General features: G+C 28.6%; 3 protein-coding genes and 2 pseudogenes across 3 annotated transcripts; 2 read left to right on the top strand and 3 right to left on the bottom strand.

The window, feature by feature from the left end:
* The first annotated feature begins 17,243 nt into the window (after positions 1–17,243).
* LOC126555219 (uncharacterized) lies at positions 17,244–22,275 on the top strand (annotated as a pseudogene).
* A 3,741-nt stretch (positions 22,276–26,016) lies between these two features.
* Positions 26,017–27,767, bottom strand: LOC126555218 (piggyBac transposable element-derived protein 3-like). The gene is made up of 3 exons (XM_050210176.1): positions 27,659–27,767; positions 27,354–27,545; positions 26,017–27,083 (listed from the first exon to the last, which is right to left on the bottom strand). Exons 1-3 carry the CDS (start codon positions 27,765–27,767, stop codon positions 26,017–26,019), a joined length of 1,368 nt encoding a protein of 455 aa, XP_050066133.1.
* Positions 27,768–29,216: 1,449 nt separating this feature from the next.
* Positions 29,217–31,739, top strand: LOC126555217 (uncharacterized). Its single transcript, XM_050210175.1, has 4 exons — positions 29,217–30,053; positions 30,185–30,323; positions 30,463–30,687; positions 30,769–31,739. Exons 1-4 carry the CDS (start codon positions 29,574–29,576, stop codon positions 31,737–31,739), a joined length of 1,815 nt encoding a protein of 604 aa, XP_050066132.1. The 5' UTR covers positions 29,217–29,573.
* Positions 31,740–37,888: 6,149 nt separating this feature from the next.
* Positions 37,889–38,506, bottom strand: LOC126555216 (baculoviral IAP repeat-containing protein 3-like). The gene is made up of 3 exons (XM_050210174.1): positions 38,440–38,506; positions 38,299–38,352; positions 37,889–38,184 (listed from the first exon to the last, which is right to left on the bottom strand). The coding sequence occupies exons 1-3, from the start codon at positions 38,504–38,506 to the stop codon at positions 37,889–37,891; spliced, it is 417 nt and encodes a 138-aa protein (XP_050066131.1).
* LOC126555220 (uncharacterized) lies at positions 38,447–44,016 on the bottom strand (annotated as a pseudogene).
* Between the last annotated feature and the right edge of the window lie 6,627 nt (positions 44,017–50,643).

Here is a 50,643-nt window from a genome sequence, read left to right as displayed (position 1 = left end):
CATAGAATTACTCAGTAATTGAGATGCCAATTTTACTCGCATTTTTTGAAAAGAAGACGGGTGGATGTGCGCATCTGTGATTTTAAAAAGAGCTTTACTTTTTTTATTTAATTTGTCCAACTGATATGTATCTTTTATATCTTTAAATGAAAAAATTTTATCATTTTTTTGAAAACAAGCCTCAATAAAATTGTTACGTACGCTTTTAAGTAAGTGAGGAACGTCAAATATAGAAAATATTTTATGACCATTAACAAAAAAAAACGGATTATCTTCGGAAATATTTAATAATTTCAAAGCGCTTTGGTTGGTTGTGCCTTGGTCGCATACTATAAGTTTTGGGCACAAACCAACATCAATTAAATTATTTAAAACATCGATTATTAAATTTTTTAGAATTGTTTTATTAATGGTCGAGTGTGTAAGGAAATACGCAATAGGAAACTTCCACTTGGAGTAAATACCACGAGCCATAAACACTAAAACGCAATTAGCACTTTTATTCGACCTACCATAAGAACCTAAGTCTTGAAATCCCTCTATAAAATCATAGTCTTTGGAATATTCTAGAAACTCTTTAATATACATTTCGTCGAAACTAACAGTACACGCTTTTTCCTTATAACATTTTTGGTCAAATTTTTTTTTAATATGACTTAAAAATAAATCATCAAAACCCGGTAAGTATTTAAACTGCCCAATCCATCGTCGAATTGTCGAAGGCGCTGGTAAATTAATTTTTTGTAATCTTAAAAATTTATAAGCAGTCGGCGATTTATAAAAAAGATTTAAAGATAGATTTTTTTCTTCTTTCGTCCATGGTTGACGTTTATTTTTAAACTGCATAGTGACCAAAGCCCTAGAATTGCAAGAAGGGAATCTGTGTGTATGAATTACATTTTTTATATTATTATGGATCTTAATTTTAGAATCTGACATTTTTAATTTAGAAATATGACTGTTTTTATTACGAATAATTTTTGACTTTTGTTTTATTGATTGTTTTAGTTTAATTTTTCTAGGTGAATCATTATCGATTTCATAATTTATTTTTCTTTTTAAACTCGGACTTGGCATATCAATTAATCTGGATATTTTATTTTTTTGTGGAGTGGATGTTATTGAAGAAGGACTAGGGAATACTAATTCTACTGCATCACTTCTAGATTTTACATAAGTTTTAGTGGGAGTCAATAATGTTAATTTATCTGGTTCTGCAATTTCAGCTGAAGACAAGTTACCTTTTTTAAAAATATAAAAATAAATTATTTAAATATAAAATTAATTTTAGTTATCTTAACATTTTCAGCTTTTTTCGTGAATAAATGATGTGAAAAATCATGAATAGGTATATGAAAATTATTTTGTAGTTAAAAATTCATAAAATATTTAAATTAAATAGTTAATGTGTTAAAATACTTCAAATATAATATAAGGCCCTACACTGTATTATTAACTTAATAATTCTAATACGTACCTATTTGAATAATTATCTACATTAGAATTTGCTTTAATATAATACTAAATATACTAAGTACACAGTGCCACAACTACACTAATTTGGGCTAGTGTACAAATAAAATAATTGATTCATGAAAAATTAACTAATTGTAAAATTAATTTTTCCAAATTTTTAAACATAATATGAATTTGAGTTTTTACTCATACAAAATAAGGTTAACATAATTAAAACACATAATATAGCCATATAGGTATTTAAAAATAAATAAATGTAATAATATGTAGCCTTTTAAATTCATTTTAAATTTAAATAAAAAAATAAATAATAAAAATTTTAAATTCATAAATTTTTTTCCTATAATGACGTTTCGATTTTTTTATTTAAAGGAAAACTTATGCAAAACATAGTGTTGAATTTTTTAACTTTAGATAGATATGAATACACAAAATGTTATGAATATTTAATTACAAAATTACATGTAAATTTTACGACTTTGACATATTTCGTAGAAATTTGAACTTTAAAATTTATAAAAACAAATAATTGTGACTAACGATTTTTTATTTTTTTATTTTATCTACAATAAGAACTACTTATAAGAAATCTTTTATTACATTTTCAAGTTTTTTTGGGCATCTAAAATTGTTTTATAGACGTTTCAAAAAAAAAAAATTCCTTGAAAAATCGAAAGTTCCAGTTGCCTATAAATAGCTAAAAAAAAGCCATAATATTTTGAAAATTTATAAAATATAGAATATAGATAACGCTAATATAAAAATTTAGTGAAAATTTCAAGTGTCTACAATGATTCGTTTTTGAGTTACTACAATATAAAAAAATCGATTTTTATCATTGGACATTGGGCCCCCCTAACTAACACTAACCCCCCGGGGCTCTGGGCTCTGAGTATTTAACACACGCAACACACCCGGTTATTGCGGCACTGATAATTAAATAAAGTAATCATCATTATTTCTTACCTGCTGATGTAGACGGTTGTTTTCCGAATGATATTCGTAAGGAACAGTTGTTGGCTTTAACTTTTTTTTATTTTGATACCTAAAATCATCGGGACTAAAATGTTCCTGGCAAAGATATTTATTATGCAATTTTTCTTTCGAAAGCGACAGTAGATTAATATTTCCTATAGTAAGAACATAATTTTTAATATAAATTAAAAAAAATTGAATGAAAAATAATTTTAATAATTAAATAATACATACCACAGTTCAGTACCCATACTTCACTTCTGACTTCATCTTTGGGAAATCGAAACATACTTAGGTTGGGAAACTGTATTGTTGTTTTGAGGCAATTAAAATATTGACACTTATTTCCAGGCATAATCAATATTGATTATTGTTATTTGTAACACGAAAACGTTTAAAATAAAAAATATAACATTAAGAACAATAATAACATAAGTGTTGCCGTTTCGAATGACAATCGATAAGTGTAGTCGGTTATCAAAGTTAAAATTAATAATAATAAAAAAAGACGAATCTAATTTGAAATTAAAATGATTATTATAGAAAAATATCTATTTTGGTTCATTTATGTATTGTTCTTTTATACAATATAGTCAATATATCAGTTGCGATTTGTACTTTGTAACTCCAAAACCCCTCTCTTTTATGTACCACTTACCTTACACAATAATATTATTTATATCATACTGGTATTAAAATAATAAAATAAATACAAGTATAAGTTCAAAATATTTTAAATTGTGTTTAAGTGACTATAATGAATATATTAATTTGAATCCAAAGATAGGTGTCGTTGTATACGAAAAATGATTCTGAACGGAGATGATTTGTCAGCTTACAATATTATATTTTCCAGTGGATGGTAATAAAGTTAAAATTTTGTATTTTTTTTATAATCTTGTTATGTACATTTTAACTACAAAACAATTTACAATTATTCATGATATTGACAAATTTTTGTCAATATTTGAACTTCAAACGCTAATAAAAAATAATTGTGCCAATGTGTTCTTACAATTTTTTTATCACTATAAGATTAACTCATGATGAACTTTATATTAAATTTTCAAGTATTTTGACTCAGTCAAAAAAGTGTTATCAATATTTATAAAAAAAAAAAACTAAGCAAAAACGAATACTTTAAAATGTTTAAATGCCTATATAGGCATATAGCATTAAAATAAGTGAAATATTTTGAAGATTAAATCATGTAAAGAAAATGCCAATCTAAATAACTGGTGAAATTTTCAAGTACCTATCTACGACTTATAATTTTTAAATAATAACAAATATTGAAGTATATTTAAAATCTTTGAGGATAAATCATTATCGTTATGTAATTTTCCAAAAAATTTAAAATTCAAACGCTCATAACATTTTTCCTATAATGAAGCTTCGAGTTTTCTCTATAGCTATTTGAAGAAAAACTTACGGAAAACTTAGTGTTGAATTTTTTAATCTTAGATTAAAAAAAATATAGGGACAAAAAATACTAGGATTCACCATATATACAATGTATATTATACATATTATACCTAATATACATACACCAAATTATTAAAAGGCCAGTGTCCCTCTACCCCCAGGGATAAGCGTTACTGAACGTGAGGACGCTTGAGAAGATAATTAAAGCATGCCTGTGAAAAAAAATCCTAAAAATGTAAAATAGTGTCATCAGAAACTTGGTACATAGAATTATAGAAAGGTTCTTCTTTTATATAATATATTATATTATATAAGTATACGGATATATATATATTTTTTATTTTTTTTTATTATATTAAATTATGATTACTCGGTGAGCTAATATTATTAAAATTATTTGTTTCCACGCAGCAGTATTTTTTTACAATTCATATTATATCAATAATAATAATAATAATAATAATAATAATACCATTAATATCATTGGTATAATAGATATTATGTAGTATTATATTATAACAATCTATAAAATCAATAATATTATTAAAATTGTTACCTGATAAGTTATTTATAGTCTAGAGACTAGTGGGGTACATGGAAATATAACACCCTGCCATAGTATTGAGAGGTGTACACCGCACCGCTGACAGTCGTCGACTACAGCGCTCTATAACGGCCGACAGTCCGGAATTGGCGACCGGTTTTTTCTACAGCGTTGCTCATCTGTCTATTATAAAATCAATGGTATTACACTTTATTTGAGTTAATTTAAAATAAATAACGTATAAATAACATTTGAGTCAATTTATTAAAAGGTCGTATTTGATTAATATACTAAATGGTATAAAATAAAAATTCACATGGTACTTTTGATGTGGATTTTATAGGAATGGGTTTGGCTATTTTGCCAGCCAAACCCATAATCGAAAGATTTCGATTTTGTCGTTAAATACATATAATATGCTAATTGTTTATTGGTTATAAGTATTACACTTTATTTGAGTTAATTTAAAATAAATAACGTATAAATAACATTTGAGTCAATTTATTAAAAGGTCATATTTGATTAACATACTAAATGGTATAAAATAAAAATTTACATGGTACTTTTTATGTGGATTTTATAGGAATGGGTTTTTTACAATTAATTGTGTGTATATGTAACACTATTAGATTCATTGATGACATATCATGTTTATAGGCTATGAATATTATTATTATTAAAGCACCTCCTTATAGACTTCATTGGTTGTTCTTCCGTTTGTTGCAAGAATGACTAAGCTTGTAAGTTGTAGGTGAACTAACTCTGGGCATGCCACATAAAATTACCATGTATAAAGCAGTCATCGCTCAGGTCAATCCCTGCTATCTTTAACGACTGCCCTTGCGACTTATTTATGGTCATTGCAAAATATACCTTGATAGGAAACTGCAGTCTTTTAAATTCAAATGCATATAGTATGTTAGATATATAATATTGATATATTGGTATTGATTGTCTATACTCAAGATATATTTTATTATTGTACAGGAATATTAGTATATTACTATATAATTAATCTATATTATGGTCAACCGTCCACGGCACAACGAAAAGTGTTTTCACTTTCCATTCACGATACCCGTGGCCTGCGCTTTATAAATCACCACTCGTATGCAGGGTTTTTTTCAAAATAAAATTTTTAAGATTTTATATATCTGTTTTAATTATCATAATTTATAAATGTAGTTTATATCTTTATGCATATCCCAATAGTTTTTAAAGCCCTATTCGTTGTATTGTGTATTCATAACTATAAGAAAAACATAAATATAATTTATTTAATTTGCTTTTTACATGATTAAATTTAAAATGTTCATAATAATATCTCTATGTTGTAAGCGCTTGTAACATATTTTGTATTTGTGTATACTAATAATACGATATTTGATTATGTTGATGGTTGGAACAATATATTATTTCGATTGTGTTCTAAATATAAAACGGTTGTTTTGCTAGTAAAATTATATTTAGATATCCCTTAATATTTTATCATCTATAAAACTTATTTTTAAATGAATGATCATTTGTAATTTGTCGATAAGGCTGAGCACAAGTGATTCTCATATTCTAAAACACTATTTTTTCATCACGGTGATTTAAAATTGTTTTAAATTAAAACGATATCTGGTTTGATAATACTAATTATTCATTCTCAATTTTATTATTAAACTTAAAACTAATAATTATTATCAAGCATGGTTGGACGAAAATGTAGTATTCCGCCTACAATTGTGGTCGACGCTATTATGTCTTTTAAAGATGATATAGTTAGCATAGACGAAAAAGGTGACATGAGTGAGTATGCAAGTTAATAATACATTTTTTTTTTTTAGTGTGAATTATGCCGCTATTATCTATAATTCAATAAAATGATAATTTGTCATTTCATTATGATCATTCAGATTCAATTCATCGATTAGTATTAGGTATATTTGATCATAGTTTGATTTTATATATTTTATAATGTTTTTACAGTAGATATTAGCCAATTAATATATTTAAGAGTCGTATGTTTGAAAATACACATAATTCAGTTACAAATTAAAATATCGTAAAAAACCAACTAGACAACACAGATAATGTTCTAACATTTAAGTTTGATCATAGTAACGGAATCATAATAAATTTTTTTACAAAAATTATTATACCATGCCGAATGGTCTGTACTCTGTACTCTGTAGACATCAGTCGGTTTGACTAATAATGAGTGTGTTAGGTATTAATTTGACGTTTTACAATGTCACTGTATGTTGATTTAAAATACGAAACACAGCAAATCAAATGCACTATCCTGTCAACTAACTTATTGTTGATTATAAATTATTAAAATTTGTTACCTAATTAAAAATCTTACAAATGCATGGTTTTAAGAGTGGACTAAAGGTTGGTAATTTCCTAGAGGTGGCACAATTAAGTGTCGGGAAAAAAATTATCCGAGATAAAATGAAATTGTTTTTCTTTGAAACAAGAACATTAATATGAAAATTATGCTAAACAAGTAACAGTGATATTACTTATATTAATTATATTTTAGTTTAAAATTTTAATATTAATTTATATAATCTTATGTGAGTATAACCAATTAATATTTTACCAAAATCGAAAAATTTGAATTTAATGTAATAGCTGGATATTTTTTCGTTATCATTGTATTATTATGTATGTGTTTGATGTTTGATTGGAAAATCATAATTTTTTATACGGTAAGTTTACTTTATTGATTACCATAATTAATATATAAGGATCAGAAGTTGTGACAAAATTGCAATTTCATATTGTAGGTTCCTAATTACTAAAATATTTTTAATATAATTTTTTTGGATTTAATGCCCTTCCTAAAGTGTCTACAATTGTATCAAAGTTACATTATAAAGATATAAAGTAAGAATTTTCCAACAGTTTTCTAAAAAATCGGGAAAAACAAAAAAAAGTGATGGAAAAACGGGAATTTTTACACAAAACCAGTATTCGTTAAAATTGGGTTTTTTTATACAGTTGTAACTTAAAAACTAATCACTGTTAATACTTGAAATTTTCACCAAATGTTTATATTAACGTTACCTATCTATAAATTTTCAAAATGTTTTGACTTTTTTTAAGCTATTTATAGTGAACTGAAATTTTCGATTATTCTAAGTATTTTTTTTTTTTTTTTGAAGTGTCAATAAAGAAATTTGAGTGTCCAAAAAAACTAGAAAAGTTAATACAAGGTTTCTTTTAAGTTGTTCTTATTGTAGTTAAAAAAAATCAAAAATCATTAGTCACAATTTTTTTTTATAAGCGTTCAAAGTTCAAATGTTTACGTAATATATCAAAATTTTGAAAAATTACAAATAATTTTGTTGTTGAAAATCATAAAATTGTTTGTAATGTAGAGGCTATATGTAAAGAATTGACCAATTCAACATAATATGGCCTCTATAGAAATAATTTAACGCACAAATCAAACCACTGATCGTTTATCATTTACTTATACTTTAAAAAATTAATAAGAACACAAAAGTCACAAAGACGCGAGCGTGTAGGCGCCAGATTAGACGCTCGCCACTAACGCGCTTACACACGACTGACTCGTCGGGGCGCAACCTAGCTAGAGGCGTGCGCCCTATCACACTACAGTATTTATATCTAAGATTAAAAAATGCAATGATAACAGGGGGTGGACACTTTTGGGCGGTGGGCCGATAACAGAGAATCAGTCGGCCATGACACTTGAGGTACACAGTGTGCTCATTACCATGGCATAATAAAGACTTTTTACGTTTGTATAAATATTCACACTGAGTATAGTAATGATAAGTACCACGTTTTTACGTTATCGTGATTACAAGTTTTATGTTTATTGTTTGGTCTGTCCGTGCCCTACTGCCGTTTGTAACGCACCACGTAGACTACCCTCTGTGCAAAAACCAATCACATAGACTTCGCATAGTTATAACCTTGTAACATGAGAAGTTATAAACTAGATCCTCACGCTATCTTAGAGATATCTCTTGGATGCCAAACGCCAGGTTGAGTGATGTTATAAATGGGATGTTAAAATGGGATGTCCATAGGACTTCACAAATATCTTCTTATTCAACTTTTTTTGGATGTATATTTAAATCTTTTAATAATTAATAAACAAAACTTACACTTCTATGTATCATCACAAATATATAATAATTAACTCTCTTATGTGTTTAATTAACCAGCTATATTTACTTCACATAGACTTCTATGAGAACTTTCATTATTAGTATTAAAATATTAACACTGCAACTACTTTTAGTAGTTTGAATTGATGTTGATTAGTAGTTAGCATAAGTGCAACTAGCCACTAGGGGGGGGGGGCTATAGGGCTTAGCCCCCAAACTTACTTCTGGTCTCTCCTAAAAGAATATTTTACCTTCGGTAATTTTATAATTTTATAACTGGTATAATGCTAAGGTGGAGCCATAGACAAGAATAGACTCTTCTAAGATTTAGTGGTAGTGTTGCTATTGGTAATAAGAAAACAGCTTTAAGATCAATATTCTAATTATTCTATTATGGTTTTATATTGAAATTATATTATAGGTACATAAGTTGTATATATTGCTGGTAATAGTATTTATAATAAGGGAAATTATAATTTTTTTTGAGTGTATAGTATACATATTGTGGAAAGGATCCTTTCAAGCCATAGTACAATAAAGTGGTGAATACATGTAAAAAAAATTTAAAATTTTCTTTTTTAGTTGTTGAGTTGTTGAGGAACCACAATGTTTGAACAATAATATCCTTATATTTATCCCTTGTGTTATTTTATCATTATGCAGGAAATAAGAAATTTAATTAAAAATTGCTAAAACAATAAACTTTTATTAAATTTTGTTATAACAAACAAAAATATGTATACTTAATAACATAATATACATACAAATAATTAAAAAAAATTCAATATTAATGACAATGAGGCAACTTCCTTTGCATAAAAAAACAAAAATGTATTTGTGTTCAATTTATAATAAAAATACATATTAATATAATAATACTAATAATAATAAGAATATAATAAGAATTATATAATAATAATGAGGTTATGAGTGTAATACTATTGAGACAACTGCCTTTGTATCAGATACAGGTATAAAAATGCATTTATGTTTTAAGTTTATTAAATTTATAAAAAAGAATTTGATACAGATGTAAGATCAACATAAAATGAACCTACAACACTAGATGAAATTGGTGTCTCAAACATTATTGTTAAATGTTATATTTTATTACTTCTAGAAAAATGGAGCCATCTTGGCGTTTACCAATTTTTTGAATTTGTACAATTTCATTGTTATCTAAAATAAAATATTTATTACGAATATTATTTCTACTGACAACAAATTTATCAAGAATAACTTGCTCATATAAAGTTACTGTAGGATCTCTGTGGTATATTGGGTCATAGTCTATTTCATTATTCAGTATAGGATAATTTGGGGCAGTTTTAATTTGAACGTTTTGAAATTCAACTACTCTATTGTATACATCTTGTAGTGGATATCTGGCATTTTTAACAGTTTTTTTGATTATTTGCAAACAGTTTTCATATTTAAATGCACTAAACTTATCAAGAGGACCATGTTGAAGTGCAAAGTCAGCCAAATGAATTAATCCATGTACATTATATGTAACATATTCATAACCGTATAAGGTAGGATATTGAGAGACAAATGAAATGAGTAAACTTTTGGCTATAGTGTTATGTGTGATATACAAATCATTACTTATTAAAATTTTTATGGCACAATGAAATAACATAAAATGTTGAAAAATTGGTTTTGCTAATCTTCCTTTTAATACAATTAAAGATGTATACAAAAGGAAAGTCCTGAATTCTGTAGCTTTAAAAAATTCTAATTCATCCAAACTTCGCGGTAATCTATTAAACTTTGAAGGAAAGTATGGTTTCATGTCAATCAGTTGTGAAGAAATATCAGACACTATTTCAGCACTTTTAAACCTAATAGGTTTTTTCCTTTTACCAAAAAGTAAGTAAACGTTTCATGACCCCAAGACAGACAGACACAATGCATATAGTCTAGAACAACAGTTGAGACTATATTGATTGAAAAATCTTCTAAAGGGCTAGATCCTTTATGGTAATCCTCATCTTTTTTTAACCTAAATGAATCATCAGTTCTTAAAGGAGAGGATACTCCTAAAAATGACATCCGACCATTAATAAATGTGCCTTCTTCAATACAATAATTACAACTATGATAGGCATTAAAAGATTTAACATTTAACATGAATGCCTTTGCTGGAGCATCACAAATTATTTGGCTTATAACAAAATTATAAATTTTACCATTCAAACACAAGCCATTAGAAATAATACTTTTCATTTCAGTCATAAAAGAGTCTAAATATTCAAAAATTGATTCTGGTTTTTTAAATCTAGCATAATATATTCCAACCGGCATAACATATTTTGACAATATTGGAATATTTACTATTGAAATTAAAATTGGCCATAAATTTGATTTAGAGCTTCTAGAAATTGGCAATCCATCAATATTTATTCCCAAATGTATATCTGTAGTATTTTTAAGTTGTTCGACATGTGCAAGTAAAATAGGTGTAATCATAAACTCTATACCAATATGAATGTATGTACCTGGATGAACATTTATTATTGAATGATTTTTTGGGGTTTGAAATAGAGTTCTTACATCTTTTGGCAAATCAAGTCCTTCAGATCTAAGAATTTCTAAAAGTTTATTTACACAGTTATGTGAAATATGATAGTCACAAATTAATTGCCTCAATTTATCCTTCAGAGTAATCTTTTCAGAACTAATAAGTTCAATTGGAGAATTGGTTAAGCATGCTGTAGTTAGTTCATGGGAATGATTTAAATTGTCTAGTAAACTGCGATATATTGTAGTTTGAGCAGTTAATGGGTTACACACATTTGTAGGATCCTGATCTTGTGACACATCAAAATACTCACAGTTAACAGTTTGGTTCAGAAGATTTGATTTATTATTAAAATTTAAGTTAGCTGTTTTCTTATCAGCTTCAAGACATCGTTTAAAATTTCTTTTTGACATATCATGAAAAGGTTTTCTTTTTTTCAACTATAACAGAAAATTTAATCAATAAATTTAAAATATAAATATAAATTTAAATATTAGTTAGGTACTATCAACTAAAAGATAAATTCTACAATCACTCAAAATAAATTAAAGCAGGTCAATATTATATTATATTTTAAGTAGGTAGGTATCTATACATAATTTACTGAATATTATCTTAAAAATATTTTAGTTGTATAAAAACTATATACATATACTAAATTATACAAGATATTAAATAAATATAAGTTTATACTAAGGTATTTACTTTTAACGATAAGACTTATTGGAAAAATTATAATTTATTTTGATTTTGTTGATCTCTTACAAATCGCTGTGTGCCATGACGAAACCAGTCTTTTACATGCAACTCAAAATCAATATCTGATGAATTAAATTTTTCCCTTGATAAGTCTAGAACATAAATAAACAAACAAAAATAGGAACTTGATAAAAGCTATCAAAAGCAATATTTAGAATATGTACCTTTCATGATACCCATAAACAAAATATTTTCAAGTCTGAAATTATTACGAAATCCTGTCCATGAACATTTAGAAGACAGCTCATTACTAAATATTCTTTGCAACACTCGTTTAATAAAATTTTTGACATCAGTACCTCCTATTCTAGTAATAAAAGTTGTGTGAAAAATTGTAATTTCCATGTTTTTAATAGGACTTTATTTAAAATAATGTATACGTTAGTAAATATAATATAGGCAGTAGGTAACCAAAACAATTTTTTTTTTTAACATATTGACCAACATATTATATGAGATGCAAATTGATAAAACAAAATTAAAAATACTTAATATTCTTACCACATTGAGTTTAAAATCTGGATCATTTGTTATACGAATGTCAAAATCTTTAAGGGAGTCAATGTCTTTTAAAGGGAATATAGATAAAAATGAATTGTCTATAGCATAATTATTATTATTCTGGGTACCAGACATATTTTTTATTGTTTGTTCTAAACGGTCCATTCTTCCATCCAGTCGTTTTAAATATGCATTGGTCTCAATACTTTGTTCGTAAAGAAGTTTTAAAATGTTTGTCTGATCAGTATCTGTAATAAAAATATAATTTATTTTTAAATAGTTATAATACCTACTAAATGTATTGATAAAAGTAAAATAAGTACATATATTTTTTAAATTTAAATATAACAGTTTAAACAGGGCATAAATACAAAAAAAAAAAAAATACTTTAAAATTAAAACATTACCACAACTTACCAATATTAACAGAAAAATTGTTAGCATCATTTTTAAGTATAGCTGAGGCAGATAATATTGGACGAGGTGTTGCAAATTGTGAAATTGGTACTGTGTTTTCAGAATAATTAGGAGATCCAGACTGATAATCATTTATATTTTGTTCATTCATATTTAGTAATGTGTTCATTGCTGCTAAACAACATTTAAAAACAAGTTTATTTGTAGTTGCACAATAGATAAATGTATTTATTTAATTATAGTGATATAAATAACTTTTAAAGATATTACTTACATAACATATAAGCGCTACTGCTAGGCATTTGTTCTGAGGGTGCAGGAGAAATGTTTGAACTCTGATCAATGTCATACAAAATATTTTGATTGATATTTGATGAGGTAGAAGCTAAAGTTTTTGTTTCACATTGTTTTGAACATATATCATTACTTGTGACTAAAATAAAAATTTAACTGATTTAAGTAAAAACAATATTACGCACGACCTTTCTATGTATGATTGTATATTGAATAATTCTCAATATTTCTCTATAAGCTATAATGTCCTGTATTAACACAGAACTATATAATACAATACAGGGATAATTTTAAGTATAAAAATAGAGTTAAAAATTGTTTTGAATTTTGGATATTTAATTTTAAAACAATTTATCATTAATCTCTACTGCAAATGAATAGATAGGTACTTAAAAATAGATAGATATATAATTACTAGCAGAAGACATGGATCCCAATGATATATTTGAATTTGATTCAATGTTGAAATTATAAGACACTTTAATAATAATAACTTTTATTGGTATATCATCGTTACTGCTATCTACAAATATGTTGGTAAATAAATTACAAGAAATATTTTATATCATTGTTCAACTTTTAATTTTCAATATCAAACTAATTGTTGTTGAATTATTATATTTTTTACAATAATCCAACTTAGAATAGTAAATAGTTCTTATATAATTGTAACAAAAATAAGGAGTTACCTATTAATTAATAATTTAAAAACTTGATTTTTATTTATTCTAAGTTGGCTATGAATATATTTATTTTCAAATATACATTTAATATAGCTTTAGTATTTATACTACTAATAAATAAATATACCTAAAATATAGATTAGATACTACACATTTTTATTTATGTGTATATTACGTTTATTAATATTATTGTTATTATTATTTTTTTTTTGCCAACAAAACATAGTTACACATAGGTAATTTTTTTTACATGTGTTTACTTATCTCTATAAGGCAATGCCTTTAGTGTACCTAGGTGATGAGTACTTAAGAAATATTATAGATATACAATTAAAGACTTATGTAAATAATGTATAAATGCATTCATTATATTAAATTGTCAATTAGCTACACCTATTATAAATAACAAAATATAAATTTAATAATATTCATATTTTCTTTTAAGTATAACTTATAACTAATAAATAATATTTTAATTATATACATTAATAATAGTAATTAAATAAGGATTCTTACCACTATCAACAATATTGTCACTATTACTGAAAAGTTGTTTTCTTGATGTAAAGTTAGGTTTGGAACTTTTACAACCACGGTCCGATTCAGAAGCCGACAGGAATATTTCTCTTTCTTTTTTTGCAGCATTATCATAATTATCTATGTAAAATCAAAATGGATTATTGTATTAATTATGTTTGTTCACATATAATATGTTGCAAATAATATATAATAGATATATTTTTTAACAAACACATTTTGTGTTCATGCTAAGATTTTAAAATTAAAAATATTGAATATAATATTAAAATTTATAAATATTATATGCTAAGTATTATAGAAACTAACATCACATACCCACAGAAAAAATATTTTTTAATATATTAAAAAGGAGCATTTCCTTCTCTAAAAATTTTCTATTTTGTTAAAAAAAACTTGTGTTACCTACTTCACAGTATGTACAAAAATAGAAGATTTAATACTTGACAAAAAACAATAATTTGTATATTGAAGTAAACAAATGCATAATTTTTATAATTTTATATCAAGTACATTTCATGAAAAGAATATTTTCACATTTTTACCATGTGGGTGCAACACTTAATGCAACATATTATTATACATATTTATACATTTTAATAGAAACAAAGTAAAATCTTTTAATCCTGATAATTGTACATACCAATTTCTAAATAAATTAAATTATTACCTTAATTTAAAATAAATTAGTTCTCTGGTGCATTTTACAATGGAAGAATATTAACAAATACCAATTACTTTACTATACATAGAAACTAAGAGCTAATTATATTTAAGCTTAATTTTTATACATACCAAAACATAATCCTTCCACTAAATTTACTGGATACAACGACCAGTTACTGGATGGCTCTATAGCGTTAGATAACATAGCAGTTGTGACCTTTTGCTTCCTAGGCCATTTACAGTACACTATATTATTTTCTTGACGACTAATCCAATTATTAGGAATGACTGAATAGGTATTTTCTTCTTCAAAATAACCCACAAACCACTGAAAATAATAATTACGAACGAGACCAAATAATGGTATAGAAATTACAATGAATAAGTACCAACATTATTATAAATAATTCTAATTTATATATATTATAATATATAATTTTAATATAATAAAAGACTAAAAGAGTGGTAAAGTGGTTACCACTCTGCTATACAGTAGGACGTATAGGTGTCAAGTGGACCTCAGGAAAAACTATTATGAACGAAGATGATTTGTTAGACTATAATATATATTTTCCACTGGTTGGTGAAAAAAGTGGTTTATGTAATTATGTTTTAATGGCCTGAATATCTCAAGATTAAATCATGTACAGAAAATGGCAAGTTAAACAACTGGTGTATATTTCAAGTTTCTAAGACTAGGAATTTTTAACTAGATATAACAAATTTTTAAAATTATTTGATTGTAAATAATCAAAACCTATTTTACACGTGTATATTTTTACGTGATTTCGTAAAAATTAAACTTTAGAATTTAGAAAATTTTTTTTTTTAATTATTGTAAGCCAATCTAATCGGAAATATTATATTAAATTTTTAACTCTTAGCTACTTAAATTAAATTTTCCATAGATTTTTAACTACAAAATATGTAAATATTTATGATCTTGACGAATTAACGTCAATATTTGAACTTCGAACGCTTATAAAAAACCTTGTATTAAATTAAGTTTTTTACCCAACATTTTTTTAACGACCTTTCCAAAAAAAAAAAAACACTTAGAAAAATCAAAATTTTCAGTTGCTTATAAAAATAGCTAAAAAAACCAGAATATTCTGAAAATTTAACCGTATAAAAATAACTCTAATATTATAAACATTTGGTAAAAATTTCAAGTAGGTATTTACAATGATTCGTTTTTGAGTTACAATAATATGAAAAAAAATCGAATTTGTCGGAAATCTGGTTTAGCGTGAAAATTCCCGTTTGTCGTCATTTTTTTGAGTGTTTTAATTATTTTTTTTTATAACATAATATACAATACATAACTAGGTATGTTTATTGTTTATTACAGTATTACAAAATATAGGTGTATAAATTCTATGTTGTATTCTATATTTTTTTTTTTGAACATCAAAAATGTGGGTATAAACTTTAAACACATACTTACAAATATACAATTTGAAGTAATAATTGAAATTAAAATAAATTGTAACTATCCATCTTAATAAATATAATATAATATTGACCTTTACTTAAAAATGAGCTAGGCCAATTCTGCAGTAAAATATATTATAATAATATCATTTATGCTTAGTATACTTACTGTTCTTTGTGAAGAGTCCATAGTAATATAGGTAATAACACTATGTACGATGAGCAGGTACGCTCGGACTACTGATATAATGACACCGTCTCAGGATTTCAGGCCTCTGCTATCGAGTTGATTTAAAATTAATTTAAATTTAAAAAGTATGTGCGAATAAATTTTAAATAAAAACGGCAGTATTACGCATGGATTACAGCTTACAATGTAAAAATGTCAAATCACTGCAGATTAAAATAAATCACAACACACAATACGCGGTCGTCGATCACGAATGACAAATCCGAATTTCGAATTTTAATAATCACATAGTCTTCAATAATCAACTATTTTATAAAAATAGCATTAATATAATAAATCAATAAACATCACATAGTAGTCTATTTAATATCGAAATGTGATGTTTAGATTAAATATGTACAACTAATAGACGTGTATGTGATATTAGTCAGCAGATGTTCTATTTATATACGCTACATAATATTTTTTAAGTTATCTATAAATATTAAAATATGTAACAATAAAACTTCTCATTGATGTTACAATTTTATGTTGTTTTTAAGACATTAGTTCGTTGTAACGTCAAGATGATATTGTATTGAATAACTATAGGAAGTAACAAATAAACAACAATTAGATATACATTTTTTGCAGTCACGTGGACGTTTGTAAAAGGAATTTTCATTTCTGCTATGAAACATAGATGTTACATCGAGAAGTTCCTATTTTAGTTGACTTATTACAACGCATGAAAGTTAAAATCTTGGAATTGCACAGAGGGTAGTGACTCACTGACTCCTTTGCACCTTTGCACTTAACGCTGTTTTTGTATTTTAAATTTGTTTGTTTGATCTACATTTTATATTTTTCAATCTAATTGTTTTATTCTGTGCTATCATCATGGTGAATTTATTCATTGTGAAAGAAAGTTGACTATGAAGAAGTGCAAAATGTTTAAGATACCTAAAGATGAATTGCGGTAAGTTTAACCTGGCCTGTCAATAATGTATATACATTTTAATATATTATGTATATGTATCTAATTATAATTTTAAAAATTTAGTCGTAAGAATTGGCTGATAAATTGCAGTCGTCAAGATTTATTAGAAAAATCATCAGAGCACCATGTGGTGTGTTCAGACCATTTTGAGGACAAAATGTACTCAAACCCTAATAAAACAGTTTTATTGCCTAATGCTGTTCCTACTAATTTCTGTAATTATAATTTTACATATTATAACATATTTTATACTTAACTGATTATTATTTATTTTTATAGCAATGATCTTTAAAGAACATGCTTGAAGTACTTCATGTGTCGATACTAGTATATCAGATCCATTATTGTTTAATAATTCAGTTGCCACGAGTACTCCAACAAAACAAAAGGATTCAATTTCTATTTCTTGTAAGTTTTTGTTATCACGTAAATATTATTACTAGAGCAAGGACTTTCATGCATTTGCATGTTTTTTCTGGTTAACTTGTTCGTATGCAGAGTAAGTACATAATACATTTCACAATATTTGTGACCAAAAGCTCGAAGTTTTTAGTGCATATTTTTGCATATTTTGACATTTTTGGGTTTTAAAGACATATTTTTTGATTATAAGAGCATATTTTAAGTTTATAGTGCATATTTTGAAAGTTTTTCGAAAATCATTTACATCGGTGAATATTTTTCATGATCAAGGACACAAATTATTATATTTAACCGTTTCTATATAATTTCCCATAAAGACGATAGAGCCTCATTTTATCTTAATTGCGAATCGGTAGATTAGATGACAATAAAGCGATATCAAACTATTTAGTACGTTTATTTTTGTATTTTTGTACAACAAATTGTACGTAGTAAAATAATTATTTAGTTCTAGAACATTCGCCGTGTGTGTATTACGTTGTATTGTATGTGTTGTGTGTATTACGTTTTATTGCAAGTTTAATTTTTGTATTAACTATACTTATATAAATATGCCAAAAGAAAAATCGTCGAAAGTTTGGCGTTTGCGTAATTTTGTAAAGGAGTTTGGTGAATCTGTATTTTCAACGGATAATATTATTTTATTTTGTAAAATCTGTAACGTAAAAGTTGCAAATGAAAAACGTTTTAGTATCATACAACACCTAAAAACTGACAAACACATTAGAAGTGCAGCACGTTTAGAAAACAAAAAAACAAATAATGTGCAACAATTGGTTACAAATCGTAATTCAAAACTATCGGAATTTAATTCAGATTTATGTAAAACTTTGCTATCTGCAAATATTCCACTTTATAAACTAAAAAACACTCATTTTAAGAGTTTTTTAGAAAAATATATGCAGAGAGATGTGCCTGACGAATCGACACTTCGAAAATATTATGTAATAATTTATTACCTACTAATTAATTCACTACTACTATCATTTAAATCTACAATACTACTATCGTTTTCTATTATACCTATTATCTTATCTAATGTTTCTCGAGCTATTTCTTCAAACTCGTCAATAATTTCGGTGTCCTTTTCTGCAGAACCCGCACTCATTAATTAATATTTCTCTCAATAAATCTCAATTAATTCTCATATATAATCTCAAATAACATTCACAAATAATTTCATAATCTCTCAAATAATTAATTCTCATAAATCTCAATAAAAAATTCTCAAATAATCTCATATAATTAATTCTCATAAATCTCAATAAAAATTCTCAAATAATCTCATATAAATCTCAAAAATAAAAAAATCTCAAATAACCTTACTGTTATATATTCCCAAAATAAAAATAATAAAAATTTTCCCTACTACGATGGACCAATAGACCAAAGGAGACGATTACATATATAAATTATGCTTACAAAACTGCTGTTTCATTCTGCTTGCTTGATCTTCTCGCCGTGCCTGAACTGCAACAATGATTGTAGATCGATTTCCACAGAGTTGTTGGAAAGACGTCTCAATCCAACGGTGATCCACTTGGCGAAATTGCCTCTGGTTGAAGAAGTTGACAGGAAAATATTAGCAATATTTCTGATCTGTCTCGTTCTCGGAAATCAACCCTGTCCACAGCGCCAATTTTTCTGTTGCGTCCCGACTAGGTCGATTCATGCATCAACGTACAAAATGAATACGTCGTGTTGTTCAAGTATAAGTTAATTGTTTATTAAAAATAGTTCTTGCACGAATACAAATATTATAAGCTTAATGTAAAATATATAAAATAAGATGGTGAGTGGTGTTACGACCGGCCTCTGAGTGTCATAGATATCCCTATTCGTTGGTTATACAGTAACCGACTGTCGAGCTCTTTTCTCGATCCCTCTTATATATGATTTCTTACAAGAGTGGGCGGTGACTTCATCATACGAGAGGTCCCTGAACGACTGCTTGTGTATTCTTACCCATGATTCTTATCGAATCGTTAAGACACCGAGTTTAGACTTTTGTAAAGAGACGTGTGATTTTACTTTAATTGCCAAATTATTATATTAATATAATATTCTACTCTCTCGTGTCCTGTACTCGTGTGCCTGTAGTATTAATTTTATAAGTTAGGAAATTTGACATTGTATGATCTTATACATATAAAATAATCGATACGGACAGTATAGGTCCGTAACAATAGTCATTATTCATTAAGGCATTAAAGATAGATGCCTCAAATTAAGTTAAACATAGACTGAAATAGTGAAATATATTACATTAAAAACAAAATAAAATTAACTTAACTTGCTTCTTAAAATGAAAAATTAATTCGTTAATTAAAAAAAAAAATTAGTAAATTTACAGTTTAGGTAATGAAAAGTCTAAAGTAACTAGTTACCTAACTTTAAAAGTTAAAATAAAATTAACTTTAACTTTTTAACTCGTTAATGCTCAGCCTTGATATAAATTGATAATGTTGTTACTGGTGTTCACTTGTATTATAAGATAGATATAATTCTATATTGTTATAGATCAAAATGAAATAGAAATAATTTACTGAATTTAAACTACAAATGGTTTATTTAATTTGCATATTTAGTATTTATATTTTGTTTTTCTTTAGGTTCCCTATCTCCAAGTTCATCATATTCTGCTGATTGTTCGATTTCCTCATCTACTCAAACTACTCAAATTCTCTCATTACATACCCCAAGAAAGAAAAAGTATAAAGCTGAACTTCGAGAAATGAAAAATAAATACAAACAATTAGAACTGAAAATGAATGCGTTAAGTGAAGAAGTAGCTATGAAAAGTCGGGCAAATGCAATAGATGTGTGTAGCGTGTGTACTGTCTTCACTTATGAAATAATAATATGATAATAATAATAATATTGATTATGATAACAGTAGATAATATATAAAATAATATTCGCATTAATAATATGATAACCGGACCGCTGATCGAAATCGTTTTCACGTCGAACGTCTTCTCTGTGGATCTTCGTGAGTAGAGCCGGGGAGGGAAGAGATATTATATTACCGAAAATCTTCGTAACAGCCCGTGCTGGAATACGATAAAATGTTGCTGCACCCGCGTGCAGCAAATGTATAATAATATAATAGTCGACACTCTCGCACTATAAAGAGTCACATGTAGTGCCCGTGCACAATAAGCAACCTAATATATAAAAAGGTATAAAATAAAATATGCCACCGAACGGCGGAAAATGGCGACCCGACGCGACGCGTAAAAACCAAAGAAAATATACGGACCGCGACGGTGGTATCGGCAACGACAACTTGCAGACTGACGATGGTCAACGACCTTGCGACGGTAAAGTCTGGCGGCCGTACAGAAGGGCAGCCTTCTAGGGATACGACGGCGGGGCGTGGGGTTTCTTCGGAATATCCCATTCCTTATCGGCGAAAGATTATAATGTTGGATAAAAAATAATAAAAATAATAATTGGTCGCCGCCAGAGTCGGTACCGAACAATGAGACTTCAGTTGAATTGTTTAACAGAGTAGTTGAAGCACATTTACCTCCTAACCTGTGCATGGTTATAAAACAGTATGTTGAAATGGGTAAGAGAAAACCTCAGGGCTACCGTTATTCAAGTCAAATTAAGCAGTTGGCACTAACTATATATTTTTTTGGTCCGCGTGTGTACACATTTTTAAAATCATTATTACAATTGCCAAGTCCAAGAACATTACGCAGAGTCACAGAGAGGATTAGTATAGTGCCTGGATTAAATGACATCATATTCGAAACTTTGGAATTGAAGATAAGTAATTTAAAAGATGATGCAAAGGATTGTGTTTTATGCATATTTGCCGTAATCACTAGTATTCAAAAGACATCACTTAATATTAGAGTATTAACAATCAAATTTTACTAGTTTTTCCAAAACAATGAATGTGTCATGTGAACGTCCATTCTTTTATGTTAATGGCCACAAAATATTTTATGTATTTGACGTACCACATCTACTAAAGTCAACAAGAAATAATTTTTTCAAGTATAATTTAACTTTTTTAAATGGTACTACAGACAAAAAATATCTCATTGACTTTTATAAATTGGACCAAGGCTTGAATCGGCTTGCACCCAAGTTATCTGAAACTCACATCAATCCGGGACCATTTCAGAAAATGAAGGTGAAATATGCAGTTCAAGTTTTTAGCAACACAGTAGCAGCAGCTATGCAATGTTGTGTTCAAGGTGGTTCATTGCCTTTAACTGCAGAAACTACTATAACATTTATCGAGCATATGGACAAATTGTTTGACTTATTAAATTCAAAAAAAAAAATCCGGTAGTAAAGATTTTAATCAACCATTTAAAAACACGGCTAAACAGAGAGAACATTTTCTCCACATGCTTGAAGTATTCAAAAACATGAGAATTCTGGATACCAAGAAAGTGGATGGAGAAACTGTAATAATTGATGTTACTAAGCGAATGAAATTTTTGAATGGTTGGACGATTACCATTAATTCATTATTAATGCTGTGGGATGACAACCAAAACACCAAATTTTGTGTTATGCACTTATATGCACTTATAGATTTAATCAGGATGTCCTTGAAAATCTGTTTGGAACATTTCGAAATCAAAACGGCAATAATGTTAATCCCACACCAATACAGTTTTTATAGGCTTTTAAAAAAATATTTTTTGTCAATTATTTCAAACACTCCGAAGGATCAAATTGCTTAGAAGACATGAGTGAAATTCTAACAACTATTGGGCAAATTTCACCACCGTTGAGCAATTCATGTGTGCTATTTTCAGAGAAATCTCCATTTAATTTTTGTAATTTAAAAATAGGTACCACAGATTATCGTGAATTAAACTTTCCTGCCCAAAATGTCCTTACTTATGTATGTGGCTACTTAATAAAAAAATGTATTGAAAAACATAGCTGTGATATATGCCTAAATTATGCTAAGCACCAGCAACAATTAGACCAATCATTTTTGTTTACATATTTTAAATCCTACGAAACTGCCAATCATTCTAACTATGGAAATTTAAATGTTCCTCCGGATAATTTTTTTAATTTTATTAATCAATTAGACGAAATTTTTATAGTTAACTTTCCTATCTTTGCAGTAGAAGAAAATGTTGGCAGAAAGCTAAAAAATTTAATTGACAATGTTCCATTTGAACATCCATGCAATAATTTTGACCTAGAATTTCTTAAAAATCTATATATTCGCCTAAGGATATATTATTAAATAAATTAATTAAATAAAGATATGTCATTAACAGGAAGAAAACATAGAAAGTTAGATATTCTTTACCACCTTTAGAATGTTATATGTATTATAATTGTTATTATGTATTATTTTTTACTCTCATGTAATGTACTATTATTGTTTTTTTTATTAATATATTTTGTTTATTGTGAATTATTTGCATATACTTTTTGTTATGTCTGTATGACTTAATATATATTCCTATCACATAATACAACTTACTGTTCCTACTAGTTAGCAATTCTCCAATTATTATATTTAAAAAAAAATGATTGGAAGCATTGTTATATTTTGTGTAAGAAGACTATAATTACAGAAATAGCAAACAGTTGTAGTTAAGTACATCAAAAAGCAAGGCTGGGCAAGTTAATATTTTTTTTTAACTTAGTTAAGTTAAGTTAATATGCACCAATAACAAAAAATTTAAAGTCAATACACACTTTTTGTTAACTTTTTATTAAGTTAAAAAAAAGGTAATTTGTTTATACAACGCTAGCATTGTTCTATTCTGTGATGCTAGTGTACTTAATTTTTTTCAACACAAAATTAAATTATAGACTATAGTGTTTTGTACCAGTATTTCCATATAAGTTAGATTTGAAAGATATCACTGTAAATATTTTTTGAAATGAAAACGAAAGACTGAAATAGTGAAATATGATAAAATTAAAAACAAAATAAATTAGGTTAATTTAACTATCATTAAATTTGAATGTATCAAAATATTCTGCTTTGTAATAAGAATATAGGCGCAAATAGGGGGGGATGGCTTTAGGAGCTAAGCCCCCCAAACATATCCTACATTTTATACACTATTTGCGCCTATGAATAAGAAATTAAAAATGTATGTTCATTAATAATTCGACAACTTAAAAATGAATTAACAATAGAAATACTCAAAATAGTAAATGCATTCATTTCATGGCTCAGAATCTAAAATATCATTTTGGAAATAATGAGATCATCGATAAATGAATACCAAGATTTTTTATTGTAAAAATTGGTTCCACTTTTTTTTCAGTAAAAACTGGTCAAACTGTTGGGTTGAGCTGGCCCTACTGTATACCTTAGGTGTCATGGCCGACTGACTCAAGCCATTGTCCTATGCTGCCTGTATAAAATATTATCAGTGTCCATTCTGATTATTATATTCTGTGATGATAAGTATTCCGTAAGTTTTCCTTGAAATACCCATAGAGAAAACTCGAAGCATCATTATAAAAAAAAATGTTATGAGCGTGTGAATTTTAAATTTATACAAAATCGCTTAATGATAACGATTTATTAATTGATTTGATTGATTAATCTGACTGAACATTAATTTGAGTTGAACAAATAACAATGTTATTGATATTTTAGTTTAAAGTTTAAACAGTGATATACCAACTTGCATTTTCACTTAACTTATTAAATTTGAATTTAATATAATAATAAATAGTTATTTTAATGCCGCTGTACGTGAAATATATCGTTTTACTTCTATTATACCTATTATTATTTAGTATACATGATTTCTTATTGGAAGATTATTTAATACAAGGTAAGTTTAAATAGTTTATTGTAATATGAGAATTGGAATTTGTTACAAATTGCAATTTATAGGTAAACCTACTAAAAAACTTATAAAATTAGTATTCGAAAAAAGGATTTAGTGCTTAGTTTTGTATTTAAATAATAAAGCCCTAGCTCAAGGTACCACAATTTTTACCAAAGGTTTGTGTACAGTTTTATTGGTATCTCCATTCAAAATAATTTTATCCAAAATAAATTATATGTACCTATAATAAACCTACACATTTTGATAAAGTAAATTATTTTATTTCAAAATTTCCGCGGTTCTATAAAATATGAAAATTAAATTTTATATTTTAGTTTCTACCTTAATTATAATACTTTTCCATTTATCTACTATCTAATACATATTTAGGGGGATTGATATGGTATATTGAGCAAATTTAAAATAATAATGGTATAAGTAATATAATTTATAAAAAAAAAGAACGCTTAAAATTGTAACATTTTTGAAGATATAGTATTATGAAGTTTAATTAAAGTGATTAAAATATTGAAAAACAGAGTTGGATATGTGGCCTTGAGACTAAAATGCAATAATTTTTTTTTTTTTGATTTTTTTTTGGTTGTTTTATTACTCCTTATCAAGGGAAAAATACTTAAAAATTTTTTTGGTATTATTCCCTAAAAAACCAATTTTTTAGTTTGTTGCTTGTGAGCAACACTATGCGTTTATGGGTACAACATAATTAATTATTTAATAAATTTAAAAATGTATATCTTGAAAAGTTTTATTGTTTATTGAATAACTATAAATATAATAAAATAATTGACTAACTTGCCAATTACAAAACAAAGTATAATTTTTTAAAAATGTAACATTAAGTAGTAATCAATGTAGTATCAACATGTAACAAAAAAAAATATAGAAATAAAAATAATATAAAATTAACAACCTTTTTGGTATAAACTTAGAACAAAAATGTAATTGACTGAACTGTCAATACATAACAAAATAAAACAAAATAACTAATATAAGCCACAAAAAACTAAAATAATAATTTAAAAATTATAATGAATTTTTATGTTGTATGCCATTTGGTGAAACAAGTTAGTCCTTTGCCACAACATAAACTTATTTGACATTTTCCATACATCATAAAAGTAAATTCTTTGCAACCTGGATTCTTACATCTAGTTTTTTTTTCACTTTCAATTGGCCAATGATCTAATTTATCAGTTCTCACCTCTTTTGTTTGTGCATGCTGTCCTATTTTAGTGCCCATTTTACCTTTTTTTTATAATTCCTTCTTGTACATCATTAGTGGGACGTCCACGTTTTGGGGTATAGGTACCAATTTTGCAGAGAGATAAAGCAAGTTGTTCCCTAAACTTTACCAATGATAGCACACTATTATTTCCTTTCTGTTTCTGAATTATTTTATGTAGAAGCCAAGAATTTACTACAGTTACATCCAATAAATGATGGAAAACTCTCATGTACCATTTCCTACTCCTCATCTTTATCTTATGACGCCCAAGTAACTCATCTAGTAAGTCAACACCACCCATGTGTCTGTTATAGACTTGTGTTATATTTGGACAATCAACCTCAATTCTTTTTTTTTGTTTTCTGTCAAACCTACTTACTTTTACAACTGGGTCTATAGCAGTAAATGTCGACAGCAAACTTACAATATTTGTATCTTTCCATATGACAGAAACTATGTCTGTATCTAACACTTTGGATATACAATGGGCAGTAGTGCCCCTAGGTTGTTTCATTAGAATAGAATCATCTGGCAACATTACATTTTTTAACCTATTTCTTCTTACAGTGCCTAAAGATAATATATTTCTTTTTTTTAAATAAACTAACAGTGGCAAAGTAGGATAATAATTGCCAAAAAATAATTTAAAATTTTGGTTATTAGGTATAACTCCACTAAGGCGCATAACAACATTTGCACTAGCACCTAGGTCTGGCTCACTTGCTTTTCTACTTTCACTATTATTTTCTTGACCTGAACAAAACTCAAAATTATATGCAATACCTGAGGCACCACTAAGAACAAAAAACTTGTAACCCCATTTATGAGGTTTATTGGGCATATATACTTTGAGTGAACTTCGTTCTTTTGTACTACATATTTGTTCATCAACTGCCAAGTTTTCTTCAATTGGTATAGAACTAAATCTTTTTCTTAACGTTTCAATAAGTGGCCTAATTGTATGTATTTTATCTCTGCCTGGACCAGTAGAAGTTGATAAATTATCATTAAAATGAAGGTTAGCTCTAATTTTTTCAAATATATTTAAAGTCATTGTAGCTTTTATCAAATCATTACCCAATACTGATGACCAGTAATTTCTTATATTATATGTATTTATCAAGCTCATTATTATAAGAATACCAAAATATTTTTGTAAGTCCTCATTGTTAATTTTTAAGGGGTTACTTGAGTTATTCTGTACACCATATTTATATGTTTCACAACATATATGGTCTAACAAATCAGAGGTAAAAAAATATTTGAATATTTGAAAAGGGGTTTCTAATTCTAGGATATCACTAGGTAAATCCGAATTGCCAAGAAAATGGGTATTTATTACTGGAAAGTTACCTTCAGTCCAAACAACATTTTTCACTTCAATTGATGGTATAGAAGGTACTGATGCAATAACTGGGATTGTTTGTTTAGATTGTCTAGTTTTTTTATTATTTGAAACATTTTGTTTTCTAATAACTGGTTCAGTGGATGTTGAGGGGGATGAAATATTTATATCAGAAAATTGACTATTATCTACAACAGGTTCTATAATAGGAAATATAACATCTTCGTCGACAATAGATTCAGAAGAAAACTGCTGAGATATAATCCCTCAAAGGTAGTAATATCTGGTTCTTCTAATAAATTACTAAATTTACTATATAAATCTAGTTGATCATCATCGACGTCACTTTCAAAATCATCTTCAGATCCTGATGGTATATCTAATAACTGTAATATGTCACTATCGTCTATTTTATTAGCCATATTAAATTATTATTCTTAAAAAGTACACTAAAAACAGTCAACAACTCAAAATAATATTAGTCGTTGAACAGCGATAGTCAGTGAAACGCAAGTTGTTGTCTATTAGTTATCATTTGTTTATATTATCATGATAACATAAATGAATGCATAATGTTGCTCACAGGCAAAAAAGTAAAAACCGAGTTAGTACAATAGTACGAATCGACAAAATGTCAATTATTCTATACTAACTGACTTATTACAGTGTAGGAAACACAAAAAAAATGTTCCCAATATTATTATATGAAATATCACTGATTTATTGTACTGTGAAAATGCATACATCAGTGAAAAAATTGATAATGCCGATAACGAAAAAAAAATATTGAAAAGGCTTAAAAAAAATAAATATAATTAGTTATTTCCTTACTATTAAAATCACCATAAAATGAATATATACCATCTTAAGTACTTTTATAAGTATTTATAAACATTTTACGAGAAGTATTTTTGATATTAGAGGCTATTATACACATTGTTGCCCACAGGCAACACCATGCATTGTAGGGTTATGCTCTATTAGTAAAAAAAAAAAAACATCAAATTTGGTTGATTTTAATCCATATAACATGATAATTATTCCCGTAAAGCGTATTTTTGTATACAAAATTACATTTGCACCAGCCGCCTTAAAATAAAAATTCGTTTCGTAAATTATTTTTAAATTAATTTTCTTACACAATTTACCAACACGTTTATTTAAACATTTAAATATAAGTTAAATATATACTAAAATTATAAAAAAAATAATCAGTGTTATTATTGATTTTTGGTTGTCATCGTTTTAATTTGTTATAAAAGAATATTTTTGCATTAAAAATACCTACCAAATCTCACAATACTTATTTATTTTTAACATTTATTTTAAGATGCACATTTATATATTTTTTTTAGAAATAGCTGTTTCCACTAATCCAGTATGGGCTGAAATTAGTGCTCACTTAGAAAATAAAATATCTAAAAGTGCTATACATACATTAGTGTTTAAAAACAGGTATGATATTAAAAAAAAAACTTGGATTTCCAAATTGTTCAAAAACTTTAACATCTAATGTTATTATTGATTCACCGAATCAAAGTGGTTAGTAACATTTATTATAAAAAAGTGTAAACATTTTTTGGTTGGATGTTTGTGGGAGTTTTTAAAGATCTTAAAAAAATAATGCAATGTTTCTCATGAGTTGCTTTAATAGCAATATTTAAAACTTTCACCAAATAATAAAATTAGCACTTTTCATACATGGTAAGATTTTAAAAATATTTTGTCTCTTTTTGAGCTAAAACATAAACAAATTTTGAATTTTACATATTTTTTTTAAAATCATTGTCAATAAAAACTTCTTCACTAAGTTAAAAAGCTAGACCATTTAATACGAGCTTTATTGAATAATAAAATCAAAATTGCTATGTATATCTATTATATAAAAATAAGTCCGGTTTTCCTCCCTGACGCTATAACTCCAGAACGCACGAACCGATTTCCACGGTTTTGCATTCGTTGGAAAGGTCTTGGGCTCCGTGAGGTTTATAGCAAAGAAAATTCTGGAAAATTCAGGAAAAATTCAACAGAAAAGTGGGGAAATCGTTTTTCACATACAGCGCCATCTATTATACATAGCATGTACTTCAAACCAATAGCAACGGTGCGTGATAAAGTGTGTGACAGATAGTCATTATTCTCTGCTCAGTTAATTTCATTTAAGCTCAGTGTAAATTATGTGGATCGTGCATTTGAAGTTAAATTCAACACTCTGTCCATAGTCCAAAATGCCTAGAGAACGACGTGCGAACATCGGCCGCCGCACAAGACATGCAAGCCAGCAACAAGTCTATTCAAGGAACTTAAGAGAAGAAAGACAAAATATAATAAGAGAAAATGACCGATTGAGACATCGCGTGAGCACACGAAGATCATTGGCATCATACAATCGCTTGGCATTCCAATATGATCCCACTGCGAACTACAGTGATGATGAAAATTTGGATATTGGACGAATGACGACTATATGCCGATATTGCAATGCGGTAAAGTTCAAAAGAGAAACGGTTGGATTGTGCTGCGCAAGTGGAAAAGTCAAACTGGATCCATTACTTACACCACCACAGCCACTGAAAACATTGTTTGATGGAAGTGATCCCGATTCCAGCCATTTTCTTCAACACATCCTTGAATACAATAACTGCTTTCGCATGACTTCCTTTGGAGCTAATATCATTCGAGAAGGCGGCTTCATGCCGACTTGCAAGGTAAAAGATACAACACACATAACCAACACATAATTGCAACACATAACAACTTCATATACACCACACACTACACCATCACACGATTTACAATGTATTCATGAACAAATTTTAATGATTATTTGCAATTACAGATACAAGGTCAAATATATCATTTGCATGGTTCAATGGTGCCAACACCAGATGAACCGCATCAATTTCTGCAAATATATTTCATTTCGTCGATGGTGGATCAGCTGAACGTGCGTGCTGCAATATACAGGGAGCACAACAGTTAAAGAGACGAATTATTGAACAGTTGCAAGCATTTTTTCACGCTAATAATGCTGTGGTTAATATGTTCAAAACAGCATTGGAACGAATGCCATCGGATACGCACAAATTGTCATAAGAGCGGATTGTACTCCAACAGGTGAACATGTGCGAAGATTCAATGCACCCACCGTTAATGATGTTGCTGCAATTATTGTTGGCGATCCAACTAAATCACGAGACATTGTCGTTCAGCGAAGAAGCAATATCATGCATCGTGTAAACGAGACACATCGTTTGTACGATGCGTTACAATATCCAATCATTTATTGGCAAGGGCAAGACGGATACGACATCACGTTGAAGATGGTCGATCCAATTACAGGTACAATATTCACACACTAATTATTTCCATTATTACTTTTATTGGTTTCCATCAACAATTCATTTAATTTTGCATTTTCAGGAGTATCAACGAATAATAAAAATCTAAGCGCAATGAATTACTATGCGTATCGTATGATGATTCGTACACATGAGGAGAATGTCATTCTGAAGTGCGGTCGGCTATTCCAGCAATTCGCTGTCGACATGTATGTCAAAGTCGAGACCGAACGTTTAGCGTTCATCAGATTCAATCAGCCAAAGCTACGATCTGAGGACTATATACACTTGCGTGATGCTATTCATTCAGATGGTGATGTTCAGAATATTGGACGACTGACGATTCTCCCATCAACTTATATCGGAAGCCCACGCCACATGCACGAATACGCTCAAGACGCTATGACGTACGTGCGAAATTATGGAACTCCGGATTTATTTATTACGGTCACATGCAATCTGAAGTGGACGGAAATTGAACGCGAGTTGGAACCGGGTCAAAAACCGCAAGATCGCCATGACATAATCGCCAGAGTTTTTCAGCAAAAACTCAAGATTATGATGGATGTGCTTACTAAGTATCGAGTTTTTGGTGACACACGTTGTTATATGTACTCGGTGGAATGGCAGAAGCGTGGACTACCGCATGCTCATATCCTAATTTGGTTGCTGAACAAATTACATTCAAATGAAGTGGATGACATCATATCAGCTGAAATTCCTGATCCAGTCACTGATCCCCGTCTACACGACATTGTGACGACACAGATGGTGCATGGACCGTGCGGTGCATTAAATCCATTATCGCCTTGCATGGCTGATGGAAAGTGCACAAAACGATATCCGCGACCGTTAGTTGCTGAAACAGTCACAGGGAATGATGGATATCCAGTTTATCGTCGGCGTTCAAAAGAAGATAACGGTCGAACTATCAAAGTTAAAGTTCAAAATCAAGAGATTGAGATCGGAAATGAATTCATTGTACCATATTGCAGATTTATATTTATATTTAGCAGTGCATTTGGAAAATGGCCAAAGAGTTTACTTCACTGAGGCTAATGCGGCACAACGAGCTGAGAGACCACCATCGACAACATTGACTAGCTTCTTTGCAATGTGTGAAGCAGATCCATTCGCAGCGACGCTGATGTACGTTGAAATGCCCAAGTATTACACTTGGAATCAATCAACAAAGAAATTCCAACGTCGCAAACAAGGAACCCCAGTTCCAGACTGGCCACAGGTGTTTTCAACTGATGCACTAGGTCGTATGTACACTGTTCATCCTAGAAACGATGAATGTTTTTATTTGCGACTGCTGTTAGTAAATGTACGTGGACCGAAATCATTTGCGCATTTGAAAACTGTGAATGGCCACCAATGCCAAACATATCGAGAAGCATGTCAACTATTGGGTTTGCTGGAGAACGATTCTCATTGGGATTTAACACTGCAGATTCAGTTGTTTCATCAAATGCGTACCAAATACGAACGCTGTTCGCAATTATCATCACCACATGTTTTCCTTCACAACCAATTCAGTTATGAAACAAATACAAAGACGCCATATGTGAAGATATCTTGCATCGCTTGCGTATTCAAACGAATAATCCTGACATCCAAATAACCGATGAAATCTACAATGAAGGATTGATTCTGATTGAGGATCAATGCTTGACTATTGCAAACAAGCTACTGATTGAAGTAGGAATGATTGCGCCAAATCGATCGATGCACGATGCATTCAACCAAGAATTAAATCGAGAGCTGCAATACAATGTTGATACATTGCAGGAATTCGTTAGAAATAATGTTCCGTTGCTGAATGAACAGCAAAAACAAGTATACAAAACATTAATGCAAGCGGTGGACAATAATACTGGTGGTCTATTCTTCCTGGATGCACCTGGAGGAACAGGGAAAAAATTTGTCATTTCATTGATTTTGGCCACTATTCGATCAAGATGTGACATAGCTTTGGCGTTAGCATCATCTGGAATTGCGGCGACTCTTCTAGATGGCGGTCGTACTGCACATTCTGCGCTTAAGTTGCCACTCAATTTAAACACAATTGATACTCCAACGTGCAATATTTCCCGATCCAGTGCAATGGGAAAATTGTTAATGCAATGCAAGCTCATTGTTGGGATGAGTGCACAATGGCACATAAGAAATCACTTGAAGCACTTAACTTCACACTGAAGGATCTTCGGAGAAATAACAACATCTTTGGCGGCTTGATGATATTGTTGGCAGGCGATTTCAGGCAGACGTTGCCAGTAGTTCCCCGTGGAACGCCTGCAGATGAATTGAATGCTTGCCTAAAGGCATCACCTTTATGGAATAACGTAAAAACATTATCGCTAACCACTAATATGAGAGTTCAACTTCAAAATGATCAAAGTGCTGCACAATTTTCCAAACAATTGTTAGATCTTGGAAATGGAAAAGTCCCAGTTGATGCGACATCTGGATTAATTACTCTTACCAACGACTTTTGCCGATTTGTAGACACTCAATTAGTTCTTATTGAAAATGTTTTCCCAAACATTAGTGAGAATTATAAGAATTATGCTTGGTTAAGTCAACGAGCAATTCTTGCAGCAAAGAATAATGATGTCCACGCACTGAATTTCACCATTCAATCAAAAATTGCTGGCGATTTGGTGACATACAAATCCGTTGATTCAATAACAAATCCCGATGATGTAGTAAATTATCCAACAGAGTTTTTGAACTCTCTGGAGATACCAGGATTTCCACCACATAACTTGCAACTGAAAGTTGGTACAGTTATTTTGATACTGCGTAATTTGAATCCACCGCGACTTTGCAACGGTACTCGACTTTCGGTAAAGAGACTTATGCCGAATTTAATTGAGGCAACCATTATTAACGGAAAGTACGCAGGTGAAAATGTATGTATTCCTCGAATACCAATGATTCCGACTGATCTTCCGTTTGACTTCAAACGATTGCAATTCCCAGTTCGCCTTGCGTTCGCAATGACAATTAATAAGTCGCAAGGCCAATCGCTTAGTGTTTGCGGGATAAATTTGGAAAATCATTGTTTTTCACATGGACAGTTATACGTTGCGTGTTCACGAGTTGGGAAACCATCCGCTTTGTTTGTGTTAACGTCAGACCAAAAAACAAAATGTGGTTTACCAAAGAGCACTACAATGAAACAATTAAATAACACTTCATTTTAGTAGGTAATTGAAATGAATTTATTACTGTTGTGAAATGAAATAAATATTTTCCTTTTCAAATATATAACAAAAAAAATTTTTTTTCTTTATCTTTTAATCACCAAACGAAATGTTACATAAAACGAATCTGGTGGCGAAACGGAGTTCGCCGGGTCTGCTAGTATAATATAATAATAATACAAATATCGATAATAGCAGGGCTTGAAATCGATTAATATTGATAAAAATCGAAAAAAAAAATATTTTTATATTCTGGTTGATATAAATTTTTTATTATAGATACTGAGAACTTTTAGAGTAAACAAATATAATAGTTGGCACATTATTCATTTTGTTTTGAAACTTTATGGTTTTATGTTACCTATGTACTTTTTCAATTGTTAATAGAAGTTAATCATTTAAAGCCGTAATTGATTGTACTATTTATTAAATTATTTACTATTTATTTAATTGATTGTACTACTTTCATTTTTGAAATGCCTCGACGAAAGTTAAACATTGGTCGATCTCAGAATGATGCCAAAAGAAAGCGTGTAGTACGTAGAGAACGACAAACAAGCTATCTAGGTTTGACGCTCAATCACAAATGTACTATTCAGTTGATACAGTTTTAGAAAAAGAGGATGCAGTCCATTTCCCAACTGAATTTCTTAACTCTTTAACACCTCCTGGAGTCCCACCACATAAACTGATTTTAAAAATAGGGGCACCTATTATTTTAATGAGAAATTTGAGCCCACCCACACTTTGCAACGGTACAAGACTACAAATCAAAAAATTGAGAAGTTCATTACTCGAGTGCATAATATTAACAGGCTGTGGTTATGGAAAAACTGTTTTAATACCAAGAATACCATTTATACCCTCAGATTTACCTTTAATTTAAACGTATTCAATTTCCCGTTAAATTAGCATTTGCAATGACTATAAATAAGGCACAGGGACAAACACTTAACGTTGCTGGAATTGACCTAAGCGTTCAATGTTTTTCTCACGGTCAACTATACGTCGTCCTGTCACGTGTGACATCCAAATTTAATTTGTATATTTTTGCCCCTGATCCAGAAAAAGTTGATAACGTTGTTTATAAAGAAATTTTTAAGTCTTTGAATAATTATCAAAATACTGGCATAATTCATCTTTTGTTCCATCCATAGTTATACCTACAAAATGTACATACACAATTACATACATCTGAGAAATCTTGCAATAGCGAAGCATTGCCAGGTCAGCTAGTATATATATATTTATTTAGATAGTTCAGATAATCGTAGCAACTTTGATGAAGATCTACCAAAAAGAAAGTTTGTTTTTACTTTTTCTGTTGATGAGTGGAATTTGATCAAGCCGCATGATATTGTATATAGACTGAATGATAAAAATCGACCAAAGTAACATTTTAAAAGTCATCAAGCGTTACAAAAGAATCAATGGACACCCATATTAGCAGGGGCGGCTCGTCAGGAAGACTTTGAGACTGAGTCTCCCCCTTAAAAAAACCCAGTTACTTGTAAATAATAATTAATTAAAATAATAATGCATAAAAATATTTTTATTCGAATTGAAAATATTATAATAATATATAATTTATATCGTTTTCTTTGTTTATTATTATAAATTGAAAGCAACCAAGTCTAAAACCTTTAAATAGTTATTTTAATAGAAATGCTATTTTAGTTTTATCGATGACGGTGACGGTCGCCGTTACAGTGAAACTGCCGCCCGACAGTTTCAATCATAACATGTAAAATGGTACGGCCGGTTTGATGGAGGGCCGGAGGGGGCAGGGAGAATAAGCTGCGTATTATAGACTCTGTTGAGACTGGGTTCACGACAATAATTGCCGTACCGCTCGCCGTTCTTAGTCGCCGTCATAATTTAATGCATTTTTATGATTTAATAACTATAACACGTTTACTACAGGGTTTTATACTATCTTCTATTTGATATTTGTTATATTTTTAATTATTGTAAAAATGCAAAAAGACAATATAATAGACATATTATTAACTAGTGGATTTAATACTTTAACTTACGAACAAAAAAATCAAATTAAACTTAAAAATATTAACTAAATATTATGTAATACTATAATATTATTAGATTTTCAATAACAGGGTTTTTCTTATTCGTTGCTGTACGTAGTTTATGTTAAATAATTTTAAGTCTCCCCAGAATATTAACTCACGAGCCGCTACTGCATACTAGCTGAACACTTTTGGATCCATACCCAATTGCCATGCTGTATATCGTTCCAAAGAGCTCATGTATCTCGACATGGAAACAATTTTGTTACTGTTATCGGACGATGCTCTGTATGTAGCTCACATTTTAAGGTTATAATTTTGGGGAAAATTTTCGTCAGGAATAATTAAATTCAGGAAAATATATATTAGGAAAATATTTTAGAGGAAAATGATGCTTAGGAATTTAAAATTAATGAAAATATAAATAAGGAAAATATATATAAGAATTCAAAAATCAGGAAACTAATTACGTAGGAAAATATTACATAGGAAAATGTTACACAGGAATATATTACAAAGGAAAATAAAAATTGGGAAAATATTAAGCCGGAAAATAATCGACGGGAATTTAAATACCAGGAATATATTTACATGGGAAAGTAATATTCAGGAATAATAGTATAATAGGAGTAACATATAGGCAAACTCTATATTATTTGGTTAAAAGAGGTTTAATCAAATAATGAACTGTTTTAATTTATTGAATCTGTGCCTAATATATTTACATACAGTAAATGAACATTAATTTTATTTAAAAAAATTTTCACTATTCTTATTCTCTTTTTGATTATAAAGATATAGAAATTTCAGCTAACTTTATTAAATACATTTTTTTTCAAGTTAAATTTATTCATTTGTAGGTAGTTGAAACATGAATAGCTCTGAAACATAGACTGTTAATGATGTAGTGAGAAAAAAAACTAATGTAAGATTCCAGTACACTGAGGTTGATTTACAAAATACAGTCAGCTTTATTATTAAAAGTATAAAAGTTACTACATCAAGTTCATAAAGAAACAGCTGGATATTCAAAAATCTACACTTAGTAATAAAGTAAACAATACTGTACCTTTATGTCGTATAATGGGTCCTCAAACTACATTAACACAGGCTAAAGATTTCTCTGTACACCCAGAAAATGTTAAAGACTCGATATGAAAGTTGTTAAAAGATTTAAAAATAAAAAATCCATTCAGAAACAAACGGTGTATGGTTTAAATTATTTTATAGACACAAAGATATAGCAAAAATGCATACTGAGGTTATTTCAAAAGTTAGAGCAGCTATAAAAGAGCATTCAATTTTCAGTTTAGACATATTAAATGATAGCTACATGGTAATTAACTTTGATGAACCTGGTTTACAATTATGTCCAAAATCAAATAAATTATTGGAGCAAAAAAAAAAAAAATGAAAAACTTATGAAGTAGCAAATACGTTTTTCCTATGTATATTATATTATTACCTATTATGGTTTTATAGTTATTGTTTTATTTACTATACATTTTTTTAAGATGGATTTTATTAAGTTTTAAAGAAGAATCAAACAATATTTCATTTGTATTTAATACTTTAGTAATCAAATTTAGGCATAGATAAACTTTGTAGTTCACACCAACAGGCGACAGTGGCTTTATAATGAGCCACTTTACATGACTTATTCAGAGAAAAGCAAGCCGGTTACATCAGGATATAAAATAACTAATCCATCAACATCTATAAATCACTGACAAAATTAATATTTAATAGTTACCTATAGAATATAATCAAAATAGGACGCAGAACACTTCCTTGATAAACTCTATATTCAATGATACTTTCTTGGTAATAGGTGTATATAAAACTAGGTAATAATTGTAACAAAATATGAAGTCTAAAAACACAATTTATTAAGCATACATTTAAAGTTGAAGGTACCTATGTTAAGTCAAAAATTAATAAATTAAAAAAAAAAAAAAAAATACTATTGCCATATGCGAATGACACCGGTGGACTCTCCATTACAAATTGGACAACGATTATTACATAGTTGGTCTGCGCAATCTACGCACAACACTCTGTGTCCACAAGGTACAGATGCATGAGACCTAGCCCCATCCCTGCACACAACACAAATTGTTTCTTCATTATGAAGATTCACTTGGAGATTTCGATCAATTTGGACATAAGGAATATTATCTGGATATTCATCATTTCCGTATTCTTTCTGCCATCTAACCAACTCCAAATCTTCGGGAATAAAAAAATCCCTTTCATCCCCTAATAGAGTATATAACTTACAATATCAAAAATATATGGAAAATAATTTTTTTCGGATATCTTACATTCACGCACTTCTTCTGGCTCAGCGTTTTCAGGAAGTACTATGTTTACAGGAACCTCTGTTTTCGGGAACCTCTATGTTTTCAGGAAGTTCTGGTTGATGATCTGTTTTAACACAATTAAAAAAAAAAACATTTAATTAGGTTCGAAATTTAATAAGTAGGTATACTTAAAAAAAAAAAAAAACATTACCTTCGACTCTTACAGCTATTTCATCTTCATTATCTTCTATTACACCTGTGTTCAAAACATGTATCATTTTTTTTTTTTATAAAATTGGTTTAAACTTTATTACTAATGGGTTACCTTGTTCTACATTTATGTGCCAGTTCATTTCTTCACGGATATAACGTTCTGCACTGTGTGAGCATTGTAGTAAAAATTCTTTTAATGTTATATGCCCAAGGTCAAATTGCTGAGTAGATTTTAAAATTCTTAGTTTAGTAAATATTTAACTTTAACAGCACGAGATATTCTCTGTCCTAGTGCTAGTTGTTTTACAGTCACATGGTACTTGCTGTTCAAATTTTTCAAGTGTTCTATAAGAAATATAAAATTAGCTTTGATGAAAATATATTTACCAGGGTACATCTATAATCCATATTTAATAATAATTTACCAAATACCCATATGATTTTATAAATTTAGAATATAGTGATTTAATTACCTAAAAATGTCCATAAATTAGGATGAAGAATTCGGAATTTTCCTTCAATTGGGAATGAAAGCATTCAACATTTTTGTTGGTTCTTTTAGGTAAACCATATACAGAAAAAACGTCAGGTCCTCTGTTCCGTAGCCAATAGCTTAAATCGAAGATAGTTGATTTTATAATATTACAGAATTACATATTTAAACAAAAATATCCCTAAGTAATTTCACATACTTTGAATAATAGATAAAAATGTAGCAAATCTAACATTATTATCTATGGCATGGCGACGTATTAATTGAAAACCTTCATCAATTTTGTTCACCGGCAATAATGCTAAAGCAGCGCACATTTTTAAACAGATCTGGGCTTGTACATTGTCCTTCACGTATTGTGCTAGACCCAGTCTTTTAACATTTTTTATTAATGCCTAGAAAATAGTAAATTGAAACATGAAAGTATACAATAATAGTTTTAGGGCCAGTATTATAATTAAAAAAAAACACATTGTAAAATCAATTCATTAATTGCTACTCTCAGAATCTAATAATAATTATATACATGTATATATATATACAAATAAACATTATTTGTTAATTACCTGGACATAGTGAAACCAGCAACCATGTGCAACAGTTTCAGGGTAAACAGTTGCAAATGCATTTTGCAAAGCTGTCTCAAAATCTGTCATCATGCAATTAGGTATTATGGAAGGAAATAAAGCTTTACATTTTGTAAGCATTAAAGTGTATGCTGCTTCCGTCTTGGACTCCATCAATGCGTAGATTATGGGTATTGGCTGAAATAATAATTTAAATATTTTTATAATTATTCATATTTATTTCCCCCACATAAAGTTAAAATACAAATCAATTATAACTAAAACTCACATGATTTTGAACAATTATGTGCAGAATAAAAAGTTGTCGAGACTGTGGCATGGTTGGTGTAACATTTTTATTAGACAAACTAGATAATAAAATTTCTAAATTATTGATAAAGTTATCTATATTATCATTAGGAGATCTATAAATACAAAATAGATGGAATAAATCGTTATTTATTTTAAGAGTGATGTGTAATGAATTGCAATTTTTTAATACTTGTGTATTAACAGCTATTATGTTTAAAGGTTCTCTTACTAATACAGTTACGCCATCACATTTATTTAATGTTCCTAACGAATTAATAGTTTTATAACCATTTAATTTAAACTCAAAATCATTCAGAAGCCAGGTTTCACATAATACAATAACACTAAAAAGATTATTTACTGAGCCTAATAAGTTTACAACATCATTAAAATGTGCCTTAATACTACTTATATTAATTTGAAAAACGGAAAAACTATCATTAGACAGAGGTATATCTACTAAAGAGTCAACATAAATACAATTTAAAATATTATCTACAATTAGCGTATTATTATTATTCATAGAAAATTAATTTATTAATTTAACGATATTTTAACATTATAAATATTAACTAATCAAAGCTTAGAAACGTCATCAGATGATCTAATTTTTATAATATTTGAATTTTCATTTTCCTCACCAGAATATCGGAATTAGATATCCATATAAATTTATATTGCTTACTTTTAGCCGCTAACCTGGTTTGAGAAAAAAGCATCCTTTTGAATTTAGTAAGCCGCTCATTAATGAACACCTTATCCTTTGCCCATTTACTATTTACCATATCCGCAGTTACCTTCAACGATTTACATTACGTATTAAATTTTTCCGCATTTCAATTGTAGTTAGTTTAGCTACTATTATATTTTGCTTTAACATAGTAGAATGAATTCTGTAGGCTTCAATAATATTAAGTTCCGTATTTGTTTTTTTACCAATTTCTGCAATAATGGGAACACAATCCTCATTTTGAGTTTTAGGTATGCCTGTTAATTCTACTGACAACTGTTATACCAAGATTGTGTTGTTCAATTGAATCAATTTTGTGTTTTAATATAGTAACTTCTTCGGACAAACGTTTATTTTCATTAATAATTTTCTCATTTTCTAATTTAATAGTTTTCAATTCTATAATAACACTATCAATTTCTTCATTAAAATTGTCAAACTGCGAGCTCAAAAATGTAACTGATTTCATAAGCTCTTCAATGTTTTTTTCTACAGACTTCGGATTTAACGACACTGGTTCATTTAACTTTGATTTCGGAGATTTTTGATTAACTTTTGAGCAGTTTGAACAAGCAAATTTAGATTTAGTATTATTAGTCATTTTATTAAAATACGTTTCCGTATATCCCACACAATAGTAATGTGCCACATTATTACAAATAGAACATTCCATAGATTCACTTTTCGTTAATGCATCGCAGCATTTCACACATTCTAACGGCATTTTATATATTACGGCAAATTAGATAAGATATCGATCAATAGACGAAACAAAAATAAGATAATATACTAGCGTATGAGTAGAAACGAAGAAAAATGTATATATACACTATATAAACCATAGATATTAAAGAATGGATAGGCCATCGCTATATTAATCGTATAGAGGGAAGTGTGCCGGAATGGGGAAGAGAGAGGACAGATTTTATTAATGCCTCTCACTCTAGCAGAGGTCTTATCATAAATTATATTTTGTGATTATTATCATTGATGGATGTATAGACAATTAATAGATATTGGAATTTATAAATTATTAAAATATTATTATTATAAAATGTAATATGTTTATTGTATAATAATATAAATAATTTTTAAATAATTAATCCTAATTCTGTTAAGACCTCTATAACCTCAAAATTATTTCTAATTCATGCCCGTATGATAAGCACAAATGGCCTATCCATTCTTTAATATCTATGATATAAACTAAGATATTAACCGGTATAGATAATATTAATTTTAGTAATAGTACGAAGCAAGAACACACGTCTTACCTCTATCACAGTCAGGACAAAACTGATTGATTGATTGAAACTGATGATTAGAATTAATTTCCTCGACAATTACCCCAGAACTACATTTCTCAGTATTCTCATTTTCTTCATTTTCTATAAAATATTAGATATTTATTGTACTGTATTATTTCAATATAATATAGTAATATTAATATATTATAAATATTAATTCACTGTTTTCCGAAAACTATTATTTTAGAAATTATACCTGTATTAAATTCGCGGTTAGGTATTAAATTCTAAAATAGTACGTATTATAATATCGATAGTAATAAATAATACTAATACTAAATTACGTCATTAATTATTATAATACAATACAGATCTAATAATAATTATAATATAGAATAATAATTATAAATAATTTCTAACCTGTGCTACAATGTGTGTTAGTATTACCCAGCCAATTATGAAAATACGCCGAAGTTCGCTTATTTTCTTTTTTTTTTTCGAGAGCTTTTTTCCGAAACTCACATCCAGATAATTTTTTTTTTTTAGACTGTTCCATCACAAAAAAAATATACTTAAACACTTATACTTAAACTGTAACATTCATTAGATACCGTCCAGTGAGCAGTGAAGTGAACGCTAAACAATGTTATAATAAATAAATACAACTGTTAAATAACAGAAAATACGCACACATGAATACGCAATGCTTGGTTATCGGCTTATCGCTGTCCAATTAGTTCGTCTACGACTGACCGATACAAGTGTACAATATTAGTTTATCTTAATTGCAGATTGCTCCGATTGTGTTTTTGGCTATTTCAGTAAAATCATAAAATCGAAAGTATAATATGATATGATATGACGAATGTCTTTTCTTAATCATTACTAGTGCGACTATATTGAATTAAAACTATTTAATTTGAAATACTTGTGTAATTCCAAAAAAAAGATTCAATTAAAAAAAAAAATTAAATGTAATAAAAATGATGAGCTTAAAATTTGAAAATTGCGCCCCTCTATATAAGCGCCCGGGGCATGGGCCCCGGATCGCCCCCCCCCTAGATCCGGTACTGGACTAAGTTCTACCGTAGCAGAAGTATCTCATATCGTAAGCAAGTTGTCAGGAATTTCTGCTTTTTTCCACAACTCAGCACTTCGAACTAGAGAACTATAACAACTGTCTAAGGAAAATAATTTGCAGCTAATAAGGATACCAACATTTTTTCAAGTGCGATGGACAGAATTTTCTTTTAATTTAGTTACCTAACTCAATATTAATTTCATGGAAAGCTCTGGTTATATATATGCAAAATTCCAAAGAGAAAGAGTTCAATGGATTTTTATTATTATTAACTAATAAAGACACTATTTTTTTATTAGCATTTTTGGCAGATGTATTGGCCATTTTTAGTCGTTATCAACAAACTATTCAAAGTGATAAAATAACAGACTTGGATCTTGTTAAACATACTGAGTCAGTTGTAAACAAAATTAAATCATTGAGTTCGATTAATTAGTTGGAGGTTGGGTAGATGTACTCGAAGATGAACTTAAAGGTACTGATGGAAAAGCTCTAAAAGATATAAAATTAATTGATTTTCAAGAAAAACGAAAACACAGGCATAAAAAGAGAAAAAGAAAATTTGATGACCAAACTGAAGACCAAACTGAACAAAAAATTAAAAAAAGAATGTTCTAACATTGTACAAAGTAGCTAAGTATTATGTATATAAATATTATTTTAAAAAGTAAAAAGAACATTAATTAAAATAAAATATCTTAAACGTGAATGTTGATATTATTTTTTTATAATACGTTAAATTTTAAATTATTCCACATTGAAACTAAAAATGTTTAACTATAGTTTGATATTATATTTCGAGATTATTACTGTTTTATTTATATAGGCTTATTTTTAAAAATGCGTAGTTGATAAAAATCCTTAGAATAAGCCCTGGACTGTAACTTTAAAAGTTGCATCAGCATGAACTTCGTTTCCTCCTTGACTTACAACATCACTGATAAGTGATGAACATCCAAATATAATTGTTGTTTTACCATCATTATCTACAGTTCCATCTTGATAAAACGCTTGTTCACAACAAGTGTAACGCTCTGGGTTTTGATCAAGATAATCTGCCAATGCATTAATGCTTATTGGTAAAGCAGGCACAATTTTTTTTCGTGCATGACGCATTGAAGCTTCTGCTGTAGGCCAACAATAATGTTCTGCAGCTCAATTACATCTAAAATAGTAATTTGTACCTACTTCAGTATATGTATACTATAGTATATAATAATTTTTTTTTTTTTTTTTTAGGCTTATTCCGGGCCTTGAAGGTCCATCGCCGCTTCTACTACACCTCTCCACAATTCTCTGTTCTTCGCCAGTTGTTCTCCTTCTCTAATCCCCAGGAGCTTGAGGTCTTCTTTAACCCGGTCTGTCCATCGCTGTCTTGGCCTTCCTATCGGTCGTTTTTTTTTTGGTTTCCACATTGTGACATCATATACTGTTTGGCCCTCCGCTCTCCATACATGCCCGGCCCAGCTTATTCGTCTGCTTTTAAGTATTCCCACTATGTTTGGCTCATTGAACATTGCCCTTGATTCTGCATTAGTTCTTCGTTCATATACATTTTCCTCGTTTCTTTTGGGTCCATAAATTCTTCGCAGTATTTTCCTTTCAAATAGTAGTAGTCTTTTCTCCTCCGACTTTGTTGATGCCCATGCTCCACAAGCATACAATACTATAGGTCTAATGAGTACTTTATATAGTCTTATTTTTGTATTTTTGGAGATTAATCTTGATTTAAATATAGGTACGAGCGCAAAATAGCTCTTGTTTCCTGCAGTTATTCTCCTTTTAATCTCATCATGGCTGTTTGCTTGTTGGTTAACATCTACTCCCAGGTATTTAAAGTTTGTTACCCTTTCGAAGGTAAATCCACCGACTACTAACGAATTTTGTACTTGTTCTCTACGTGATACTATTAAGTATTTCGTTTTTCCTTCATTAACTTGTAGTCCAATCTCTTTTCCTCTACTTATTAGTTTTTCTGCCGACCGTTTTAGGTCCTCTTCGGTTTCTCCCATAATTATTATGTCATCAGCATACGCAGCTAGTGTGATTTGGTGTCCTCCTCTAATTCTTAGGCCCGTGACATCATCATCAAGTACTTCTCTCACTACCGATTCTAGGGCTATGTTAAATAATGTGGGGGATAACGCATCTCCTTGTCTAAGACCTGTTTCAACTGAGAAATCTTCAGATATTTCTTCGTTGAACTTAACTATACACTTGGACTTTTGCACACATGTCTTTATCAATCTCACCAATTTTGTAGGGATTCCGAGTTGGGTCATTGCTTTCCATAATCTACCTCGATTTACGGAGTCATATGCCTGTTTGAAATCAACAAATAGTAGGTACACATCTATGTCGAACTCGTGACTTTTCTCTACTATTTGTTTTATTGTATGGATTTGATCCACTGTAGATTTCCCTGACGTAAAGCCTGCCTGATATTCCCCTATTATGTCCCTTGTGTATGGCTTGATACGGTTCAGTATGATGTTCGAAACTAATTTGTAACAAGTGTTTAGTAAGGATATTCCTCTGTAATTCTGGCAAACCATAGCGTCTCCTTTCTTGTGAACCGGGCATAGAACTGACATGTGCCATGTTACTGGTATTTCTTCTTGTTTCCATATATTATCTACTAGTCGTTTCAGTCGTGTCATTAGTTCTTTTCCTCCTTCTTTCAGTAGTTCTGCAACAATTGCGTCTTCCCCTGGTGCTATATTAAAAATAACTTTTTAAATAATATTTGTAATACCTAAATTATTATCAATTGGTAAGTTAACTATATTTACATATAAAACAGTTTTATAAAAAAAATATTTAATAAATTATTTTATGAGACTCATCTATTTAGAACTTGATAATTATATTGAAACAAAATTAAAGTGATTTTTTCAATGCATTTTAAGTATTAATGAGGTTAAACTATCTATTTTTAATGATTCTATTAGTTTCGTTTAACAAGTAACTATTATTGAACTATGTAATGATTATTTATCGCAGCAATAATACATTTTTGAACTAAGATAAATGGGGTTACCTGATTGATTCCTCATCATATAATTTATTAACTGGGGGATAACAATTATTACAAAAAGGTTGAGAATATTGTAAAAATATTTTCAATATTTTTGTTATCACTTTTTCATTCATCGCTTAGCAAAATCGTTAAGAATTAAAAATATGTGAGTTTCTGAATTTTGTGTTGGAATTATAAATTTATGTTTGTTTCTGTACCATCAAGTAAGTTAAATTCAGTGTAATCCACATATTTAGTTGTTTTTAATTATTTGCAACAAGACTTAAAATCTGGTGACTATATACTAGTAAAATGTAAGCCTGTAGGTAAAAAAAAATGTTGTACATAATATATGGCCACAGTTATTAAAGTAGTTTCTGAAACTGAAGTAAAAGTACAATACTTTGAAGCTTCTGATGGAGAACATATTGAATTTGTATTAGTTTTCATAATATTGTTAAAAAATTGTTCATTTTATTTATATATTTGTTCAAATATTTATAATTGGATTAATTTTTTTTTTATAAGTTACCAAAATGTTAAGTATAGATACTTATAAATAACTAGATTGTTGTATTTTCATAATTTGTTTTTGGAAAATAAAAGTTCCTGTTATATATAAATTAATAATTAATTTTGTAATAAAATAACAATTAATATTTTTACAGTGGCCATATAAGGGGAAAATGACTGGTCATAGATAGATTTAATATGACCATAGAAAGAAAAAATGTAATTTTAAAATATTAATAAAAATTTCTCATTCAATGTTCTTAAGACTTTGAAATTCAAACCAGTTATTAGTGAACTTATGAAGTATTTATGATTCAATTTTAAATTTTTTTCAATGACCGAAGATAGAATAAATTAAATTAAAAAAAATCCTGATGATTCCACCCTATGTTGTATAATATATTTTACAGTATTAAATAGCAGGCACCTATATCATTTTAAATGCACCTACTTTAAAGTATTTTTAGGTATAGTTTTTTGCATAATAAAAACACAAAATGTTCAAATTTGAATGTGATTATATTAACAAAATATGCTTTTCTTAAATCAAAATATGCATGCAAACCTATGGTGAAAAAATCATTATATGGTACCTATTGTACCTACCTAGTATAATTTATTTATTATATTATTATTGACTCGTGGATTAAAAAATTGTAAATATGTTGTAAAAACAGATTAGTGTATCGTAAGTGACTTAAAAAATAGTTCTTAAGCACCTAGATACATGTATTGATTTCTTTATTAAGAAAATTCAATAGTCAAAACTGAAATTGTTATTATATTACATTTCAAATAATATCTAATAAGTAATAATCTAGGAAGTAGGTAGTAATATTAGTAAAATTAACTTACCGAACACCATTTTTAACACCGCCATTGTACTTATAACGAAAACCATCATGCTCTTTTGGATTCATTGAGAAAATGAGTATTACGACTTTAATTGATTGATGAATGTTATTTTAAATGCCACTTCAATAACTTGCAAGTAAATACAAATAGGTATACAACTTATGAGTCTTACTAAGTTATAAAAAAGTTAAGAACAAGTTATAAACGAGTCAAGTACAAAATTGAAAATACACGACGTGTCTTCTGTCTTTCACTCTTGACGTTTGTGATAATCGTGAATTTGTTTGTCATACTATTATTTTTTTTCTTAACCCCTCTTTAATACCCCCCTTGTACTATTATTATAATAATATATTGTTAATTGTTCATGCATGTCCATTCATGTTCATTATAATAACAAAAATAAACAAAATATTGGAAATCATACTTTAAAAATAGATATGAATTACTTCGAAATGCAACAGTGGGATAATCGTGGTTTAATACGTGAAATAGGGAATGGTAAACGATCCGACCCCGCGAGCGTACCCCACCATCGTGGCAGTTAACGTTTTCCGAATACGGGTAAACAAGGATCTAACAAGGAACTCAAAAACTTAGTGTTTACCCGAATTTATTTTTGTACCATCATTTTTAAATATAGTTGAAATACATATGTTTCAAAAAAAAAGAATCAATATTCGTAAAAGGGCAGTAAACTATAGTAATGCGTGAATGCGTAAAAATCGCAAAATAGCAAACTTCATTAGGCTATAACTTCGAAACTAAGTCAGACCGTCAAATTCTGACTTCATCATCGTTCTCAGTATAATTAACTACATAAGTCTAACAAAGAAATTGCAAAAAAAAGGGTTTCCGGTAAAGTAACAAAATTCCTATTATTAATCAATGACTGTCATCAATACACCTAGTTTCAGTAAAATATTTATTTTTAATTTATTATTTTTATATTTTAAACTTAAACATTCAAAACTTTCAAAGTAACCATCTCATTTATTTGAAACATAATAATTGGAAACCTCGACAACATAGGCGCAATTTCAGTTTTTGACTTGGAGGTGCTATACAGTATACATATTTAAATGAAACAGAATGGGTGGCTCTGCTCCAGTGGTGTAGTTAAATAAGCTAAACTAGCCTCCCCTCCTCCCAAAATATACACGTAATATTGTGGGGCCCCTGGGCACTGCCCAACTTTGCCCTATGACAGCCAAGCCGCGCCACTGCTCTGCTCCCCCATATCTTTTTTTCTGTTTAAATACCTTTAAAATACATTACTTATATTATGTAATAATATATTTATCATTTTCTTTCTCACTCACTTTCCTACATTTAATATATTACATTTAATATATTTTATATTATAATTATACATCTATCTATTCTATTAGGTACCTACTAAAATGAAAATTATTTTTACTAAAACAAATTATAACGTTTAGGGTACTGTTTTTAGTTCTTTAGTTATTGTAACTGTAAAAAACTATAAAAAAAAAATTAAATAGAATATAGATCATTATTCACAATAAATATTATTTGTTTTATTTGATATTAATAATAATATTAAATATAACAATTATTTTGTTATATATGTAAGTATTTGAGTATTTAATTTTATTTTTATGCATTAAATGCTTAAATTATCAAAATTTTGTAGTTCCTAATAAAATAAATTTCACAACGTATTCATTTTTGATAAGAAAATAAAACATTATTTTGTCAAGTGGTACCTACATAAAAATTTTAAACTGTGTAAGTGGTACGAGGATTTAAAAAGGTTGAGAACCGCTGTTCTAGACAAATCGAAATGTTATTATTAATATAATATAGTTATTACTAATTTGTAATACTTACCTACATTAAACGTATATAAAATTATGTTCTGTGAGGGGATCCGATAATCGATATTTACTATGGAAAACACTTTAATAATAAATCATATTTTAACTTAATAAAATAATTCTTAAAAACAACGTTTACTGTTATAGTAGATTAGTTAGATAATTAATGAAGGATTTAATACTTCAATTAAATACAAATTTTTGGAGGGGCTAAATTTAATATTGGAGGGGCTTAGCCACTCCAAGTCCCCCCAAGTTGCGCCTATGCTCGACAAACTATATATAGTTTAATATTGACAACATTGATATATATTAAATTTTAAGTTTTATAAAAATGATTTATTTCAAATTAAATATGTCTGGTCTACCCATTTCGGATATTGAGAACCATGTTAGAATATCCCATCTAAGTACAAGGGGAGATAAAATCGGTTCTTTAGTTATATATAAACTGTTAAACAATTCTATCAATTTCCTTGAGCTTTTGGTTGAAACCAGTTCCAAGGTTCCATCAATCAACATTAGACACCAAAATCACCTACTTTTTACCACATCTAAACAAATTAATAGAATTTTACTTTTCAATAATGAACATTTCTCCAAATTTGATTTCTTTTTCAATAATAGCCTAAGTTAATGAATTTGTTAAATGTATTTTAAAAATGTATGTACTATGTTGGTATAATATTCTTTAATAAGTATATATTTTGTACTATATATTGATCAATTTTGTGTGTTAATTAATTATTTTTTTTTTTAATACCTTTCAGTTATTGTTTATTATTTGTTAATGCACTTAATAAAAATGTTACCACTGTTCAAATTTGTTACATGGAAATTGATAACAAGTGAAATATGTCAATTACGCAGTATTTATTTTACAGATCGTTTCTTCTAAGAAATAAATTAGATTCCAACCGACATGTTTTGATAAATTACTCTAATATTAAATACAACATGCATTTGCTACATTTATATATTGGTTTACTACAAACATTTTTGCATATATTGCAACTTTGTCACCCTGGATATGCATTTGGGTCAAAGCAATATTTCGGTACATGAAGTTATATTAGTCTATATTAATATATTTATGGTGTAGCCTTACCGAAGTTCACGATTTTCGGTGTTTTTCGCCCATGTACAACGCTTATAGTTTACAGCACTTAGGTATAACGAATTTTAATTTTTTTTTTTGAAACCTAGGTAAATTAATGTTTTAAACATTTTGTTGCAAAAATAATTCTGACACACTCATAGTGGTTTTATATAACAAGTCGAAGGATGTTTAGAAGTTTATTGTCCGAGCGAGGCACCACGCTAGATGTATACGTATGAAAATACCAAAAATTTCAATTAGCTATAACTTTAAATTAAGTCTGACCGCTAAATTCAGACTTCCCTATCGTTTTCAGTATGCTTAACTATATACGAACGTATTAAACAAAATAAAATTTAAAAATTCGTATGGACGCTGAACTAGATTTGTTCCCAATAAATTATTATAATTATATGTAAGTACATAATATATTATTATAATTGTTA

This window comes from Aphis gossypii, unplaced genomic scaffold (genome assembly GCF_020184175.1).
Source record: "Aphis gossypii isolate Hap1 unplaced genomic scaffold, ASM2018417v2 Contig00751, whole genome shotgun sequence".
In the NCBI taxonomy this organism is placed as follows: domain Eukaryota; kingdom Metazoa; phylum Arthropoda; class Insecta; order Hemiptera; family Aphididae; genus Aphis; species Aphis gossypii.
The sequence above is the reverse complement of the archived record's forward strand: the minus strand, read 5'-3'. Positions and strand labels throughout refer to the sequence as shown.

Bases quoted from the DNA above. Each gene is read 5' to 3' on its own strand.
- LOC126555216 (XM_050210174.1), bottom strand. From the start codon at position 38,506: ATGATACATGTTTTGAACACAGGTGTAATAGAAGATAATGAAGATGAA. The intron at 38,353-38,439 runs GTAATGTTTTTT...GTGTTAAAACAG, and splicing joins AATAGCTGTAAGAGTCGAAG to ATCATCAACCAGAACTTCCT. The intron at 38,185-38,298 runs GTAAACATAGTA...ATACTCTATTAG, and splicing joins TCCCGAAAACAGAGGTTCCT to GGGATGAAAGGGATTTTTTT.
- LOC126555218 (XM_050210176.1), bottom strand. From the start codon at position 27,767: ATGGCTAATAAAATAGACGATAGTGACATATTACAGTTATTAGATATA. The intron at 27,546-27,658 runs GTAAATTTAGTA...TTCCTATTATAG, and splicing joins TGATCAACTAGATTTATATA to AACCTGTTGTAGATAATAGT. The intron at 27,084-27,353 runs GTAACTTTCCAG...ACTGGTCATCAG, and splicing joins AAATGTTGTTTGGACTGAAG to TATTGGGTAATGATTTGATA.
- LOC126555217 (XM_050210175.1), top strand. From the start codon at position 29,574: ATGCCTAGAGAACGACGTGCGAACATCGGCCGCCGCACAAGACATGCA. The intron at 30,054-30,184 runs GTAAAAGATACA...TTGCAATTACAG, and splicing joins GCTTCATGCCGACTTGCAAG to ATACAAGGTCAAATATATCA. The intron at 30,324-30,462 runs GTTAAAGAGACG...GTACTCCAACAG, and splicing joins AATATACAGGGAGCACAACA to GTGAACATGTGCGAAGATTC.